This window comes from Daucus carota, chromosome 2 (genome assembly GCF_001625215.2).
Source record: "Daucus carota subsp. sativus chromosome 2, DH1 v3.0, whole genome shotgun sequence".
Classification (NCBI taxonomy): Eukaryota; Viridiplantae; Streptophyta; class Magnoliopsida; order Apiales; family Apiaceae; genus Daucus; species Daucus carota.
In genome coordinates, this window is record NC_030382.2 from 29,498,591 (window position 1) to 29,570,679 (window position 72,089).

At 34.1% G+C, this 72,089-nt stretch overlaps 3 protein-coding genes across 4 annotated transcripts; 2 read left to right on the top strand and 1 right to left on the bottom strand.

Annotated features, from left to right (window-relative positions):
• Nucleotides 1–529: 529 nt before the first annotated feature.
• Nucleotides 530–16,339, bottom strand: LOC108209772 (methionine aminopeptidase 2B). 2 transcript variants are annotated; one of them, XM_017380865.2, is made up of 12 exons: nucleotides 16,217–16,339; nucleotides 15,603–15,717; nucleotides 13,970–14,006; nucleotides 13,781–13,888; nucleotides 12,717–12,816; nucleotides 9,357–9,502; nucleotides 9,190–9,281; nucleotides 9,011–9,105; nucleotides 5,627–5,723; nucleotides 1,605–1,748; nucleotides 1,253–1,470; nucleotides 530–947 (listed from the first exon to the last, which is right to left on the bottom strand). In XM_017380865.2, the coding sequence occupies exons 2-12, from the start codon at nucleotides 15,715–15,717 to the stop codon at nucleotides 837–839; spliced, it is 1,263 nt and encodes a 420-aa protein (XP_017236354.1). In that variant the 5' UTR covers nucleotides 16,217–16,339; the 3' UTR covers nucleotides 530–836. The 2 variants fall into 2 exon arrangements, with proteins under 2 accessions (XP_017236354.1, XP_017236355.1); XM_017380866.2 differs by having other exon boundaries at nucleotides 16,165–16,322.
• An 18,062-nt stretch (nucleotides 16,340–34,401) lies between these two features.
• Nucleotides 34,402–35,620, top strand: LOC108208607 (CRIB domain-containing protein RIC4). The gene is made up of 3 exons (XM_017379141.2): nucleotides 34,402–34,585; nucleotides 34,992–35,117; nucleotides 35,274–35,620. Exons 1-3 carry the CDS (start codon nucleotides 34,468–34,470, stop codon nucleotides 35,414–35,416), a joined length of 387 nt encoding a protein of 128 aa, XP_017234630.1. The 5' UTR covers nucleotides 34,402–34,467; the 3' UTR covers nucleotides 35,417–35,620.
• A 5,001-nt stretch (nucleotides 35,621–40,621) lies between these two features.
• On the top strand, nucleotides 40,622–42,506 carry LOC108208405 (protein SHORT-ROOT). Its single transcript, XM_017378938.2, has one exon. The coding sequence runs from the start codon at nucleotides 40,695–40,697 to the stop codon at nucleotides 42,009–42,011; it is 1,317 nt and encodes a 438-aa protein (XP_017234427.1). The 5' UTR covers nucleotides 40,622–40,694; the 3' UTR covers nucleotides 42,012–42,506.
• The last annotated feature ends 29,583 nt before the right edge of the window (nucleotides 42,507–72,089 follow it).

Consider the following 72,089-nt stretch of genomic DNA (forward strand, 5'->3'; position numbering starts at 1 on the left):
AATACGGTTCAACCATATAAGTTTGCTGTTATGCACATTTCAGCCATAACCGAGCGAAAAAGCAAGAAACCGGCCGTGCGTACAGCGCACTTGCGGTTCCTGCAAATGTAAGTACTGGAGGGTACACGTTTTTATTTGTTTCTGGAAAAAGGCAGTAGCCTCTTCCCTCTTGCATGCCATCTATATAATTTATTTGATTTTAATTCAATAAACAATCCCTCTAAATAATAATAGCTTCCTCTTGTAGCATTAAAATCTAAATATATGAAAATATATAATAATATTTAATTTATTAAAATAGCCTTCAAAAAATATATAATTTATTAAAAAATAAATCTCAGTGGTAAAAATGTATTATGAAATTGTTCATGTGTTTTACCAGTGTCCTTTATTATTCTCTACGTAAGAGTGTTCATGATGTGCAACAATATATACTCCTTTCTTTCCCACAAGAAAAACAGTCTTTAAAACCAGCACACCTTATCCCAATTTATATAATTTTATTAGCTAAATGCCAAAACAAAACCCATCAAAATCAAACAGTACCCAATACCAAATATCATTACCCGCACACCTTCACAAATATTAAATACCCAGCTGTAACAGATCGTGTTGATTTCCGGGCTTTGTCTCTAGAAGCAAACGCCAAACAGTTTTGTCAAGTCAGGAGGAGAAAACATTGAGGACTCACAATAGCACAAACAGTAACTGCTTACTAGATAAGAACGTTTCATATGTGCTACACAAAGGGGCTGAAAGATGGCTCGGAAAAGCAAGATATAAATTAAAAATGCTGTTACAAGTGCAAGGGTTTGGACTTCGGCAACATATTGAGATCAGTAGTCATCGCCTCTGGATACAACCTCTTTGCAAGTTGGCCGAAGTAAGATTGTGTGCTCAAACTGAGACACATAGCTTCCTTTAACATCACAAAGAGGTGGATATGTCTGCCAACAGGATAAAAATATTTGTATCAGTTTACTTGTCAACACAACAGATTCTGAGAAATGTAAGAATAAGTATCTGTATTTTGTGTACATATATTACAGAATAAGTAGAGCATTAAAATCGCAGGAAACAACTCCAACCAAAGTAAAATTAGACAGCACCCGTGAAACAGGCATTAGCCATGTCCCATGTGATGCAAGATAGAATATAATAGTACAACTGAATATCAAACTATGGCTACATAATGTAATCAAAACTGAAAGTCGAATAATACTGCAACAGCATCAAAGTATATGAAGAATACCTGAACAATACCAGCATCACACAAATTCTTCAGCGCCATTAGATATTTGGTCTCTCCAAGACGGTCTAAATAACGCCTACAGAATGCCAATGTGGAGAAATTCTTATTGATTGTCGCAAGAAGTTGTTTTGCTCTTGGCAAACGTAACGGCATGTGCCCGACATCAAAATTCTTCATATAATGGCTGCACTCCAAATCCTCCCTGACATAGCCCTTGCCTTCATACAATAAATGAGAAAACTTTGTCATACATGCAATCATCATTATTTGGAACCCCCCAACACACACACACACACACACACACACACCCCACCAAACCCTAAAAAAAAAAAGGAGAGAAATATGATATCACCTGTGGATCCAAAAGTTTCAATAGCATAGAATTCACCCTCTTCCATTTTCGTCTGTTCACCACCTTTCACGATTGGAACCGACTTCCCAGCATGAATTTGGTAAGGCCCAATGCTATGGCCATTCAAATTCCGGATACTCTTAACTGTCAAAACACCAACATATATGCGAATTAAACATGTGAAATTAAAGCTCACACAACCAGAAACTTGAAGAGTCCAAAATTTATGAACTAATAATTATCTAGTATTCTATTGCTTCAATGGTTCCTAATATTTACCCAAATTTGCACTGTTATTTATGAAAAATAAGCAGGAACATGTAAATAATATAAAGAATATAGTAAAAACTCAAGCACAATTAGGTGTGAGACTTAGTCCCGCCAAACTCCAGATTTCACAGTGATGACCTTATTGCCTATCCATTATATATGGTTGCTCTTTACATTGTTCTGTTTCATCTTTGCTTATTATATCAGTCAAAAGGTTGGGGGAACCCAATCTCTTGGTTTCCAGTTATTGCACAAATGCCAAAGGCCAAACTAGACATAGGGCTAGACATTCTGTAGGACTTATCGAAAAGAACAAACTGGAGAAGAAGTTGACTTGATGGGGTTAACACATTAATGCCTCAAGTGTCAGACTTAAGTTCAGATAAAAAAGATACTTGGATAAACAGGGCACCCCAAAAAGGCAGCCGGAGATGGTAAAGAGGACTGAAGAATAAATGAAATAGTGCAGGGGCTTAGTTCTTTTAAAAAAGATCAACCAAAAGATTTCATATCTTGGACATTAGGTGACCACAATTTAAGCCCCATTCGCCAAAATCAGGAGTAGCGCATTAGTTTTTTTATTTTATTCTTCAGAAAATCACATATAAGTACACAAATTTAGCATTTTAAACCCACACATGAGGAAAGAGTTATGTGGGAACAAATCTATGACTGTGCTTCTATTTAAAAGTGAGTTTCAAGGTCATTAACCATTTTCATCTTGTCTGGTTACACTTAAATCTCGATCGTCTAGAATAACTTTCATCAAAGGGGCAACTGGAAAACAAGTCATCAACTAGTCACATTGAAAACATAATAAATGGGGAAAATATCATATTGGTGACTCGTTCCATTCAAATATATCAAGTCAGTCACCACTTTGACTCAAATTGGTCCCTGAAGTACCTCTTTTGTTCAGTCCGTTAGAGTCAAACAAGCAAAACGGTCGTTTTTAACGCTAAATGTTAAAATAAACGTTAAATCAACTGAAGACCGCCACATGGAGATGAGTTGTCATTATGACTAGACTATGACAATAAAACCCAAAGAATCTCAGACAAATATATAAATATACATGTATATATGTATATGTCCTTCAGTTCCTACGCAATATGTATATGTGTATATTTGTCTGAGATTCTTTGAGTTTTATTTTGTCTTAATCTAGTAAGCACGCCAACTCATCTCCACGTGATGATATTCAGCTGATTTAATATTTATTTTAATGTTTAACGTTAAAAATGACCGGTCCGCTTGTTTGACTCTAACTGGGTGAACAAAAGAGTCACTGCGGTGACCAATTTAAGTCAAACTGGAAAGTGGTAACTTACTTGATATATTTGAACGGAACGAATCACCAATTTGTTATTTTTCCCCATAATAAACACAATGTCATACTTTGGTAGGGGTGCCCATGGGTAGGGTTAAGTGGTTAACCCAACTAACCCGACCCGAAATTCAGCCGACCCAAGCTGATTAAATTAAACCGAAAGGTAATTGGGTTACAAAATATTGAACCCGAACAATTGGGTTGGGTTAGGGTTTTATAAATTTTAACCCAATCCGACATAAATATATATGGACTGGGTTGGACAGTGGACATATTAATCTTATACCAGAGTCCATATGGCAGACAACCTAACCAGATCCACTACACGACTGCACGCACACTTACTAGTTACTAATCTTTACAGTTTACACTTACACTTTCAAAAGTTAAAACCCTAGCAAAGAGAGGCAAGACTCAAGAGCACACAGCGGCTGCGAGAGCGATTCTTCTACAGTTCTACTAGCGAGTAGCGACTTACTTCTCTGGTTTCTTAGTTAGAGTAAGCTTCGTTTTCATTAAGTCTGTACATAATATACACAATGTTTATGCTCTGCTCAAGATAAGTACATACGGCTCATGAGATCTTTAATGTAAATATTTATTCTTTAAGTGTTCATCTTTCTCCTAAGATTGTGTAATATACAAGTGTAATATGTTTCTTTCAATTTTTGTTAAGACTTTAGATTGTTCTTTTCACTGTTTTTTAGATATGAATGATTGTATAAGAGATGTTGTTTAAGTTTATGTAAGCTTCGTTTTCATTAACTCTGTCTCTGTACATAGTATACACAATGTTTATGCTCTGCTCTACATACAGTTCATTAGATCTTTAATGTAAATATTTATTCTTAATGGTGCTCTGGTTAAGTTATTGTTTTTATTATTTAATTTTTGCAGGGATCTATCTATGGAGAGCTTAACACCAAACACCACCCCTAATTCAGTTCCGATTATCACCCCAATATTCACTCCAAACAACATTCCTGAGCCAGTTTCAAATACCACTACAATCATCCACTATTTGTATATGTAGTTGCTTGGCATCCACTATATGTATATGTAGTTGCTTGACATCTGGATTTGGCTTTTTAAAACTTAACAGAAGCACCACTCGGGTGCTGTTATTCGTGACAAAATGCATAAGATCTAATGGTATATTTATTACCAGGTGGTACAATGCCTCAACTCAAGTACCAAGGAGTTGCCATATAAGCGATCAAGAATCTCAGCACAAATAAAGCTTTGATGCTCTATAAGGGGTCGTTTGGTTCTCAGGCGGTATAGGTTTGAAATTAAGAATAAAATTAGCGTGGTAAGGAGTTGGAATTTCATTTCTAGAACCATGTGTTCGGATTCAGTGCGGGAATGAATTAGTCTAATTTTATTATTAAGTTATTAGTTAAATTAATTTATTAATTAATATAAAAAATTCTAATTTTTTTCTTCAATGTTGTTCGCTTTTATATATCTTTTATATTATTAGTAATGTTTGTAGTTGTTTAAATATAATCTATCATTTATTTTATTTAATCTTAATACTAAAAATATAATTCATTGTATGTAAATATACATATACATTCTATACTATAAATTTTATTGTTACACAATTTATGGAAATTTAATACCATCTGTGTGTGTGTGTGTGTGTATATATAAATATATGGTTATAAATTATTTAAGCAACTAAATATTAATTTATTATATTTAGTTGGATAAAACATAACCAATTAATGATAAATACAATTGATTATTACACATATAACTCAAAAAGTATCATGTTGGCTCCAAATGTCACTATTTAGCAGAGAAAGGCCTCTATTGTCACTTTCGGAAGAAATGGCAAAAAATGTCACTTCAAAACGCAACTTCGTGTTGTGTTTACAATATCAGACAAAACGCAACTTGAAGTTGTGGTTTCAGCTGAAAGCACAACTTGAAGTTGTGGTTCTCATCTAAAAACGCAACTTCAAGTTGTATTTCTGTCAGAAAATTAAAACACAACACGAAGTTGTGTTTTGCAGTGACATTTGGGACCATTTTTTCAAAAAATGATATTGAGGCCCATTTGTCTTAAAATAATTTGTACTTAAATATTTACATAATATTTTATCAATGAAGATGAAAGTTTAATATTGATACTTCATACCACCTATTCTTATCCACATTTTTAAAAATCTACGAGACAAGCTACACATATTAACCATTAAATCATTCATAAACATTTTTCTTGACTTGTAAAAATGACAATACTATGGAGGGATAGGTTTTATAGACACTTTTACAAGTAGCCATCAAGTGACAATAACGATTCATGGGTGGACATGTTAAAGAAAATCATACACTTATTATAAAGCAATAAGCCACATCTTTTTGAATTTTAAATTATGAACATTCCAAAGCCTATACTAAATATTTTCTATACCTTGAAACACCTTTCCATTGATCTCTACTTCATACGATTCCATGACCTCTTGGATTGCAGCACCAACATCACAAAGACGAACATCGATCCCTGATTCCTAATAATCAAAGAATTGAAAACAAAAGTTCATATATTTAGTATTTACCATTATCAAGAAAATTATTTTCACACCAAAGCCTAGTATGGCTTGAATTTATGAACAGTCTTAGAGCATTACCCAGGTTATGGATTGTCAAAACTATATTTGGTTCATACAATTTAATAGTAATTCTAGTGCCTAACGTTCGTCCCATATATAAGTCACTTTTACTCTTTGTTCAATACAATTTGAAGGTAATTTAATTTTTTGTAATTATATAATTTTTTATATTTTCTGAATAGATCAACCAAGTGTGTAACTCCGAGTTGAGATACAAAAATGTAAGGAATATTAAGCGATCTTCTCAGGTTTTCGTATTCCAGGAATTTTTGTAGGACAGAAGAGAATAAAACAAGTCATTAAAAATTCAACATATATCCTAATATCTACTTTGCAAAAATTGGGAGGAGAAATGAATACTTTTGGTGTGGGCATCATAGTTGAAGGGCAAAGTAGCCGAAGTGAAAAGGTATGATGGGAAAATTGTATAGGTCATATTACTCTCCGTCCCTCGCATTTCTTCACAGTTTTTTTCACTGCTCGGTACACATTTTAAGGCTCATATAAAACATAGTTCTGTAACTTATTTTTGAGAAATTCTTTCTGTGCATGGTTGTTACGTCGGTAAGTCGAGTGGAGTCGACCGGACTCTCCGGCAAGTCGAGTCGTGACTAGTCGAGACTAGTCGTAGACTAGTCGACACAAGTCGGCAAGGTATAAAATTAATAATATATATCATATATACTTCTGTTTATATGTGTAACAAATTATATATGTGTTCTAACTTCTAAATTCTCACTTCTAACGATTCTTTTTCTGCTTTTCTCTTATTTATACTTGTTTGAGATCTTAAAGACCTAAAACTACAAAGATAAAGACCATGAGAAAATTGAAAGAAGACTAAAGAAGAGAAGAAAACTATGTAAATATGTAATCTAATATAGCAATTTCCTACTATTGTACCAAACAAAGAGATAACTTTTCAAATGATCAAACATTCAAATTCAATCAATGAATTGTCACAATACTGCTGCAGCAAGCCAGCAACATCAAAATAAATGCAGAACAAAACTGAACAGAAACATAGCTTAAACTGCAGAAATTTAGGCAGTTTCAAGCTGTAGAAATCTGGGCACTAGCAGTTTAAAACTGCAGAATTCTGGGCCCTTTTAAGTGCAGAATGCAACTGTGTAACTGCAGAAGAGTGCATAACACCAGAACACATAACTTTATAGTAATTAAAACCATAAACTAGAGAGCATAAACTGCAGAACCAAGTTAAAAAAGTGGAAAAATGCAGAATTAAGCTCCAGTCGACCGACTGGGGCTTCCAGTCGACCCGACTAGTCGACCCAGTCGACCAGTCGATCATAAGTCGGGCGAAATACTTACATTTTTCTAGTCGACCAGCCCAGTCGAGCCCAGCATACCGACTGCTCGACTAGTCGACGACTAGTCACGACTAGTCGAGCGACTCAACAACAATGTTTCTGTGTATAAAAATTCAAACATAAATTTTAATTCATAAAAAAAAAAGAAATTAAAAATATTTTATGAAACTATATTTTCTAGGAGCATTAGAATGCGTGCCAAACTCTCGTCCTCCGAGGTAAACTACCTAGGGGGACAGAGGGAGTACTAGTTAGGGCAGAGGTGGTTATGTTGGTGCATACAGACAGAAAGTTAGATTAGAAGGGAGCTAGGAAAAAAAGTTTCATGATTGTAGCAGCAACACACACACACACACACACACACACACACACACACACACACACACATATATATATATATATAAGGAGAGTTAAATGAAAAATTGGAGGGGAAGGGAGATACCAAAGTGCCCTAGGGGCTATGGCCTATGGGCATCGGTGTCAAGTGAAAAGATGGTTGTGTTGTGCCTCCTCGATTTTGCAATTTGTGTAATTGCAAGTGATTTAGTCATATCCAACTCTTAGTTTGAGAAGAAAAGAGCAGTAGACCATTTATAAGAGTATTCATTAAAGCGGATATAATAGCACTTAAAGTGAGCGGATACAATAGCACTTAAAATCTTAAACTAACTACCTCATCATGCGAGGAATAAATCATAAGACAAGCATCCCAACACCAATTGTTGACAACATATAGAGGGAGCTAAGGAGGCTAGACCAAGGAACTTATGTAAAACTTCAAGGGGGATGCATTAGCGAAATCTGTAGAGAACGCAGCCTCTAATGATGCTACTAGGGCCTCTCCATATTAGCTTAGCATATACTAGGGATGCCATCAAGAAAGGAAGATCAAGGACAAAAAATCTTGATAGTGGAATGAAAAGTACGAGCTAAGCTCTACGTAAAATATATATGTTATTAAGGGAATATGACATGCCGGCAGGGGCCGGAAGGAGAGAAGTAGGGGTGAGCAAAACCGAACCGGAACCAAGAACCGAACCGTGCAAATTCAGTTTGGTTCGGTCCTAATTTTCTGAAAATTCGGTCTGGACCGAATAGACCGAAATAAAATTTGGTCCGGTCCGGTCCGTAAAAAAATAGTTCGGTCCGGACCGAATAGACCGAATAGTCCAAACAATATATAATATTAATTTATATTTATATAATATATATTTGATATGTTATAATTATAATATCTAATTTTTAAATTTAATTAAATCTATCTTTGATGAATTGGTGGTGATTAATTAATAATAAAATTTTAAAATAAATCATGAATATTAATTTTATTTATATTATAAATATTTATTTTTAAAATAATTCCGGTTCTTTTGGTCCGGACCGGACCGAACTGAATTATTTTTATATAATTTCGGTCCGGTTCGGTCCGGGAAAAATTCAAATTTCGGTTCTCGGTCTATTCGGTTCGGTCCGGTTTTGGACCGAACCGACCGAATGCTCACCCCTAGAGAGAAGTATGAAGTAAACACATATGGAGAAAAGTGCTTAATGGAGGCAAAACAAATAACACCAATTTACAAAATAATAAGTCAATAACTTAATCAGTTGTGTTCTGTCGTTGAATTTAATTACAATCCAAGAATATACTCTGTAATCTAAAAATTTCAACTAATTTCTCGTTTTTCCATCATACTGCTACGATAAAAAATTACCCATCAACAAGAACTAGGGTGTACAGGATCTCATGAGTGTTTTTCCCACAGCAGTATGATAAAGTTAAGTCCCCTTATTTTTTTTCTATCATTATGAGAAAGAATGCTATATGTTTATAAGTTTATTAACAAACATACATACCTTGATCCCAGTATTTGTGGCTTCCCGTGAGGCCTCAAGCAATGGATTAAACATTGGATTGAATGCCACGGTAAATGCACAGTCAACTATACGTCCTGAAAGACCAAACAGCAAAAATAATGCACTTAAGAGTTCAACTACAACGGACTTGAAAATATAACACGTAGTGGAGAAGTTACCATTAATATGAGTTCCAAAATCCAATTTCATCACATCATCATACTGCAATACAGTGGTATCTCCAGAATTTGGGGTCCAGTGGGCAGCAACCCTGTTATGTACAGTTCGGACATAAGCAATCAGATGCTACAGTAAATGGGTAAAAAGTAGTACTAACGACAATTACCAGTTCAATGAGCATCCTGTAGGAAATGCAATGCCTGCTTCTAATCCATTCTCTGATATTAACTTGCGAACAGTGTTTTCTAAGGTCTCACATAGCTCAGTCATTGGCATTCCAGGCTTTATAATACCCTTCATATATTTCCGCACCTGCAGATATGTAAATCTATATGAGTAGGTAGGCATTGTTTGAACTGGTTATAGCCATTAATTTATGATACAAATATCAATACCAATGTGCACCATCAAAAAACTTTTAACACGCACGCAGATCTTTCTACTAGTCATATTAATAATGTCAAATGATTACCACATCTAGAAACCACAAAAGCCATGTTTACTTGAAGAAATATAAGCTCAACACAAAACAACTTGTTCTACATATACAGTACATAGGACAGCTTAATAATATCAGACCTAATCTTTTAAGCTTTATAGTCTGTCTCATGGAGGATTAATTCTCCACAGAGTGTGGGATCAAATAGTCTCTCACTTCAATGGAGGTCATCAATCATTCTTGACATGTTTTACATATAATAATCCCCTTCTAGTATAAAGTTAGAGCAAATACTCCTTTCCGGTCGTACTTCACGAAAACTGTGAGGAAAGCAGGGTTGTTGCAACCTTGGACAATTCCTCAAGAACCCTGGAAAGATATATTGCCATGAATTACATCATTGCTCTTCCTAAGTGTGAGGTTATCTAAATACTTGGTTTATGAGGTTGTCTGGATGGTATTAAATAGATTGAGTTGATATGTAGTATGCACGCTTTTTGGCCTTGCAACCCTCGATATCAGCTAAAAGTTTGGCTCAATCCACATACATAGGGTATGGATCATTGTTATCAAGTCGACGACTAGTCGACGACTAGTCAAGTCGTTTTATAGAAAAAGTCAAGCAACGACTTATTTAGTCTGGCGACTTATTTTCAACATATCAGTGTCTCCCTAATCTTTGTATCATTTCAACTTCACATTATTATTTCTTTCTTGTCACTACTTTTTGGCTTCAGGCTATGTAATATTTGTATCATTTTCAACATATAAGTATATCCCTAATCTTTGTATCATTTCAACTTCACATTATTATTTCTTTCCTCACTACTTTCTGACTTCAATTTATTTGTGAACTAACAATCTGCTACGTCGTATATATCTCCCTGTTGCTTATTACCTTTTACTTTTGATTCAAACTATAAACTGATGTGTGTTCAACTATATTTTATATATTAAATCTAGTAAAATAATGTATAAGAATGACTTGTCGACTTTTTACGACTAGTCGGGCGACTTGTCGACTAGTCGATTCCAAGGTATCCGGGCGCCGAGGCTCGACTTGGCGCCGTAATAAGCTTGGTATGGATATCAGTGACAGAGTCCACATACATAGGGTATGGATATCAGTGACAGAGATAGCATGTTCTTAAGTGAGTTCTGGCATAATCTTTTCAAAATAACAGGAACAAGATCATGAATGAGTACATCCTATATCCTCAATCTGATGGATGTACAGAAAGTATGTGTGTCTAGATCAGTATTATAGAAGTGTGACTAGTCAAGTGCCAAAAAATTGCGCCTCTGCAGCTGAAAATGTGGTATAATACTACCCTTCATACTACCTAACAAACTTCTCTATTAAACTTGTCTAAGGAGTTAAGCCTATAGAGTTAGGCCAAGACACTTCCCTAGGTGCACTGAAATATTTCATCTCTGGAAAGTGGAAACTGTGTGGGCCACTAAACAGCAACAGTGGGCTATTTTAAGGAGATTCCAAAAGCAGTCTAACACTGAATTGTTGAATGAAGAGCTATAAAGATGCCAACAGGGGGGGAGGGGGAGAATGTTGAATGCCAATTGTGGGGGGGGGGGGGGGGGGTGATTATGGCGGCTATCTGGAAAAGAACTTAAAATTGTCTGCTAAATTCAGTATTAATTAAGGGAGGGTATTAGTAAGGGTCTTTTATTGTGCTGTAGCAACAGACTAGTATAAAATTTTAAAAGATAAAAACCAATTGTAATTCTATTATGTTGAATTTGAATATCATAAATGGAATGTATTCTTACCATTCTTTCTTGGTTTTCTATCCTGTTTCTCTCTCTAAAAAGAATTTGTCTCTCTAGTTTCATCTCTCTTGCTGTAACACTAGACAATATCTACCTATTTTCTAGCCTTAAACTAGCTATAATATCTTATTTAAGGTCTGTTTGAGAGTGCTGTTTAAAATTGCTCTGCTGTTAGAAAAAGTGCTAGTAAAAAAAGTGCTTTGTAGAAATCAGATAACTGTTTGGTAATTTTTTTGATATTTGCTTATTTTGAGTTATAATATTAAAAAAATAATGTTTTTGGTGAGGTTTGATAATGAAATCTGTAACTGCTTTCTGCAAAAGCTGAAAAACAGCTTTTCCCAAAAGCATGAGAGGACCTGCTTTTTCTAAAAGCAGCTTTTCAGCTAAAAGCTGTTGTTCGGAACAGCTGCTTTTAGATTTACCAAACAGTTTTTCACCTGCTTTTCAGCAAAAAGCTGTTGTTGCTGTCTGCAACAGCAACCCCAAACAGTGCCTTAATGCTTGATTTACAGTTAAACTCATAGAATATTACAAAAAGAGAAAATACAGTCAATTCCTGACAAAAACAAATATAGCCAGAATGCATTATGTGAATGATATTAAATTATAAATTTATTATCCGTCAAAAAAAAATTATAAATTTATTAAAGAATTTATAATAATTAATACTAGAAAAATAATAGTCAGACATCCGAATATGTATAGCAAATATGTGGAATACTTGACGGTATATATAAGCTAACATTGTACAATATTTTTTTTATCTAAGAGAATAACATCACCCGTTTTCATTCTTATTATCGTCATTGAAGTTTAATGTGAATGGAAGGGTGCCAATCCATAGAAACGATGGCCAGTAAGACACCTGCCGCTTGTGCTTTATATTACTTATTCATCACACAAATCTATTACAGATGCGCACAACCCAATTATGGATGATTGGACCAGCTTGGTGGTGCCTTAATAAATCATATTCTACTGTATCCTAACAGTGCATGTCTTGAAAGATTTCTCCTATGATTAACAAAACCTAGCTAGTAGCTATACAATATTTGGTCATATAAAGGATGGGTTAAAAAAATTGCAAACAAAAACACAGGTACTGCCATTGGTAATACACCCAAGAATAAATAAAAAAAGATTAATAACTAACAAGAATCTCATTAGTCTTCAACTACCCAACTTCATAACTACAAATATTATAATAATTACTCGGACATGATTAAAAAAACTAAAACCATACACCCAAATAGTTTATCTAAGCAAGATATCAATACTATGCCCATATTTACACACCTGACGATGAACTTCTGCTGCTTGACGTACTGAATCATATATGGGTTTTTCTAGACGCTCTAACTCCCTCTTTTCCTCTGAAGTGGTCCTCCATAGATTACTAAATTAGGCTCATGCAAAAAGCAGACAAAATTAGCATAACTATATCAAAGAAAGCAGAGAGGATTAGCATTACTGTATCAAAGATTGTCAGCTGATAATTACTACATCTACTTATCGGAGTAAAAATGTCAGTAGAGATGATATTATGAAACAATGTATGCCATAAACTATGAGATACCACAGGTGACTTATTGCGAGACAATGAATTATCAAAACAAACGTTGATCTATATGAAGACGAGGTGACAAGCAATATTATAAATCAATAAATGCAAAGAATGCCCCAGAACTAAAACTGTAGAAACCTGCTCCCATTCCAAGACCATCAGCCTGCAAGTTTCTTTCATAAAGAAGTACTTAATCTCAGTAGCATGAAGTTCTGACACAAAAGTGAATACAGAAATAGTGATGACACTTATTTCAATCCTCATATTCTAAATTTCATTTACCCTTGGAAATTTGTAGAGAAACCAACAAACGTTTTGCCATCAAAAGAAAAAATGTTCAAAGACGGTATGACTTTTAAATCAGATGCATTATATAAAAATTTTAAATGATAACTGGTACTTGGAACAAGCTGCACTCATGTCCTATGATGTCTCCCAAAAAACTTCAGATAAGGCACCAATCACATTATATACTGATTGCGGTTATCACAGAGACTTTTAGGCCCAGTTCAAAAAATAATAAGACAATTCATATCGTCAGTTCGAATTTAAGCTAGCTTTAGTGATTAATTATAGTTTTTCTCATTATAGCCATTAACATCAAATACACCGAAAGGACCATATGGCATCAAGAGGATATATTTTCACAAGAAACAAGTTTAATAAAAAACCATACACCGTGGTCTATTTCAAGTAGATACATAATCTAGTGTTCTTTCCCAATGTCCTGAAGCTAAATACCAAAGAGATCTGATGAATAGAGCAATAAGAGACAAATTGTTAATTGTATACATACTCATCTTTGTATTGTTGAATTTCTCCTTCTGGAAACTCTCCGGAAGGAAAAAGTTCTGAAACAGGAATAGTTGGTGGATCAGTTTGCTGTGGCGGTTGCTTTTTCTTTCTGTGCACAAAATATTATATAGTCATTCTTCCTTTAACTAGTATTTCACAAGTAAATGGGAACAATTAAAATAGTGCTTACTTGCTTTTACTTTTCTTCTTCTTCTTTTTTGCAGATTCTGTATCAATCATTCGAAACATAATGAAGAATAAAATTCAGTCAGAATTTAAAAAACAGTTTGTACAAATTCTCATGATACAAGCAGCCTGATGCAATAAGAGAGCTAGAGTGCTAACTAGCACAATGACTAGGATGTATTTTCACAAGCATAGTCTTGGACAATTTGAAGTCATCTTTACTTGAACAGTCAATAAACATAACCAAAAAATGAAATGAACTAAGAAATCAAAATAGTTGATAGGCCTTTCAGCGTGATAAACTGGGTACGTTTATTTGTTCCCCACATTTAACGAAGCTACTTATCATGACCGCATTTTCTCACCATAATAATGGCCTATACAAATTTTTCTTTATTCAGCCACCATGATTTGCAACAAACTTATCCTGCAGCCACCATTTGCAAAAGATAACCCCTGCGTTTTCACTGGGTACACATCCAAAAGTTTGCTAGTTTTTTCAAACAAAATAATATGAAACAGTGCAATGTTTTAACCAATGACTTGACATGTGTTGCATAAAAAGGTGCTATGCCATCAAAGCATTTCAAAGTATATTCTTTAGCTTTTAGTAAACATTTGTACGATTACCAACAGGAAGATCTCCCTAGCATTAAAACTATAAAGTGTTAAATTTGTCAATGGCTAGGCTGCCAGGGAAGAGATACAACATAAATCACCCTCCTATTCAAGACAACAATGTTGAGAGAACAGCCTACTTGTTTTAGCTTATAAGTTGGTCATAGAAAAAGTAAAGTTATACCCACTATGTTCATGACCAAATAGGTCAAAAAAATGGGTTAGAAAAGAAGTTCTTTTTCTTGGCTAATAAGGTTCAGGAAGTCAACTTTTTAAATGACTATATTATCCATCATTTTTTATATTTCAAACATCTTCCAAAAAACAGAATGACATCAATAAAAATTACAGGTCAATCCATCCTGACTCTTAACTATAGTGAAGCAAGGAAAAGAATATATTAACTTGTATTTATATTAAGTTACTATTCAGTAATGAAGTTATTTAGATATCATTATAAGATTGAAATAGATTACTAGAAATGTTCTATAGCATGGTAGTATAGTAATAAAAGGCGTTTGTCGCCTTAATAAATTATTTAGTAGATCAAGATAAAGAAATGGATACTGCTACTGATTTCGTTGCAATTATCATATCAGTTGTTGCCTTGTTCATAAAGTTAAAGGTTTTAGCCCTATATATAGAGAGGTAATCATCAAATATATTAAGACTCTGATATTACATTGAGATAGTTCCAATGTCATAACCTGTGATCGAAACAAATTCATCTTCTTAGGTCAGAAATCCTAGGGTACTGGTTGTTCTGTGGTTGAGTCGCCTTGGGGCTAGTGGATAATTTGTGGCTAATTCTCAAAATTGTCCTTTATATTATATATCATTCTATAATTCTTTTTTTCCCAATTGTTGTCCTGCATCAATTACAACTTTGTTTACTAACAGAAAACTAGCACTATACTAACTTCATGCAAAAAATTTAATTACTTTTTTAAAAATCCCAAGCCAAAAAGATTGTAATACTGAAAAGTCTCTCACGTAAAATGTAAAGACAGAAACTTTACCGGATGGCTCTGAGTCTAACACCAGGTTGTCGACTTTCTCCTGAATATCAGTGGGCATAGTATCTGCAACCTCTGGTTCTTGAGTTGAAACTGCAACGCTCATGTCTCCTACCATCTGCCAAGTTCGCAATCACATTCAAAACTTGTCGACTTTCTCGTGAAAATCAAAATACATATTCAAAAATCTCAACGAAAATCAGAGCAAATCAGGACAGATAATTTATTCGTCTGAAAAACAAGCAATCAGAGCTAGAGTTTGATATATGCTAGACGAAACCGGACTCATTCTGTGCATCTAAATTAGAATAGCTAGATTATACAACTCAAATCCATAAACACAAAAAAGTAGAAAAATTCAAAGTCAATTAAATAAGATTATTACAGGGCTAAAGAGAGTATCTCAACATAACATTTGCGAGAGATGTAAAATACATGAAATTCAACCAGAAATCAATACACGAACTGCAATTAGCAGTGAATGGATTAATTAATAAACAAAAGGCCGGTAAAATACAGCTCTGACTAGGATTGTATAATAAATTTAAAACAAAGGCATACATACATATGTAATATATTTACAGAGAGAGAGCGAGAGAGAATGAAAGAAGCTATACAGCGTCGTCTGTGGCTCGAGTTGGTAGTCGGCGGCAGGCAAGGGAGGCAAAGCGAGAGAGATCACTTTTTCTTTTTCTTTTTCTTTTTCTTATTATAATAACGAGTTTCTACCTATAGGGCTTGTCCAATGTATTACCAACATAGCATGATTTAATCAAAAATTTATGATTAATTATTAAAAAATATTCTGTTAAATTATCGAGATTTGACTAATAAAATTTAACTTATAGATTTATGATAAATTCAAATTATTAAATTGATTGGTTCTGATATTCAATTTTTATAATTATAATTATTTTTAAAATTTTTTCATTTTTCGATTATTCAATAATCTAAATTATTCATTGTTCAAAAAGTTCCTGCTTCGCCCAATTATTCCTTCATTAATCTTCAAAAGTGCCTCCTAAATATGATTTCTAAAATTTTAAATTTTCTTAGATGGTATGTTGTATAATAAACAAAACTAATATATTCAATGTTATTGTAATATTATAAAATATCAGATTCTTCTAATTTGATTAATCCCTCATCAAAGACTCTCACCGATTAATCTCGATTCCTGATTTTTACAACCTTACTCGTATATTTTCTTAATATTTATAAAAATCAGATATTAAATATATAACTTTCTCAACTATAATAATGACATAGTTATAGAATGATAAATGTTAATTGTAACACTTGAGCAAATCCAATACTATACTAACAACTACATTATTACATATATAAATGAAAATTTGACTTAATACTCTTCAATGATAACCCTATTTGGGGAGCTCTTTTCCCGATAATTTCAAGGTTAATTTTTTAAAAATATATATATTTCTATAATTTTTTTTAAAAAAATGTTAAGAATACCCCATGACTCATTTACCACACAGGTTGATTCATTTTCATACTCACATTTTTATCATCATTATTTTTATCATCCCAAACTGTGTCATTAGTTGTATCCATAGCATACGGAGAATATTTAGTTCATCCGGGCAAATAACAAGAATTATTAAAGTAAAGCACATAAAATCCAACTAAACTGTAAGACAAAATTTTACAATAAATAATTAAAACAGTCCCCGACAGCGGCGTCAAAAACTTGTTTTGTACAACATAGATGTGCAAATGTACAAAATCTCAAGTAAATAATATAGTAATAGATACTACGTTCCTAATGACTATTTAAACGTATTAATCGCAATTAATCTCTTACACTTTGATTATCGAACATAAGAATTTGTTAGATGATTTTTTATAGTAAATTACATAATAATAATGACTACTTTATCGACTAAAATTATACTAGCAAAGAGATTAACGAGTTTCAAATATGAGAAGATAAGTCGATGTAAAATCCTGTGATTTTTTTTGTTTATTTAAATATTTCTATTTAATTAGTATTGTCATTATGAGTTAGATTTTAGATTTAAATTGTTTGTATTTATATATTTAGATTTAGATTTAGATCTTAGCATTAATTGGAAGCTTCTAGAAATTATTTTGTGTTAGTTAATTTGAATAATAAAATAGAGAAGATTCTTTATTAATGGAAAGAAGCGTAGAATTATTTTTGAAAATCGAAATCTTTTTGAGAAGACCTTATATTTGGAAATTGGTTTACTCTGTGGAGAAAATTGTGGCCCAAGTTTGGAACTTCCTATTTACGATTTGGTTTTATGTGATATATAAGAATCCTTTTAGACCTGAATAAGTCGTACAGCAATTTACGTGGACGGGTATACTCTCTTTTTCTCTTTGATTCTAACGCGTATATGTTGACTTAAGATATTGATTTCTTACTCCTTGTCATGTGTATTTGATGTAAATATATCTTGTTTGCTTAATTGTTTATGCTGAAATTCGTATATAGTATTTCCTGTGAATCAGTTGGGTTGTAAAAATCATAGTAAATTGAAAATTGATTGGATTTTGTTGATTCTGGACATTCTGAAAAGATCTCTTCGTTACCTACAACTTGTGTCTCATGCAGTATGTCGAAATGCGCAATGTATCTATGCTAAAAATCACATTCTTTGTTACCCTTCAGTTCTTAGTCGCGAAACTTTTTCTCATGTTCAAAAATTCGCTATAAATTGATCGTATGTCGAACAATTACTCATGATACCAATATGGAAAGCTTGAGATATAATATTTCGTTATCAGTCATACCCATTTGTTGTTTAAATTTATTTAATTGTCTAAACTGACTTACAAAGATTCAGGGCTGTTTATACTTTTCTGGTGAGTTGTTCTGTGTTTAAAAATTCATATCTCCCTCGTTATTTGCCATAAAATTGTGGTCTTTACCAATTCTGAAACCTCTAAGAATGCTCTTAAGTGTTTAGTTATAGTCTAATTGATATCAGTTTGTTTGCTTCGTGAAAATATGCTTTGAATGTAAACTGGTCCTGAGTAAAATTCTGCTCTGTTACTTGAACTTCTAAAATTCATAACTAACTCGTTATCTGTCCGTTTATTATGAATCTGGTCATTTTGGAATCCTTGTTGAATGTAATTTAATTCTCCAGTTGACTATTTTCTCATATTCAGAAGCTATCTTTGGTTAATATTGAGATTTGTAACAGCATGCATGTTATTTATCTTATTCGATAAATGATATTGTGTTAATTGTTATTAGTTGTTAAAGTTTGTATTTTGTTAAGACTTGTTATGTGCCTTGCTCTTGATTGTTTAAGGAGTACTACATGTTAATTATATTTTGTTTATTAATTAAATGTATAGGCTTTGTTCGTGTTATTAATTTCGGATTTTAGGTGTCGACTTTGAGGTAAGTACTTTTTGACTTACTTTTATTTTCGAAAGGATATTTTGATTATGTGAATTTTGGATTTTTGTATAAGATATAAGAATTCTGTTTCGAAATTTACAAGATATAAGACATGAGAATCTTTGAAGACACAGTCTCTACGTTTCGAACTCGTTCGTAGTCTACGTTATAGTTCCGGAACTGGCCTTAGATAACCTTAGTAGGCGCACAAGTGTGCAGCTTTAGATACCCGCTAAGGACGCGTGATTATTGAACTTTAGATCCCGCTCACTGGGTAAGTGTGGCAAAAGAATAAGAATAAGATCCTGGTCACTGGGTAAGTGTGGCCGTAGAGCAAGACTGTGATATTTATAAGATTTTCATTTTGTTTTATTCTGATATGTTCTGTTTAAATTCTGAAATTGTTTTTAAAACATAAACTTTGGGTTGGAATTGTTTCTACAAATATTTTACAAATTATCATTGTTTTTCAGAAACAATGTTTTATAAAACCGCCCATTGATTTTGAGATTTATTTGCAGTCAAATTGAATTATCCGTTTCATCACCTCTGGACACAGCTAAGCCACTCTGGGAAATGCACCTTCTGATGGCCCACAATTGCGTCGTGTTCAGGATTCATCACGCATAGGGCTGTCAAAAAAATCCGAAAGATCCGATATCCGTCCGAAAAATCTGTTACCGTATCCGGGAAAAAGCGGATATAATCCGAATCCGGAATAAAATGGATATTATCCGTATTCGAATCCGGGGTTTGCGGATACGGATATGGATATAGGCGTGTCCGTATCCGAAAATATCCGTATCCTAAATTATTATTATTATTATTATTATTATTATTATTATTATTATTATTATTATTATTATTATTATTATACTTATATAAATTTATTATTTATTTATATTTTTTATTTTATCATATAAATTTTGAAAAAAAAATTAATATTTAAAATAAAAAAGAAATATTAAGTATCTTGCAAATGGAGAAATGGAACTATCTTCATCAAGCCCTTTCTTTTTAAAATTGTTGCGGATAGTGTTGTTTTGTGATTTTAAGTTGTTAAAATTAATATTTTGTTCAAAATATTTGACTAAACTTCTGTTAAAATATGTTATTAATATCTGACTAGGTATACATTTTCTGTTGAACGGTTCAAAATATATTTTTTAATTGATCTCAGAATGTATATTTGATTTTTGGTGATGTTTGAAGAAGCGGATACGGATATTATCCGTATCCGGATAATATCCGGCCAGATACGGATACGGATTTTTTTATTCTAAAATTTGCATATCCGTATTCGAACCCGAATTCGGTTTTGAGTTGGCGGATACGGATACGGATATGGCCAAATCCGTATCTGTTTTATCCGTTTGACACCCCTAATCACGCATTAATTAGGAGACGGAGTTTCGTTGATGTCGATGTTGTTGTCGTGTTGTCAGAAATCGAATGATCCTGAGATGCTGCCTGAAATTAAAAATGCGACGGCTGTCAGGAGGGATGCTAATTTGTTGAGGCTGGTGGTGAAATTAATGAAGGTGATGTTTTTCACGGTGGTGTATGTGATGGAGCTGATGATGAGGAGTTTGTGGGTGAAGGATAAAAGGACCGCCCTGAGCGGCGGCGCTGGGGTGGAGCTGTGGCCCAGATGTTTGGTCACGGCTAAGTTTAGGCTTGATGATATGAAGATTGTTAAAAACATTGTGGCCATGCAGTGAGTCTTTGCTTTTTTCAACTATTTTTCTTGATTAAAACAACAATTTTGACAAAATTAAAAACTCAATAAGTCACTTGTAAACTAGTCTCTCCCTCCCTCCCTCCTTCTCTCTCTCTCTCTCTCCCCCCAACACACACATGTTAGGTGAAGCCTCGGCTTGACTAAAGCAATGAAGAAGACGAATGATTTGCTTTCGTGTCTCGTTTTCATCTTCTCAGCATTATATGTAGCAGCAGCGAACAATGTCACTTACGACAGTCGTTCTCTCATCATCAACGGCCAGAGAAAGCTCCTTATCTTTGCTGCCATTCATTATCCTCGCAGCGTCCCCGCGGTAACAAATATTTACTTTACTCTTTGTTTATAGCACGGCCTAGTGCCCACGCCCCACGGAGTCCAACTCGAATGCTTCGTGTTTTAACAAGTTCGAAAAAGACTTTTACTAGGATCATTATATTTTAACCATTTTAGTTGCTTCGTGATCAAATCTTTTTGTTGCTATACGATCCAATCCATTTTAGTTAAATGCCCGGTTTCTCTTTCACCGGTACGCCACGCTTCAACTTTGTATCATACATATATACACATCCCGTTTTTTCAACTTTTAGATCTGCTACCTGTTAACTCTCATTTCATGTTCCATATGTATGTTAGTATGTTTTAAATACTAAATTAGGGTTTATCTGTTTTCCTTTTTGTTTCATAAGGAATAGATTATCGCTACCTTAAATTAATTTTTGTCACTATTTGATTTCTCGTAAAACTTGTGGGTTTGATGGTTTTTTCTAATCCTGTGTTTTTCCTTGATTTATGTGTCAACTGGACTTGTGTTTGGTTTATTAGGATTGATCGATATCCTTATTCAGCATGATACAATTCTAATCTTTCTTTATCTAAATCACACATCTTTTAGTTTGAAGCTTTCTATGACTCTATTAATTGATTGCAATAATTTAGTTAACTAATTAATTCTGAAACTGTCTAATTACATACATTAAATATTGATCGACATAATTTTAGAGTAATATTAATTGGGGAAGTTACATATTTTGAAATAGAGTACTATTATATTTCGGTCTTTGTGCCATAATTGGTGGCCGGCTCTTGTATCCGCAAAAGGAAGGATCATTTATGATGACTTGTTGCCATTTTATGATGGATTTTTGGACCTTTTATGGTTAATGGATTAATTGGTGTATACCAAATTTATTGTGCCTTAATGAGGTATATTATAGCGCCATTAATGGTTGATTGATTGATTAGTGTATACCAAACTTGTATTGCGTTAATAATAAGAAGCAGGCATAATCGTGATATATTTGTTTGATAAGATTTTGTCTTATATTTGACCAGATATATCTTAACTATGTTTTCAATATCCAAACTTTATTTTTTATTTTAAATATTTGTTAGTATATATGTCAGTTATTTTCATATGGGGTTTTTATTATGTATCCAACCAAAGAGATCTCTTATCTCTTTGGTGTAGATTTCTTTAATTTGTTTAATATGAGTTCTGATTTACTCTTTTATTAAATAAAAACTTATATAATATTCTTATATTTTTCTTTAATTATGGGTTTTTTAAACCTTTTCATCTGTCTTATTAATTAGTTTTATTATTTTATTGTCGGTATGTACTTATTATGTTCTTTTGTATTGTATTTTTTCAGGGCAGGAGAGTGGAGGAAATAATGATACATACTCCGGATTAAAGAAGACATCTATTTTTAGTCTGTTTTATATTCGATGTAATTTTTGTAGGGCACTCTTTTTCCCCCCATGAGTTTTTTCCCACAAGGTTTTACTCTTGAGGGGTTTTAACGAGGCCCTTTTTTGTGGGTTATCTCTTCTGGCTTGAAAGACTATGTTATCTAAGCATCCGGAGTATGTAAATACTTTCGGTTAGATGATATACCTTCTTGAACAAAGGAATCTCAGTCCATCCGGATTTGTAACTTTCGATCTTGGTTTAATACAACCGTTTTTTGTGACAAAAAAAATTGTTACTTGCTGAGCTGTGTAGCTCATCCGTTTTTCTATATTTCAGGTTCTATCATCTGGAAGGATTTTGAGAATAAGATTGAGGACTTTTGGATTTTATGCTTCGTGATTATTTACATTAGTGAATAAAGACTTAGTGTTTATTAAGAATAATTTGATGAATTTATTAGTTACTCCCTCCGTCCCGGTAGATTGTATACATTTGGTTTGGACACGGAGACCAAGAAAAAGTGTAAAAAGTGAGTAAAGTGAGATGAAAAGTGAGTAAAGTGGTGGGACCTATTTATATTTAATGATAGATTTGAGATAATGGAGGAAAATAGTGGGTGTAATAGTGTTTATATTATTATAGAATGGAGATGGTGGAAGAAAGAAGTGGGTGTAATAGTGTTTTATATTATTAAAAGTTACTATATTTGGAATGTATAGAAATGATGGGACGTCCCAAAAAGGAAACTGTATAGAATTGATTGGGACGGAGGGAGTATTGGTTTTGGATTATGGAGCTGCGTCTCCAAGTTTATAACTTTTGATTACTGGATTTGACTGCTGCTTTGACTTATATATTATTTGAGGATTTTGATTTAAGTAATGATATTATTTATGTCGTGAAATTAGTTTTTAATATTCCGAAAAGTCGGGATGTTTCAGTCAGGATAATTACTTCCAGCTAACACATGAAAATCAGTAATAGAGCCATAAAATATTGTAGCAAATCACAATTTACTAGCACGAATTCAAATTTCACAGGTTTCTCTCGAAATCACTATGATATAATTCCTACAAATAAACTAATATATGTCTATGCTGATTTAATTTAATTTTTTATATACATTTAGATAGTATACCATATCGGATCTCATTTGATGAGCTTCTGAGTGTACATTGTAGAACAGAGATCTTTTCGTACAAACTTTGTAGCGGAACCAAAATTTGATACTAAATTGATTTTGATTAATTTTAAAGCCAAAACAATATATGAACATATATTAAATATCATACGCCCATTGCCAAAATATTACCACTATACTTTCATCAAATTTATGTAATTGTATAAACACCATAAAAGTGATAAAAAAATGCTAAGAAATCATTTAGTTTAAATAATAGGGTTAGAATGAAGAATCAGGTTAAGATATTATGGGGTTGAGACATCATTTATGATATAATGTATTTGGTTAAGTGTCTGGATGTATATTTTTGATTGAAGATATTTTATTTATTAATTTTAATAATTTTAAAATATTAATTTAGTATGTTTTTAGTTCATTGATTTATATTTGTAATATATTTTACATGAAATCTTTAATATAGAAATGAAAATGGTGTAAACAAAGTCCATTCCTTGTTCTAAAATTTTTCCAGAATGAGCAGGGTTGAATCCGGGTCCGGGCCGATAAAAGATAAACTCACTTGAATTGTCCAATCATGCTCTTGGGGATGATTTTTGACGATTTGAAAATTGATATGCATAAATTTATAAAGCATATGTTTCCAATTTAATGAGGTATCGAAAGTTAAAAGATTCGAGGGAGTAGCATAAATGGTCATTGAACTTAATACTTATTTCCAATATGGCTATTTTACTTTAAATAATTTTTTGATAGTCATTAAACTGAAAACTTACTTAATTTGTGGTCACTCCATTTTCCTAACACATCCATGCTCTAGCAATTCTGATAGATGAAGAACTCCGCAAGGAATTTACGGATTTCAAGAACTCATCTGGTCAATGTAACAAAGAAAACAGGATCATCAACTAATTTTGCAGATACATCAACAGCTAGAATATGTCAGAAGATGTTTCTTATTTTGTTTAGTTTTACATGTTATTTTTATAGAGACTAATAGGCTGGAATAATTTCTAATTCATTGCTGCAGAAGTATATATGCATGGTGACAAGAGGCCTCAACAAGTAATGATAAGAGACTCATGCTATTTTATAGGAAACTATAGTTATAGGTTATGTTAATCTACAACAATAACTCTAATGATAACTATTAACATAGATAGTTATCTCTGCACATTTGTAGCTATTCTGGAGATGCTTATACATGCCCCCGCAAGATTGACGCTCCGTAGGAGACACCGATCTTGGACCTTAAGAACATAAACTGAGGTCGAGCTAAAGGTTTGGTCAGAATGTCGTCAATTTGATCTTTGGTATTAACATGGCACACATGGAGCTGTCCAGATTGTACCTGTTCTCTGACAAAATGATAATCTAGCGCAATATGTTTGACTCGAGAGTGAAAAATAGGATTTGCAGCAAGATATGTAGCGCCTGTTTTATCACATAATATAGTGGGAGCTTTAGTCTGCTAAAAGCCCAATTCGCGTAATAAATTGTGAATCGATATCAGTTCTACTGATGCATTGGCCAGAGCTTTATACTCAGCCTCAGTAGAGGAACAAGAGACAGACTTTTGACGAGCTGAATGCCAAGATATAATATTGGACCCCAAATAGATTGCATAACCAGTAGTTGAACGACCGACTTCACGACACCCTCCCCAATCTGAGTCACTAAATGCAGACAAGATGATTGACTATCCGCGCTTCAAAAATAGCCCATGGTGAATGGTCTGTTTAAGATACCGAAGTAATCTTTTCAAAGATTGAAGGCGCTTTTCTGTTGGTTGGTGCATGAATTGAGAGAGACAATTAACTACATAGGCTACATCTGGACCAGTAACAGTGAGGTACTACAAAGAACCCACAATTTTTCTATAAGTTGAAGCATCTGTAAGACAAGAACCATCATTGAGGAGAAGAGTTTTTGAAGTGTTGAGTGGAGTGCCAACTGGTTTTGCATTGGCCATATTATGATTGATGAGAATGTCTGTAATGTGCTTGTACTGACCAAGAAAAACACCATCAGATGTGTGAACAATCTCAACTCCAAGAAATTGGTTCAAGGACCCCAAATCTTTCAGAGAGAATTTTGCATTTAGTGTTGCCACAAAATCATTAATAATTGTACTATGATTCTCTGTAATAATGATATCATCAACATAAACAAGGAAATACATAATACAATTATTTATGGCATAGATAAATAAGGATACATCTGAGATAGAATTTGTAAAACCAAACTCAATAAGAAATTGTTTGAGTTTCTGATGCCACATATAGGGAGCTTGCTTGAGGCCGTAAATGGAATTTTTTAAACAACAAACATAGTTCGGAAATTGTGAATCAATAAAACCTGGAGGATGCTGCATAAAAACCTGTTGAGAAAGAGTTCCATGTAAGAAGGCATTATTTATGTCAAGTTGCCGAAGTGGCTAGCCTTTTGAGAGAGCTATACTGAGAATAACTCGAATTGTAATAGGTTTCGTGACAGGCGCAAAGTATGAGTAAAATCTATACCGGAACGTTGGTGGAATCTTTTAGCAACGAGTCGGGCTTTATGCCGAGCAATCGTCCCATCAAAGTTTCATTTCAATCGGAAGACCCACTTATATCTGATGACACTCTGATTTCTTTTAGGAACTAATGTTCGTGTACCATTTTGAATGAGAGCATTGAATTCACTGGAAATGGCAGAGCGCCAGTTTGAGTCTTTAACAGCCTGTGAAACACATGTGGGTTCTATAGGAGATGGCAAAGGATGATTTGTGGTTGTATTGTTGACAAATGTGGAGGCATAATATTTGGGGTTTGGTTTTCTGGCTCGTATTGGCCTGTGTGTTTCATAACATTGGATGATGATGGAGTAAGTGTGTGTTGGGCCGCGCAACACCCGTCAACTCCGCATTAGTATGATATTGTCCGCTCTGGGCCGTGGTCAAGCCCGCACGGATTTGCTTTCGGGCTCCTCCCAAAAGGCCTCATACTAATGGAGTTCTTTGGCTGCTTATATTCAAGATAAATCTTCTTTATCTTTCCGATGTGGGACTTGGGTTGAACCCACTCAACAATCTCCCCTCAATCCAAGAACCACCAATCTTGTGACCCTTATACCGCCGCTCCTCATCGGTTCCTCATCTTGCGGGACACGCCGTCCGACCACCTTTGTCGGAAAGACTTTCGACACAAGCCGTCCAAGACCTCCAATTGCAGTTCTGGAGAGCCTCCCACACATCACACAACTACAGCCCGCAACACCGGGATCAACTTCTTAACCTGGCTCTGATACCACTTGTTGGGATCGCATCCACTATAGATTGACGTTAATCAAATACAATAACAAGCACGAAAGTAAAGAACACAACAATTAACGTGGAAACCCCTCAAGGGATGGTAAAACCACCAATCCACTAAATATGAATGTATTACAAGATTGGAGTCGCTCCCTCACTCAACACTCTTGTATACAAACCTCTCAACTTGATCACAAAAGTTCTCTCTTGTGTATCTCTCACACAACTCTCTAACTTTTGCAATACATAAACCTCCTACAAATAGCTATATTTATAGGCACCACAATATTCTAATCCTAATCAACTTCAAAATCCTATTTATGATAATTACCATCTTTTCCTATCTTGGATAGAAATCCTTCCACAATTAATATTCTACCAAGAATCGGATTACCTCAATTATCATAAATAAGATACCTTCTCCAATTAGGATTCTTGACTTATTTAGGAATTCGGGACGGAACCCAACAAATCCTCCCTCGGCTCGAATTCCCTAAAACTTCAACCGAATCCGAGAATCTCACCTTTTTCTCGGTCTTCGTCTTCGTTTCTCCACCATCTAAACAATAGATGTTCTTCTTGTTCATCATCCCTCGTAGAATCAAGCTCTTTCCTTTATACACCTTGCAACTTTGCCCTCGTCCAACGAATCTGTACCCTCGTGATGCCAACACGCTCAAAGACAACACATTCTTTGATGCATCTGGTACATATCACACAATGAGAGCTTTCTTGATTGTACCATCATGGAATTTAAGACAAACAGTTCCAACGCCTTGAACCTTCATCTTCTCATCATTCCCCACAATGATATTACCAAGATCTTCATCCGTGCATAAAGTCTCAAACATCGCTCGATCCCTACATATGTGCATGGAAGCAGCAGAATCCATCACCCAATCTGATTTATTCATCACCGAATCAGGAACGGTATCATCACTCGCCATCAAAAACTCTCCATCCTCGATCACATGTGTAGAGTGCGCATCTTCAACTTTGTTCTTTCCCTTCATCTCTTTAAAGGATCTCAAGTCTTCTTTAAAGTTCGGACAGAACATCTGCATATGACCCGTTTCACCACAATAATAGCACTCAACAGTGCTCATATCCTTCTTACTCGGCCGAGATTTACTTCTTCCTTGTGGATCATTGCGCGCGCGACTCCTCCCTCTTTCAGCACTTTGGACAGCTAAAACCGTCTCACCACTTTGAGAAACAGCATCCTTTGTCATCCGATCATTATCTCTTAGCGCTTTTAACACATCATCAAGCGTAAGAGACGTCCTCCCCACTAACAACGTCTGCTTAAAATATTTGAAGGATTTCGGTAATGATGACAACAGCAACAGAGCTTGTTCCTCGTCTTTCATCGGCTCATCAACATTAGCCAGATGACATACCAGCTGATTAAAACAACTAATGTGATCATGGAGATTACCTTCTTCATCCAGTTTTAATGAGTACAACTCCATCTTCAAATTAAGTCGGTTGGTCAACGACTTCGAAGCGTATATGCTTGCTAACTTGTCCCATATCTCCTTCGGTGTCGACTCCTTCAACACGTTATATCTCACATCGGGTGCAAGTGCCAGCCCGATTGTACTCGCCGCTCTCTTTTGGATTTTCGCCCAATCTGTATCACTCATCTCTTTTGGCTTTGTCTTCTCCAAGGCATCATCAAGTCTTTGTTGAATTAACACATCCTTGACGGTTAATTGCCACATAGTGAAATCCGTCTTCCCATCATACTTGGGTGCATCAATCCTCAACGATTTCAGATCCTCCATCAAGCCAAAAAATCAACACAAGACCAACTAACAACGCAAACAGCCTACTTCGTGATTGCCTCCACTTTAACGTCGAATCTACTCCTCGAACCTCGCTCTGATACCAGTTGTTGGGCCGCGCAACACCCGTCAACTCCGCATTAGTATGATATTGTCCGCTCTGGGCCGTGGTCAAGCCCGCACGGATTTGCTTTCGGGCTCCTCCCAAAAGGCCTCATACTAATGGAGTTCTTTGGCTGCTTATATTCAAGATAAATCTTCTTTATCTTTCCGATGTGGGACTTGGGTTGAACCCACTCAACAGTGTGGTGGTTGGATGGAATTAGAGGGTTCCGGAGGAGTGAAATCAGTAGATGAGCGAATAATAGGTGGGGGTGCTAGAGGTTGGTGGACATGAATAGTTTGATGAGAGGGCGGAGGTTTATTAGTGGTGGGAGAAGGAAGATTAGCTGGAGTGGATTTGACGGATCGTAGTGGGAATATTGACTCCACAAGTACCACATGACGAGAAGTGTAAAGACGATTCGATGAATAATCTAAACATTTGTATGCGGATTTTGTAGTAGAGTAACCCAGGAAGAGACAGGGGGTTGATTTGGGTTGCAATTTAGAAGTGGAGTACGAACAGAGCCATGGATAACAAAGACACCCAAAGATTTTCAAACGCGTATAGTTGGGAGGCTGATGAAATAAAATTTCATATGGTGATATGTTTGAAAGAATAGGTGTGGGCATACGATTTATGAGGTATGTGGCTATTTGAAATGCATATGACCAATATGAAAGTGGAAGACCAGCATGTTCGAGAAGAGTGAGGCATGTTTCAGTTACATGTCTTTGTTTGCGCTTAGCACTACCATTGCGTTAAGGAGTGTGAGGCGGAGTGGTGAAATGAGATATACCACATTCTTAAAAAATTTTATTAAGTGCAATATATTTTCCTCCATTATCCGAGCAGACAGATGTGATGGGAAATTTGAAATAGTGTTCAGCCATTTTCTTGAATTGAGGAAAAATTATGGTGGCATCTGACTTATGCTTCATAGGATAAAGCCAACTGTACTTAGAGAAATGATCAACAAAGATTATATAATAACGAAACTTGTCAGCCAAAAGTTGTGCAGGACCCCAAACATCAGTGTAAATAGATTGAAGAGGAGCTGTACTAACTAAAGAATTTGATCCAAAAGGGAGTTTGTGACTCTTATTACACAAGCATGCATTGCAGGAAAAATCTAATACAAGAGTGGAACATAATATATTTTCTCGAAGTACAGTACGTAAAACTCTAGTTGAAGGATGGCCGAGACGATTATGCCACAACGTAGCTGACCCGACAACAGTATTATGTATTTGGGGTTGAGATGATAGAGAAGCATAATAAAGATCATTGGAATTTTGTCCATGGAGAAGTGGCGCCCCCGTGCGAAGATCCTTAATCAAAAAATATGAGGGGAAAAATTCAATGGACACATGATTAGTTTTGCAGAACTTAGCAACAGAAAATAGATTTTTGTTTTGTGAAGGGGATCACAAGAAATTATTAAGTTGAAATGAAAGACCATAACATGTTAATGTAGAAGAACCAGTTGAGCTGATTGGCAAACCTGAACCGTCACTGAGCACAATCTCGTCCGGGCCACCATAGTCATAATAGGAGGAAAGATTGGGCGCATTCGAGGTTACATGATGCGATGCACCTGTGTCAAATAACCAAGGTGTTGGAGATGTGTTCATTGTAGTGTAGTTGGCTTGAGGTTGAACACCATTTTCTTGAAGGAAGCGGGCCAATTGACGACAGTCCTTGGTGTTATGTCCTGGACGATTGCAGTAGTGACAATATGACTGAGGCTTTAAAGATGAAGAATTCTTGTGAACAGGTGATGATGGTGATTTTGTCTTAGAAAAGGAACTCCACGAGGTCTAGAAATTGGTTGGTTGTGAACGAGTTGCTGAGAAGGGGCGATTATAACGTTGAGTGTAATTTGATGCGGGAATAGTGGGTGTGGGTAGTGGTAGTTCAATAGGTGAAGATGGAGGTTGATCTTTCTTAATTTGTTTTTCAGCATCCGTGAGACGATTGTAAATATCATCATGAGAAAAAGGAGTATCTCAAAGACGTAGAGATGAAGTGATGGCATTAAACTCGGGTCCCAGTTGAGTGATCACACTGATGAAAAAATTCTCATCAAAAAGAGGACTATCAGCCAAGGTCAGGGCATCTGCAATTTGGCGCATTTCCTTTAAGTATTCAACAATAGGTCGATTGTTGCGAGGATTTTGCATGAGAATGGGTTTCAGAGAAAGAACACGAGTGCGCGATTTGTTAGAGAATATATTTTTCAAACGATCCCAGGCATCTTTGGAACAAGTGGCAGTGGGTATTGAAGGTTGAATGGTTTCTCCGCAACTTCCCAACATTGCATTGAGAATGAATTGATCTTGATGTTGCCAAAAATAATAATCTGGATTAGTTGTTTTGTCTTTCTTGCGAGAGGGTGGAGTTGGCAATGTGCCATCAACATAACCCTGGAGATTATAATCGAAAAGTGAAGTTTTGAGTTGTTTGCGCCAGACCAGAAAATTGGATTCCGTTAACTTGGTGGGCAGGTAGGTGGAGGAACTAAAAGGAACAATTTCAGTACTGAGTTGTGAAGCAGTGACAGCAGAAGATAAATCAGAAGGAGCCATATGAAATGGATGAGAGAGGGAAAAAAGGAGGGTGGGAGGGGGGGGGGGAAGAGAGAAAAAGAAATAGGATCGAGTGCTCGTTAGAGCTTTGATAGCCCTGATACCATATAGAGACTAGTAGGCTGGAATACTTTCTTATTCATTGCTGCAGAAGTATATATACATGGTGACAAGAGGCCTCAACAGATAATGATAAGAGGCTCATGTTATTTTATAGAAAAGTATAGTTATAGGTTATGTTAATCTACAACAATAACTCTAATGATAACTATTAACATAGATAGTTATCTCTACACATTTGTAGCTATTCTGGAGATGCTTGTACAATTTTGACCCTGTTTTTGGTTGGGTGTTTTTGGTTGGGTGTGGGGGCGGGGGGAGTTTTTCTTATTGAAAATTTAAGGCATTAACCTCTTTTTAAAAAAAGTATATTTTTATAATTATTTTAGATATAGATATTAAGGAGGTGTTTTATATTATTATTTAGCAAAAAAAAATAAGGACTTATTTTGGAAAAAACAGAGTTGTATGTACTTTTTTCAGAAAATAATCTCATTTTCTCAAAAATAAATTTAGACAGCCGACCACTTTGTCTTGCTAATTATTTGGGGCTTGGGAAGGTCATAAATATGAAGGGGGAGTTCTAAGAATGAGAAGAATGTCAATAAATATTTCAAGAAGAGTCTAATTAATGATTTATCTTTCAAGTGAGACTGAGTTCCCATTCTATGTCATAAATTTGCCAATCCAAAAATCAAACACATGGATTTGAGATTTTTAACATATTTTAACCGGACTCATTAATTATGAACGAAACGTTTTCCAAAAATAATATTATAGATATCAAAATTTTGACACAAAATGACATAGCATCGGTGATGTAACATCATGAAATAGTTAGTTGAGAAGATTAATGAACATGAAATAAAGCTCCATACTACTCCCCTCTATTTTTTATATGACGCTTTGATTTTGGGCATACACTTTTAAGGGGTTAAATGACGATATGGTCACTCAATTGACCAGAAACTTTCAATTGGGTCATCCAACTCAAACACTTTCAATCACATCATTGTACTTTTAAAATTTTCATTCAAGTCACATGTCGTTACATTCCGTTAACGTTAAAAGTTAGACGGAAATCTAACTAAGCTCGGTGAGTTGACATGAATAAATCCGTCGTGGCATGTACAGTCAGCTGAAATAGCGTTTTTGTCACTCAATTGACTATAGTTGGGTGACCAAAACGCCACTTCGTTTAATTGTACATGCCACGATAGATTTATTCAAGCCAAATCACCAAAGCTTAGTCAGCTTTCCGTCAAATTTTTAACGGAATGTTACGACCAGCAACCTAAATGAAAATTTTTAAGAGTAAAATGACGTGATTAGTTGACTGACCAAAATGTCATTTAACCCCACTTTTAAGTATTTTGATCGGATAGTTGAAATATTATTTTCTTTTAATTTTTTTCTAAAATATAAACAAAACTTTTATTCACAAAAAACTTAATAAAAAATAATAGCTTTTATAATCTGTCCAATTCACCTACAGATGTGTGTCAACAATTAAGACGTCGTATAAAGAACCCAGAGCGAGTAATATTCAAGTTATAAGTAACGTGTCTTTTATATCCATTTTTAACCGATAAAAACATGAAAAGTAAAATTGTTGGAGACAAAAGTTTGGTGGTCGAGGCAAATAATAAAAAGAAAACAAATATGACAAGCAATGAAGAGTGGCAAGTTGTGTGTTCCGCAATCAGCAAAACCTTCCTAGTTGATTTATTTTTTGGGGATAAATCGATCATTATATTGTTCATAAACATAAGCAACTTTTCATGAATAATAAATGTTAAGCACATTGTACCAGACATATAATATAAATAGAAAGACTTTAAAAATAAAATTTTATTTTATGTTATGTCATGAAATAAGATTTAGCTATTGTTTGTAAGCTGAGTACGGTTCGATTTGGACGGTTTTGGAGGTTCAAACTGAATTTTTCAGTTTCGAAAATTTACAAACCGTCACCAAACCAAATGTTATAAAAACCAATCCAAACTAAACCGATCATTGACGGATTGGTCCGGTTTGGTTTCGGTTTAATACCATTAAAATATTGTACACTTTTATTGAATAATTCTAGATGCTCTCTTTTTTGTCACTTAACAAGATATAAACACATCGGTATAAATAATTTTAGGTGCTACCCTTATACTTGTTATGAAAAAAAATCATTTTATTTTAAAAACTAAACAAAATATTTTATTTAAAAGAGAAAGAAAAGAAAGGTTGACTATTAATGAAGAGTAGATAAAATAAGGATGGAGAAAAAGGGAAGAATAATTTTAAAAGTAAGAAATATCTATAATATTGATCGACACTTGAACACTTAAATACCTAAATTAAATATATAAAAATATTAATTATATAACATGTATGCTAACGGTTCGGATGTTTCGGTCGGTTTGAATGTGAAAACCGAAACCAAACCGAAAATTTTTGGTTTTCTAATTACCGAAACCAAAATCAAACCAAACCGTTAGAAAACTGAAATATTCGGTTTTGGACGGTTTAGATCGGTCGATTTGGATCGGTTTCGGATAATTATGCTCAGGACTACCTGTTTGGGGAGAGAAGTAAGAGCTGCCTTTTTCTTCTACTTTTCTTGACCCATTTGTGTAAAGAAACAAGAAGTATTTTTAAGAAGTCGTGAGAAAGAAGTTGAATCAGAAAATGCTAGGCGCTTTTCTTTACGACTTCTATTTTTTTTCCAAACACCTTTAAGAACTTATAATTATTAATTTATTTCTCACTTATAATACACTTCTTTACTTTAAGCAAGAGTCACTTCTTTTAAGCTAAACTCAACGCCCCTTAATTTTTATAAAAGCAACCTGCCAAACACGCATGAGGTACATCACCCAACCCTACCAAACATGGTTGTCATATAATTAAGTTAGTTAGGTTATTCTAGGAACTATGATTTTTACTTGCGAACAAAGTTTCATCCATTATTATATGTACGTACTTACCTATGGAGTATATATTTATTGATCGATCATGATGCTTTACAGCACCAGAGCTATAAGCATTCTCAAAGCTTAAGATACAAGGATGAGAAATGGCATGGTGGTTCTTCCTATGTTGATGGGCTGTGGATCTCCTTCCAGTCTTGACGTTTTGAATCCTACTTCAACTAAACCTAAACCTCAATCCGCTTCTCACTTGTCAAGTACACAATTTTATTCTCCACCCTCTTTTTTTTTTTTTACTTATTTTCCCTTTAATTGTGACCGTCTTTACATTTATTCTAATATTTCATTCTTGCATGCATGCTTGATACATTAATTCCCCTTATTTACTACTAAATCTGTCCATTTTGTTTGAACTTGTTTGATTGGCACGGTTTTAAAAAAAATGAATGTTTGACTCATTTTCAATTACTAGAGTTAGTTGACATCAAATTTGTGTAGTTTATATTGTAATAATGTTAAAAAGATGCTATAAATGAAATGCTCATTTATTTTGAGACATCCAACAAATAAAAGTGGTTGAAAGAAAATGGGACGGAGAGTATTTAAAATATTTCTTTTTTCTTTTCGTGTTTATGGATTCTTCCTACTGTGATAATTCTTCAGAAAAACAGGAAGGAAAATCTGAAGAGAGCTTATTGGCGAAGACTGACATGAACAACTCTTTTTCCAAACCCAGTATTGCTGGTGGTATACACAAACTAATTTTCAAAAGCTTTTCTCATGTTTTTGGTACGTGCATGCATCCCCTTGATTTATATATATACTCTCATCAGCGAGATAGAGGCTTATATTTTCAATTTTTATCACAAATCTATTTACTAGCTTGTTAGTTTTAATATTTTTATTACGCGCAAGAATTACTGTGACTATACTCATGTGACGCAGTTTACAAAGGAGAAGGAGAAGGCTCCGACGAAGACGAAGAAGAAGAAATGGAAATAGGAGCACCAACAGATGTAAAACATGTGACTCACATTGGAATAGGAGAATGTGATACCATCTCTTCTGTTAATGTATCTGTTGCCTAATAAGCGTCACAACTTGGTAATTTTGTTTTCCTATTGTCGCTTAATTTTTATTATTAGCAGAGTAAATAATTTATTCATCGACTCGATGCTGCAAGGCTTCATTGGTTTGGATTTTATGATAATCATCGATCCATTTCGGATAATTAGGAGAAATGTTATTTTCAGAATCGGGTTTGAATAATTTTATATCGAATTGGCCATGAAACGGAACATTTCAAATTAATAGTTCTTTCTTGAGTCATTATAGTTTATAATCTTTAACTTTGGCCTAGACACAAATAAGTACAAATCTTTTTTATAGTTATAGTTTATGATCAAAATTTTGTAATTCTTATATTTTGTAACCACATCCTGCTTTTTAGATAAAAATTATCGTTAATATTAATTATTTATATTTTTATGGCCCTATTTGTCTTACCTTATTTTTTAAAATTAAATCATTTATTTATAAGAAAATATGAAAATAGTTACTTTAATTCGTGTTATTTGAGTTCTAAGCAGTGTTCTGAAAGTCGTCGAGTCGGCCGAGTACTCATTCCGAGTACTCGTTTTTAACCCCTCATCCGATCCGAATTCCGAGTAATCGGGTCCAAAACCGATTTATTAAAAAATCGATCAAAACTCGGTTTGACTCTCGAGTACTCGAGGTCAAATCCGAGTTTAATTTATCAATTTTTTATTATTTTATTTGAAAATCATTTCAAAAGAGACTAAACATAAATTTATATATGTTTTGATCTTTTTTTTTGCAAGGTATTAACATTAATTAGAAAGTATATGTGTTTTATCATTAAAAATTGTGAATGATTATTATGTCAAACACTATCAAATAAGTAACTTTTTTTTTTGAGTTTCATCATTTCAAGTGTGTTATGAAAATATTAATATTATTAGATAGTTTTATTATTAATCAGTATATAACTATATATAAGAGAAGAAATTAATAAAAAATACCCCATTAGTTATCCGATAACTCATTCTGAGTACACTCCCGAGTTCTGAGTTCTCATTTTTCCGAAACCAAATCGAGTTGGACCGATTTCCGATTTTTACAATCTTGGTTCTAAGCATTATCAAAAGTAGATATGATATGACTTATATAAATGTTATTGGTTGGAGTGAAGGTCTATCAAATTTTAGACCTCCTTTATTTGATGGCACAAGCTTTTCTACATGGAAAACTAAATTTCACATTTATGCTAGAAGTCAAGGACTCAAAATTTGGATGCGCATAAAAGATGCTACAATTATCCCGACTAATATGTATAGTCTATTGATATTAGTATAAAAAAGAAAGTAAGTGATTATACTCACGATGAGGAAGATAAAATGAACATAGTCGCTAAAGCAGAAATGGTTCTCATAAGTGCACGTACAGAGAAATAATATAAAGGAGTAAACAATGACAAGTCCGTACAAGAAATGTGGAACAAGTTAGTATTTATATATGAAAGAACTAACGATAAAAAAAAATACTAGTTAGAATGGATACGTTGATCCAAGAATACTAAAACTTGAAACTCCAAGATAGAAATATCATCGATATAGAAATCACTACAAGAAAAATGACTAAAAGCCACTGCCAATATGTGGCCACTTTAAGCTAAAAGCGAGCGAAATGAGTTGGTGACTTTTGTATGAGGTAGCTTTTATTTGGTGACTTTTAACCTTTTTTCTTTAGTGAACAAGATTTTCTCATATAATCGATAGATTAGCACAACTCGGGAAGAACTATACTCGAAATGAAAAGAATCATAAATTTTTAAATCGTTATCCCCGGAGTTGGAAAGTTAAAATTAAAAGAATCAAAGAAATCCACAATCTCAATGAATACCACATCGATGGTTTGGTAACCTTCATGCTTACGGAGAAGATAATGTTCCGGATATTGATTTTATTTTAAGATGGAAGACAAAATGAAAAATATATATTTGAAGCCGATATTAATCGATGAGGCTGAAGACGATGAGAGTTGAATGAAGAACTCCAATCTCGATGAAAGCAAGATAGCTCTCTTAATGAGGCAATTTCATCGTGCAATTCAAAGTAAAGCTCAAAAATACGGATAAGACCTCCTTAAATCGAATAATCAATATAGATTATTTAACTCTAATGGAAGACCAAATTACTCTCAAAACTACACTCTTAACTATAAGAGCAATTATCTTACTGCGGGATATAACAAAGGCAAAGTCAATCAAAGTCCAAATGGTTATAATAATGTCATTAACAATAATACTTACACCCCTTTAAAAAAAGAACAAAATCTAGAGGAAGCAAATGATGTGTGTGGAGTGTAAGCAACCCGGTCACTTCAAATGGGAATGTCCTAAGCTTTCTAAAGGACGGATTCGTGTGGCCGAGAATGGTTGAGACTTGTGTGAAGAAAAAGAGTCCTCAGAAGCTAATGAAGAAGTGGTCAATCTATGCTTAATGGCACTTGAGGATGAATCTACATCAACGTAAATCTCTATTAAAAAACCAAGAGGTAAGTTCTTTTCTTCTAAAGCGTTACATAATACTCATATCTTCTTTGAATTTATTAAATATGTAAAACATAATGTGACATAACTTGTAATATCGATAACTCAATACAATAATCAAGGGAGAAATAATAAATAAGTATGATATATGAATCTATAGATTGAAGATCAGGTGCATATAGAATCAGACGATCAAACAAAATGAAACATTCACATGTCACTGGAATAAGTTTATTAATATGTTCAGGCCTCAGTGAATAATAAAGTCCAAAATGTTTTGGGGATCAAAAGTTGTTTACAGATTTAGTATCAAGTGTTAGTGGATTCCAGTGACGTCATACTGATTATTCATAATCAGTATCTGAAGCATGTCTAACCCCGAATGGAATTATCAAGGATATTTATCAAAGACAATACAAAATTTAGATTTAGTGTTAGTCGTTTGTGAACCAGATTAGTGCACTAAACATCAACACAAACGGAGTCGTTCATCGTATTTATCAAACAAAGAACTGATTAGGTGAATTGGTACAAGTCAGGTCAAGCCCACAAGATGCTCTAGAAATTGACAATTACTATTTAAAAGACATATCAAAAAGCAATGTCAAAATAATATAATCACATATATAGTTATTTATGTATTTAACTAAAGTGAAACCAAGTGAAAACACTTAGAAAAATCTGAGTGTAGTCACCTGGCGCCGCTAATGCATACATATGTATATATATGACGCCCAAGTTAAAAATGATCCTAAAATTATCTAAGTAGAAAGGACCTGACGTCCATATTGTGAAGTTGTTTGTGTATGGGTGGCTCCAGGTGAAGTATGAGTGCAAATGCTACTAAGTTCTAAAGACTCAGCGCCTTCTTTATACATTGCATGTATGTCACCTGGTCTTAAGAGCTATAAATGGCTAAGTCAAGGGAGGACCTGACGCTTTATACCGTGTTACCAAGATAGGCGCTAGGTGATGAATGAGAAGTCTGTCTAAGGCAAAAGAAAGACCTGGCTCCTATACCAGGGAATACTGTCGCGCTAGGTGGTTTGGACTTCAAATATCATAAGTAAGGTGGACATGGCGCTAGAGTATATAGATGGTAAATTCCTTCAAGCGCCAGGTGCACTAATATACATACACAAACATGCTTTAGCGCCATGCGATATATTCATGATTTTATCAAAAGCACGGAGGCGTCAAGTGAAGTAGTGTACTGATAGACACAATTGAGCATTGAGGACATAGGTACCAATTAATATGGTTAGATATTAAAGTCTATAAATAGAGATTCGTAACCATGGTTAGTTTTGAAAGTCTATAAATAAAGTTTTATAGTTTCATTTGAAACTAGCAACACACAATTGTATTGTGCACACTACTCACAAACACCGATCACCAAAGTTTAACAAGATAGATTGATATTATTGTGGAGCGTTATTGTGATTAGTGAACCGTTGTCTTTTAGCCGACTTACTAGTTGGATCTATAGTACTTTAGAGGTTTATATTAATATGATTATTTCTCGAACTTGCTGGAGTCATTTAATTACGATTAAAGATGGACATATACGAACATTCTGCTAATCTTATTAAATAAAAGAATTTGGTAGTGAGTATTTAACTCTCCTTCTACGTCACTTAAAGACTAACAATTGATATCAGAACGGGCTGATCAATATACATTTCTGGGATCCGTGCTATTATATACAAATAGAAAAGCTTGCCTTGCATTTTAATTTTATCAAAACCATGAGTACCCAGAAACTTGGAACCAAGCCCTTTGAGGCAGATGACTATAATGACAGGAAATAGAAAATGATTATTTTTTTATCAGAGTTACAAATTCCATGTACATTGGAATAAATGTGTTTATCCGGTCATGATTTACAATCATTTATAGTGTGTTAGTGACTGGAAATTAATGACCACTTTTAATTGTTTTTGTTGCAGTGTGGTTATCATGCCATACTAGCATTATTTTATAGGACTACCCAGATACAGTATCATAAAATTTTCTCGAGTCTAGATAACGATCCAAATTTAAATGAGTGAACACTATATCCAAATTTTTATCATCACTATTCAGTAATTATTTAAAGTTTGATTATTTGGTTTAATATTAAAATAATGACTTTTTATTTGTATATTTTTTGTATATATATTTATATTTGATTTTGTGATTTTTAACTATTTAATTAATAATAATACATATCATTGATATTTTATATGTTAGTCGATGAGATAAATGTGTTTATCATTAATTTAGTAAGCAATTTTTATGTTATTCACATATATAAAAAGTTATAACTCCAGTTTAATTAATTTATGAAATAAATAAAATAGTCAAGGATGATTAACCATTAAATTTGAGATTAAATTGTTTAATATAATGTCTATGTAATATATAATATATAAATAATAATTTGAATCAAAATTTGAATCATCATATAAAGATTGATTCGAAATTTGAATCAGAATTTGGATCGGTCACTGATCCAATTCTGATTTTTGAATCATAACCGATGGAAAATGGCCCAAGATATATAGTTAACCTTGCAAACCGCAGCATAGCTAGCTTACAGGATATTTTTAAGTTTTGTATAAAAATGTCCAGCAAAGATGATACCATGTCTTGACAATGACCCCAATAATTAAATTAATATGCAGTAGGAGTCTCCAAAAGATATATAGTTGGTGTATACATTAATATTGCCAATCTCTTTATCACAATATACTAAATTTTGGTCTACAAAACTAGCTACCTAGAGATACATCAGCAGCTTCATATCCAGAACAATGGACAGAGTCCTTTTCACTCCAAAAGGAACTCAATTCTTGCAATATGATAGCAATGAGCTTGAATGCAACATCAATGGTCATCATCAAATAGACATGATGAGCACAAATCAAAGCAGCCTCACATCCACAAGCCGCGCGTCATCTGATTCTGGAGAACCCAGTGGAGACACCAAATGGGCAGCAAAGCTTCTGAAGGAATGCGCGAAAGCGATATCTGATAAGGATTCAAGTAAGATCCACCATCTGTTATGGATGCTGAATGAGCTTGCATCCCCCTATGGAGATTGTGATCAGAAATTAGCTTCTTATTTCCTGCAAGCTTTGTTCTGTAAGGCCACTGAGTCAGGTCAAAGATGTTACAGAACCTTAGTTTCAGTGGCTGAAAAAAGTCATTCTTTTGATTCTGCCAGGAAGCTGATATTGAAGTTTCAGGAGGTGAGCCCTTGGACGACTTTTGGACACGTGGCGTCGAATGGAGCCATATTGGAAGCTCTAGAAGGGGAGAGCAAGCTGCATATAGTTGACATAAGTAACACACTTTGCACCCAATGGCCTACTTTGTTGGAGGCCATAGCTACCAGAAACGACGAGACGCCTCGTTTGAAGCTCACTGTGGTGGTGACTGAGAACATGGTGAGGTCAGTGATGAAGGAGATAGCGCAGAGAATGGAGAAGTTTGCAAGGCTTATGGGAGTTCCGTTTGAATTTAATGTTGTCACGGGCCTCAACCGTTTAGGAGGGATCACGAAAGAGGGCCTAGGAGTGCACGACGATGAAGCTGTGGCCATCAATTGCATGGGAGCGCTGAGAAGAGTTGAGGTAGACGAAAGAGGGGCCGTGATCAAGATGCTGAGATCACTAAACCCTCGAGTAGTCACTGTTGTGGAAGAAGAGGCGGATTTCTGTAGCCCAAGAAATGATTTTGTCAAGTGCTTTGACGAGAGCCTTAGGTTCTACACGTTATACTTTGAGATGCTGGAGGAGAGCTTTGTGCCCACGAGTAACGAAAGGTTGATGCTGGAAAGAGAGTCTGCAAGAAGCATGGTTAGGGTTCTGGCTTGCGATGAAGATCAGAATACGGATACTTGTGGTGGAGATTGCGAGAGAAGGGAGAAAGGGAAGCAGTGGTCAGAGCGGCTCAAGGAGAACTTCAATCAATACTCATTTAGCGATGATTGCATAGATGATGTTAAAGCATTGCTCAAGAGGTACAGACCTGGATGGTCACTTGTTCAGCCACAAGAAAGTGACTTGGGACTCTACTTGACATGGAAAGAAGAACCTATGGTTTGGGCTTCCGCATGGAAACCCTAACTAAAATTGTTATGGATCCATGAAAGGTATTACAAGTGATAAACATATAGATATATAAATTGCTTTGTTAGAGGCAAGCAAATTAAGGTCATGATCAATGAAATTAGTTTCTTGAGACAAGCTAGTTTGAGGGGAAGTCCACATATGATTAATATTGAGTTGCACCAGAAAAGTACCATACTATGTTATTCCATTTCAGTTTAGATCTTGCTTACTTCTACCTTGTATTCAGAGGCGGATCCAGAAAAAGGCAAGACATCGGGAACACGTGTCTTGTATCAGACTAGCTACCACCATTAGTCAATCATAATACTCAGATCAGAGATTTTGTTACACAACCCAAATTTCAGCTAATCAGATCAGAAATTCTATCATGCAACCAAATTTTAGCAAATCAGATATGTTATTCTGCCAAACTTGTTTGGTTTTCCTGTTCTTGGCCGTCTAGTAATTTGTCATTTGTAAAAAATAATAAAATTATTAGTAAAATGATTACGTTTGTTTCGTCATATACGACAGCGGAATAAATTACATACGCATCGGTCTCTCAGCTACTGTGATGGTTGTATTAGTGATAGAATAATTTTATCTCCGTGTCAGCTTCTGTGAGAAGTCGACCTTTTATCCTTCTTCATTGAAGCCTAGCTATTTGTCTAGTCGCTTGCGTATGATAATCACATCAATTCTCGCTTAAAAACATATACAAAATGATAACCGGCCGGTTAAGATATATATTATATTACCCTTAGATATATAGGGACAATTGGTGAACAACAAACAAGCTTTGTGAGCAAGTGTTTGTCTTGCTTTGTCAAGTACTTTAACTATCAAGGACTGGCCGGCATGTTTAAACTATTCATTGCCTGCTACTTGCTGTGGCCTGTCAGCATTATCATATGTACTAGCTTATAACCCGTGCAAGGCACGGGAACTTTTTAATTATTTATAATCTTTTTAAATATATTGTAAGTGGTGTGAAAGAATTTAATTTATAAATAATAAATTAAAATTTTCATTTAAATAAAATTTGAAATTAAAAATATATAGGTTCTACTTGTTTCTGTATAAAAAAACTGGTTACACATGTTGGATCATCCGACGATACGGTATAAAATACACCGTCACACTCATTAATGGCTTCAAGTAAACTATTATAATCAAGCCATTACTTTTCTATTATGTATCATGCCAAAGTATTATATTTTTTCTATCAAATTTTAATATATATTGATAAGAATATGTGACATCAACTTCCATTAGATTATATGATTCTACAATTAAAACTGGTAGGAAATATTTATTTTGAATTAAAATATCCGGCTTATTAATTTTAAAATATATTAGATAAAAATAATTTTGTGACGGTGCAATTTATATGATTCCACAATTAAAGCTGATAGGAAATATTTATCTTGGATTAAAAAAAATCATAAACATGTGAAAGACAGAATTTGTTTTGGATTCGGAAAAGGAATTATAAACATGCATATCAGTTGACTTATAGAAATAGAAGTTAATTTTATTCTAATCTAACGGTACTTATTTATTTAATATACGATCCAACGGATGATAAGTTTTTGGACCATGTGACCCTGCGACCAAATTATCTCCCTTACGCTTATTATATATAAGTATATAATATGGTAGGTCATTTTTGAATTACAAGTATCCGTTTTTATAGTTATGTCGTTTTTTTTAGAAATAATATAATTATGTTGTTAAATATTCCTTTATAATAACAGTTTTGTAAGAGTTAAATATAAATCTAAATTTGAAATTAATGAAAATAAATAATCAATAATAGTGTGTGCTGCACATAATAAAAATAATTGATCGCAAGTATCTCATATATATTCATGTTGAGTTTAAAATATGAACAAAAATACGATATAAACATCACTCATGTGTGTGTATACAGTATGTATATGTATAAATGTATGTATATATATTATACATATATTATCGACTTATTCCACAATCAAAGATGGATAAATAAATAAAAAAATACGTCCAACACATCAACAGCCATACACTGTGTAACAAAAGACAGCCAGGATTAAAAATCTTTCTGATATATTATACTGCGGTTACGTTATATGTTGTTATATAATATAGCGTAAGGTTTTTTTTTCATTTTTCTTTCTAATTTTACCTTTAAATATGCGACGTGTTATGCCGTAAAATATTGCGGACCAGTTTTTTTAATTCCGAACTGGTTCGTTTTTATCCTATTGCGTATTATGGTTACAAAAACAAAATAAACTATCAAATTAAGATACAGAACACAACCACAACCAATCCATAAAGCATCTAATTGAGACAAATTTGACATAAATTCGACTTAAGTCAAGTCAATTTCAATTCTAAAGCATCTAATTAAGCGAGTATTTTCTCCAACATTGATTTGTATTTATGTATAATTGTGTGTATGCGTTTGTATGTGTGTACGTATGTGTAAGTTTTGATTTTATTTTATGAATATATGTATATACGTATATGCATGTATGTTTGTGTGTAAGTTTTGATTTTATTTTATGAATATATGTATATACGTATATGCATGTATGTTTGTGTGTAAGTTTTTTTTGACAAATATGGCTTATAGCCTTACAAATGAGTATCTGTTCTACGAAACTCTCGGGGTGAGCCAGGGTCGAACCCAGGACTGGGACGACAGAGGATAAGCCCTTTTCGCTTTATGTTTGTAGGCATATGTGTTTAAATTTTGCTAAAATTTGATTATTTTTTTATTTGTAGATTTTTAGGTGGCATTTGTAGTTTGCTTTTAATGTGTAAGTTGGAATTTCGTAGTTCGGTTTTGAGTTTTCTTAAAAAGTTTAGCTCGTACTCCCTCTGTCCCAGTAAATTATATACGTTCACTGTTTCCACGCATTTCAAGGCCCCTATGAAGTATAGTTTCATAATGTTTTTTTTAAGTTTTCTTTTTTTGAATAAAATTTTAATCATCAATTTTTTACTCGAAAAAAAATAATTTTAAATATATTATGAAAATACTTTAAAAGAGTCTTAAAAACATGCTAAAAAATAACATACACCATTGAATGGAACGGAGGGAGTATTGTTAGTTAGATTTTGAGTTTTGATAAAATTGTTAGTTCGAATAATTAGCTCGAATTTGAGTTTTGATAAAATTGTTATTTAGAATAATTAGTTCGATTTTGAGTTTTGTTGGAATTGTTTATTCTTAAGTTTTGAAAGAATTTTTAATCAATTTTTGAAAAAATTGTTATTTAGATGATGTATATATGTTGATGGATCACTTCACTTTAAGGAAAATGTTAATGACCCTATATGTTGATGGGTCTCTAGTTGTTGGAGAGGCGGTCAGACTCGCTATTGTTATTGTTGTAGCAAAGATATGGAATTACTTACATATGGCCCAATTCAAATATGTCATATGAAGAACGATATTTTACTCTAGACCGTGGTGGTGTGAAGTTAAGTTTTTTGAGAAAAAGGTATTACGTATGCCCTTCAGATTCGTTTTCTACTTATGTGGAGCAATATTATTTCCAACGAAATCTAAGAACGTCGCTCATCCTCGATGGGTCTATTTCTTCTTGATCCGAGAAAATTATTTAGATATATTTAAGGGACTGCAATGCTTGGTTATATATACATAATTTTGGAGAATGCAAGCTATAAAGATTGTACGTCTATAACCGATTGTACAACGATTTTGATATTGTTGGCTCGTGAGAGGCTGATCCTAGGACAACCAACGATAACACCAACACCAAGTTTATGTGGCATATGGACTATTCATGAAAGGTTGATCAGGTTGACCCTAAAAGGTTGAAGTACTTAAATATTCGTCACAACATCGATGCATATATGGGTATGTATGATAACTTTGACATGAGATGGGTTCGATGGACGCCCTATAAACGTTTCTATCAGAGGTATGGTGCTCTCATTTTAAAAGAACTTGGGTTGCCAATGGGCTTGAGTATTCGGTCGGTTCAGTCCAGAACCGGACCGAACCGAAAAAACCGAAAACCGAATCTGTAAATTTTTCCGAACCTAAATTATCATATGAACCGAACCGAAACCGAACCGAATTGAATTATTTCGGTTCGGTTCCTTCCTTTGGTATCAAAATTTTTTTATCAAGAAAATGAAAAAATTAATAAAGCCAAAATCACAAACATATGTTTGCTAATCACATCGAGGCATAGGCTTTAGCACAGTAATGTTTCAAACTTAAACTCAAATATGAAATAAATTCAGGCTACAATAGCCGACTCGAAGAGATTTAGAGAGAAAGAAAGCAACAGAGAGAAATTTTTAAAAAAGAGAAGCAGGTGGTCGAGTGGGTGTTATTGGATGGAAGCTGCCACCGGGAGTAATTGTTGGCATGATTTGTGAATCTCTGATAGCAAAACTAGAGTTTTGAAAGGGGGTGGCTGAATGCGTTTGGCCATCTGGGAGGTATTATTATGACGTTACAGAATAGATAAAATATAAATAAGTAACAAACTAATATATATTATATTTAAATATATTAATATAAATTGTTCAGTCTATTCGGTCTGGAACAGAATTTTTATAAAAAGGACTGGACCGAACCGACATTTAATTCAGTTATGACTGAGAAACCAAATTGCCCGAAATTCTGAAAAATTGGAACCGAATCGGAACGAATTTACACAGTTCGGTTCGGTTCTTTGATTTTGCTCAACCCTAGTTGCCATTTGTGCTCAGGTACCCCCTTATTTTTTTTTTCAAATATATAGAGTGTCAACTTCCAAAAAGGGTTATAAAGCAATTTAATATGCCAAATATTTCATATGGAAGAAATGAGATTCGAGAATGAAAATTCGTTGACGAGAGTTCATCATCACTACTACCATCTCTATATAAATATGTGGAGTCCTGGTACCTGACAACTGGTTGTCAGGGACAGTTTATTTAACACACACTTTCAGGGACGTCGGATCTATATTTCAAGGGTCCTGATTAAAACTTTTTTCTTTAAGTATCCGCAGAAATTTCCAGGGATAGGAAAAGTTCCTATCCGCGGAAATTTTCCGTGGATAGGAAAAGTTCCTATCCGCGGAAAATCATAGCGGATACTTAAAAAGAAAAGTTTCAATCCAAACCCTTAAAATACAGATCTGATGGTAATAGAGCTGCGTGTTAGATAAAGTCTCTCTGACAATCAGTTGTCAGTAGTTGTCAGGGAGTCAGTAGTTGTCAAGGACCAAAACCCAAATATGTGATGCTAAAAGAGAGCTTTGTCCCCACTAATAACGAAAGGTTGTTGTTGGAAAGAGTCTGCAAGAGCATGGTTAGGGTTTTGGCATCTCAAAATATAACGTGTAGAACCTAAGGCTCTCGTCAAAGCACTTGACAATATCATTTCTGGGGCTAGAGATTCTGCTTCTTCTGCAACAGTTACTACTCAAGGGTTAAGCGAGCTAAGCATCTCAAACTCAATCATTGCCCCTCTTCCCTCTACTTCAACTCTTCTTAGTGCTCCAATGCAATTTATGGCCACAGCTTCATCGTCGTGAATTCCAAGGCCCTCTTTTGTGCATGGTGCTTCACTATCAAATTATCGATTTAAATCGTTGACAGATTAATCAGTTTAATGTTCATTAAATTGTAATCCAACTCCAAAGTGTTCAAGAATATATTTGTATATATAAACCTTGAGAGTGATACAAATTTTAAGACGAGGTTATCTGTAATGAAAACAATACTCACAAATCATATCGGCTTTTATATCAATCTATCTGGATAATCTTGCAGACTTTTCCAAATTACATAATTTCTGGTCACGCTCAACTCTGGCAAAGAAATGATACCTAATATACACAATGACGTCCAAACATAATTAAATTTCAAGATATCACTTTAGTGACAAGTTTTTCTTTCATGATCCTACTTCCATATTACCGAGCAAAATCAGAACTCCATATATATATATTCATGGCAGAATGTAGAACCAGCCTGCACTACCAATATGTATAACAAGGTACAACATATTATTGATATTATTAACTAATTAGATACCAGTAGTACATAGGTAAAATAAGTTTGCCCTTTGATTATTAATTTGTAAAATTTATAAATATGAAGCAAGTACAAATAAATTAAAACAAGCTAAGAAATCTTTTTAAAGCCCCTTGTATTCGGCAGAAAACGCACAATCTAGGAGTTGAGATGAAGAAAACAGAGTAATGCCTTCCAATCTTAAAGTAAACACCAGGGTGCAGTTAAAATCTCTTACTCCTGAAACATAGTAATAGAGTGTGAGACCAACAAGGATGAAAGATAACAACATACAAGTTCAAAGGCAATTCTTTTTTAAAAAAAATTGGAAGCATGACTACATAATATGAAAAGAAAACCATATATGGAACCATATTTAGGGGGAAAAAAACCATATACTGATTCCCTCAATATATATAATTTATTCAGGATTTGCCAAAACGTTGCAGGGTTAGGAGATTGCTCAAAAGCCAAGAGTTGCATAATGCCTTAATTAGCAAAAAGGGAGTCTAAGAATTCTAGCATGCCAAATTAATGTTTTACTCAAATCTCCAATGGTGCAAAATTAAATCTAGAGCTAAAATACACAGGGCCAATACATAAATGGTTCGCTAATCGGCTAATCAGCCAATCAAGTGCAGGTGACGACAAAACTCCTAGGACCCATAAAAGATGTGCAGGCCCTTAATTTGAAAAGAAGGTCGGTTCTAAGAGTTTAAGCTTATGCGTATTTAAATTGTAATGAACAAACACTGTAATGAGAAGGCCCAGTTTGGCAGCTTATTGGTCTTGTTTGTGTAAAGAAGTTATAAGCCAACTTATAAGTTAAAAATCAAAATCTAAGAAGTTGAAATACTAGCTTTTTCTGGTGACTTATTTTTTTTTTTTTGAAATTTGATTTTACAAAAATGTATAGGATTGCTTTATAAGATAATTTATAATATTTTATTATTATATTAATAATTTTTATATCTAATAAGTTGTAAATATAAAAAAATTATCCACACACATAAATCAAAAGAAGTGTTTATTGCTTATAAAGAGAAGTTAATTATAAGTGGGAAGTAACTTTTATTTTTACGTGTTTGGATAATTTTTTTGGTGTTTACAACTTATTGGGTATAAAAATTATTAATATAAAAATAGATCAGATTACCTTTTAAAGTCTTCCTCTACATATTTGTAAAATCAAATTTCAAAAATTAAAATAAGTCACTAAAAAAAGCTAGGAGTAGGAGTTGAACTCAGATTCTGACTTATAATTCAGAAATTAACTTATAAGTTCGTTATACAAACGATACGAATAAGCTGCTTCTGACTTATAAGCCCACTTAAAAGAAGCCAACCCCAGACAGGCCCTAAAAGTTACTTTTTATTTTTAAATAACTTCTCACTTATAAGCAATAAGTACTTCTTTTAAGTTAAGCAGTAAGTACTTCTTTTGTTATGTCTTGGAGGAAGAAACAATGTAGAATGACATGGAAAAATTAACAGCGCGATATGTATATCAGCCACATGTGGACGACAATAAAGGTCTAGATGAGGGCAGAACACGATCCACTAATTATCCACTCACTTCAGGATCATCTAAGAGTATAATTATGACAGCTAGAACTAAGTTGCAACATATCTTACTAACAAAATTATGACAACATGCATTTTTGATTTACATGCTTAAAATGATTTCATTCTTTATCTTCGTTTATCAGACTTTGAACTGATAAAAAAATTTGGTTAAGCTATTTATAATAACTTAAAACATGATAAATATCTAATTTCTGGTACTACATAATAAACTTGTATCTTTAGCCCTATAGGCCTATATATTAGTTTTGCTCGAACTGAATAAGCTCTATTTCAGGGCTCAATGTTCAACGATGACAGCCTTCTTAATTTTCCTTGTGGTATTAAAAAAAATCTAAACATCTGTGGTTAATACTAATTTATAACACAATGTTTACTTTTAGCATCTCCATCTTCAATTCTAGGGGAGCTGATGGAAAGTAAATACAAGCTTTAAGTAAGCAAAGAGCTTAAACTCAAATGATATGTAATCTTATTAAGTAACATTCTGTTTGTAATCAGCTTAGTAGTAGTCTATAGTAGGATGGGGACATGGGGTAACTGTATTAGTAAGGGTAATAGAGTCATTTACTATCCTGAAGTTAGTTACAGATCTCATGGTCTATAAATAGCTGCTAAATCATGTACTTCCAGATTATGTTAAACATAATTTCCACCAATTCTCTCTCTAACTGATTCTTTCTCTCTCTAAACATGTCAGAAAAAGCAAGATAAACTTTTCAGTGTGAACTTCCTGTTTGACACTTGAGACCAAATTGCTCAACAAGGAAACCAAAAGAAAGACAATCTTAGTTGCTGGAAATGAGATTGGAGATGAATTGAGTATCTCTATTATGGAGGGAAGTGAAGAAGATAGTGACATGATGTATGGTTGTCTGGCCAGGATGATATGACTAAGATTGTTGATAGTTACAATGTTGAAAAAAGACAAGGTGCAAATGAGGTAGTATCTTTAATGAACTTTACCAACATGAAAGATTGTTGAGGCTTTACTTAGCAAAAGAATTGACAGAAAATCAGCTAACATTCCTTATTGATTTAGTTGTGAAATCTAGCAATTTACATGCTTAGCTTTGATCCTTGTGGTCAGGTGCAAAATAAGAATTCAAAAGGTTATATAACAACTTCAAATATGTGATCAAGACTCAGGAGTGAGGTGAATGTAGAAGAAGCTGTAATTCAAATCTCAGTTGGGGTCAGCTTATGGGCAGGATCTTGGTTTGAAATTCTTGGCAATAGAGCAACTACTGAATGAATTCTTGGCAATAGAGCAACTATTGAATGTAACTTCTGAGTTGCAGAGGAAAGTGTTTATCAGTGAGATTACGAATGAGACTAAGAACCCAACTAGACAAGGCCAAAATATTCTAAAAGTGAGTGATGGATTCGATCAAATTGTCAGTGAAGTTAATCAACATCATGTTGATTCTGTGGAATCTAGATGATTGCACTAACCTACATGTATGAGTATTGGTACTGGAAGAATGTAGACATGAAATGAAGTAGTCAACAAGTCCTGAATACCATCAAGCCTCGAAGGAAAGTGTTACAATATACATAATTATTTGATCCTGGAAAAGATTTAAGTTGTCTCTAATGTGTTCTACTTCTAGTATTCCAGGACTTCAAAAACTGTTACAGGAATCTTCTTAAGGGAAAAGACATTAAAATGAATGGTAGACTTAGCAGAGATCTACTTGATTTAGGTGGAAAGAATTGGAAAATGCAAGATCAACCATGAGAAACATTGTTAATTTTCAAAGGGGGGGAAATGTTTGGAATCAGCTTACTAGTAGTCTCCAGTAGAATGGGGTAACAATATTAGTATTAGTAAGGGTAACTGAGTTGCTATTCTGGAGTTAGTTACAGAGTTCATGGTTTAAGTCATGTACTTTCAAATTATGTTGAACATATTAAAATTAATTTCTACCAATTACCTTCCTCTATATCTGACTCTTTCTCTCTCTAGGGTCCCAACCCCATTCTATATTAAAGCTCTGATTCTCTACTTTCTTCTCTGGTTCTCTCCGAAATTACCTCTATTTAGTATTTACTGCTACTCAGCTGTTTCTCTGCTTATCTGTTGTGCTTATCTTCAATAACTATCAAAACACCAAAAGTATACAAAATTACATTGTCACGCCCTAGGGTTCCTGACACATTTAAGCGGCTTACAACTCGTAAATCCAAATTCAGGAGTTGTCTCGATAGTAGCGGAGCCCATGAACGTCCACTGAAACTACAAAATATTCATCTTTAGGTAAGAATAAGAAGCCGGAAATGAGACAAAAGGAGGTTTAAACAATTACTATTTTCATACCTGAAATTATTATATTTATCTGCAAAGTGAATATATCTGATTTTTTAAGATCTATAATTCAGACTCTCTTTTAGTGTACCCGTGTCAACTGAAAATGACATGAGGTGTGGGATCTGAGATGGACTTAATCCTTCCTATTACAACTGGAGACACTACCTAACACCAATCTAGTGGCCTTAATAAAGAGCAAGAGCAAGAAGTCTAAAATACTTGTGGTGTGCATTTGACATAATAAATTAAGTTTATACAATACATTTTCAGTAGACACTGTTCTATAAAATACAGAAGAAAACAATGAATATAAACACGTCCCCGTACCCATGTCCAATTATGGATCTATATTCAATCATCCTAAATTTTTTTAGGACCAAGAATCCATGTGCTAGCAGAATGGTCACCTAGTTGAGAAGAAGTTTTCTAGTTCACATAAATCAACACACAATATGTCAGTTCAATTTTTGGCTTAAATTAAAATGTAATGGAACTAAAGAATCTATGAACCTTTATCACTTTTCAAAGTTAACTTTATCAATTTTAAGGATAAAATATGGTACATTTCAAGTTCGAATTACTAAGAAAGCTAGCAACTAATTAGATATATGATGTGGACAGAACTAAAGAAGTTTTATACATGTTATTAATTAGTTTAAATATGTTTAGGAGAGATAAATAGTGTATTTATTTCTATGTCTTATATGCGGGTCTAGTAGTTTATTAAACAAGTACGTTACTTGTAATAAACTGAATTATTTATAGGCCTTCATCCTATCAGGTTATATGATCAGGATTTATAAGCATCATAATCCTCACATACTATGCAAGACTTGATCATTGCAATACTCGTGAGTATCAAATTTGGTCTCTTTGTTATGGGTTGCGATATTACCTTATACAATTGATAAATCCCCAGGGTCGTGGATATTTAGTGGTTTATTATCAGGAATGAGTATTACTTAAGAGCAAGTCCAATAGGTGTGCTAAATCAAGTCTTAAATCCAAAAATAGGGAATATGGGATAAAATTGCACTCCAACACTATGCTAGTGATGTGCTAAATCACTAGCACAAGCTTCCCCTTCCCTATTTTTAGAATATGCTAGCCACTCCTAAACTATTTTTATCATTAAAATATTCATTTCTCTCTCTTCTCCACATCATTTCCCTCTCTCCTCCACACCAAAGTTGTTTAAATTTAATATTATTATAATAATAGGGAATGAATATAGGGAGTACTATTGGAGCTCATGTGCTAAATCTTGTGCTAAATCACTAAGACATATTATTTTATAATATTTTTAGGGAACCCCTTAGCATAGTGTTGGACTTGCTCTAATACTTAGTAATAGACAAATAGTAGTTTTACAGTATACTAGTCCTTAGTAATAGTAATGGTAGTATAACATTATAGTAGTATTACATAGTAAGTGTAAGCGTAATTGAGTCTTTTACTTTAGTAAGTATAAGGAGTAAGTATGTATAACGGATACCTAGATGTTGCTATAAATATGATCCGAGCTTGTATTTTCTATTATGTTGAATTTGAATACTACAAAATGGAATCTATTTCGGCCAATTGCTTCTCTCCGTTGTTTCTCTCTCTATAACTGATTTCTCTCTCTAAAACCCTAGCTTTCTCCACAATTTTCTCTCTACTTCTCTCTAGACTTCTCTCAGTTCTATCTGTTATCTTGCTTATCTCTAGTAGTAAACATTGTATCTTGTTTCTCTACATTCCTATCCTATAAACACAGACAATCACAAAAACATATATAAAATCGGAAAACTCAAAGGTCATTTCCTAAAAGTTATCCACTCAAGTTCAATAACTTCATATCATATATCTATCATGCATCACACGTGCTCTGTGTGTTTCAGGGTGGCTGGGTGAGGGGGAGTATTTATTGTAAATTATGCTTAGGTTTTATGATTAAAGTCGATGTGGTAATACTGTATCATTCATGAGCACTCATTTCTAAATGAAAATTTTCGAGTGGCATTTCACATGCAGGAAACTTAGTGTATTCGCCTGCATATCCTAGATGTGGGGCTAGTAGTTATCTAATATACTGGCTATTCAGATCTTGATCCATAAGGTTGTTTTATCAGGACTTTTATCCTCGATATAAGTCATGTAGCCTCAACATGTTATCGCCCGACTTAACTATTGACAATTTTTTTTATACCCATCATAGAACCCTTAGGGTTGATATTCTTCCGCAGTAATTTTATTTGTTTAGTCACATCTTCAACACTTTTGTTCAATTTCATCACTTGCACGCAATTATACGCTAAGCCATCTCAACTCAGTAAGCACCAAAGGTAATACAGAAAGGAATGGTACTATTGGAACCAGGGCCTTATTAATACATACCCTGAATATGCAAATAGTGAATTAGTTTTAAAAGGAGCCTTGCAGTTAGGATCTATATTAAATTGGTTAAAGCAACATATAACTTAATACTAAGCATAAACTGAAAGACAAGAACAGGCAAAAACTCGTACACTAAACACTTTCTCAATATCTTCAAAGACTTTTATATCCACAGAACTTTAGCAAATTAACCCCATGCTAAGGCTTCTAACAGGACAAAAAACCAAAGGGCTCTGAAAAGACGAAAAACAGTTGCAACAAATAATTGCAATAAGAGGTTCTACAGTCTGTAGCTCTTCCTTCTTTCAGGAAGAAAGTGATTCAATTTAGTAAGAATTCAATAGGCAAAGAATACAAGTTTTATGTATCATTTATAATGAAGCAACTTTAACCCAGAAAACTAGGCAAACCAGCATATACAAGTGGCATTACACATATATAGGGAATAGTATGATTTATTACCTAACAAAATCGTCTTAAAAAAACAGAACAGAACCAAACTGAAAGACTCCAAAATGAAAGACACTCCAATCTACTAAAATGAGGAAGATATATGAATATCATCAAAGTCAAAATGTCCGTCTTTCTAAATTTAATGTGCCCCGTCAAGTAATTCAATACTTAAAACAGATCAAATTTATACATACGTATACAAGGGATGCACACTTGAATAATCATCCTTAAAGAGCATCCCAAAGTAACACAATTCGTATATATATAGGCTAATGATCAGTTACAAACCACTAAATACAAACCAAGAGAAACTAACCCTATATGACATCACCCACCCCCTAGATGACATCACCCTCTCGGGGCCCAGATAAGACTAGACAGGCTCAGAACCAACACTCAACCCCACTCAAGTCCCATTAGGCCCCACCTAGGCTTTGCCAAGGCCCACCTCAGGGGCCATCCTCAGGGCCCACAAACCTTCCCATCCTCTTAAAAAGGGTAGTTTCCATTAAGTAGTTTTACTGGAGTAAGACAATATATATACATATAGCAATATCCCCTTGCTTCACGATTCACAAATAAGAAACTGAGAATTAGACCCAACGATGGTACACAGAAAATAGAGAAAAGGTCCTCAAAGTCACAATTTCAACACATAATGCCCCAAATGTCACTGTCTAGGAAAAAAGCCCACTGTCACTTAAAAAATTCGAGGCTTTAAGGTCGTGAGGCCCTAAAGCTGAGGAACCAAATTACAAAATTAATCTAAAAACATATATTAATAGTTTGTAATATTTTAGGGTTCATATTTGGGTTTTAGAATGATTTATTTAAACTTAAAATTAAATTGATTTTAGAAAAAAGTAATATTCAAAATGCAACTTTAAGTTGCGTTTAGGCTGTAAAACACAACTTCAAGTTGCGTTCCAAGTAAAAACGGTAACCGAAGTTGCGTTTTGACCTAGACTCAAACCGAAGTTGCGTTTTGAGGTGACAGGGAGGGCCATTTTGAGCGAACATGACATTAAGGGCCTTTTCCCTCCCAAATGTGACACTCTGGTCCAACACCCCAGAAAATTTTACAACATACTAGAAAGACCCAATAATAATGTTGGTAACAGAGCAACAAAGTAAACAGCAGTCCTAAATCAAAACTAAAATGTTGGTAGCCTAATAGATAATCAAGTGTGTGTGTGTGCCAACTCTATGAAAGAAAAAAGAGAAAGGTTGGAAAATAAAGCCACCTGTGTTGAATTTGAAAACTGAGGATTGAGATGTTCCAGTTTGGAGACCCTGCTGTCTAGGGCTTCAAATTTCTGGTTCAACTGCGAACCCCCGCAATTAAAACATTTACAAAGTAGACGATTATGAATTATAATTATGAAACAATTTGTTATAATCTCTACATAAGAATTATGAAGAGAGAGATAGAGATTACAGTGGAAGAGAGATTCTGACGATGAAACCATAAATCTCTGAAGACAAAGTTACCCATCGCAGCTGTAGCACACCCAAACCCTAAGGTGAACCAAAGCAACCTAGTTCTTAACATTATCGCAGATTGCCGTCGTCCTGCACAGCTCCCAAACTAATTTCCCTTTTTAAGCTTCAAATATATATCAATCGCTACTGTACTGTTACAAGACCATCTCATATGGGGTAGGCAGTTTTGCAATTTCGTGTAACAGGTCTGTGGGTTAAACTAAAATCATTTAAAATTTATAAGTGAAAATCGAAATTTTTAGAAATGAAATTATAATTTCGAGTCATTCCCAATTCATTTTGAATCAATAGGGTGATTTTCAAGTATTTTCGGATTTTGTCTTAGTAAATCGAATTACGGGTTCGGATTGAGTTCGAGTCAGGGTTCAGATCGTATATGATATTGTCACCCCTTTAGGATTGGAGTCGGTTAAATTGTTAGGAATAAGTATTGCTGTATTACTCTGTTTAAAAATACTATGTTAATCTCTTCGTTTCTTCTAATTTTTTACGATTTTTTTCACTGCTCGACACGTATTTTAAGGTTCTTATAAAACATATTTCCGTAACTTATTTTTGAAAATTTCTTTTCATGCATAAAAATTCAAACATCAAATTTTATTCAAAACAAAGATTATAAAATAAATTACGAAATTATATTTTTTAGGAGCATTGTAATGCGTGTCAAACTCTCGTTTCCCAAGATAAACTACCCAAAAAGACGGAGGGGTATTTTTCATTGTGTGATGTGTTTTTTTATTGCTCTTAGTCTAAGAGTCCAGTTTCCTGCTTCTTTTCACGGGGTATGTCTCACATTTATATTTTCTTTTTCGTTAATTAATTAAATTTGCAGTTAGTAAAATGAAAAAATTTAGTATGTTATTATTATTTCAAATTTTTTATAAATAAATGAACCATTCGACAAATATAGTCATCGAGTTTGCCTATAATTATAGATAAATTATTGCTACGTAATCCAAATTATGTTCCTAAATTTGTTTCCTAAACAATGTGACAGCCTTTAATTGAATAGTTCATAGGCATATAGGTGGTCCCATTATTACTAATATGGATGGAACCTGTTTTACCCAAAATTTAGTATGGGCCCATTTACATGGCCGGATTTGTATACAAGATTGAAGACACTACTTTGCATTCTAGTGGGCTTGGGAAGTAGTGGATGAGGACCAGAGAAATCTTGATCTGTAGTCTGGCGAGTAGTCCTCGTTGGAGAGCTTGTGGAAACTTCTCGAAGATATACCCTGGAACTAGAAGACCCTACTCGGTATTCTGGTCAGTTATCCTCGTTGGGGAGTATTGGACTTGACATACACCTGGCTTTGGATCACTTACCCTGTAGTCCGGTGGGTCGTCCTCATCAAGGTAAGGATGGGCCTTAATATTTAGGCATTCTTTAGCGGGCTTCTACAGTTGTTGTTGATCCATTGACAAGAAACCCTGGCCCATCTAGATCGCTTGCACCTGAGAATCACGTATAGCTTGATCCCCTATAAATATAAAGTTACATAGACAAATTAGAGGGACAAGAGTTGAAAGCACATGGAGGCAACTCGAAATCCTAATCTCAGCCACATTTACATACATCACCGCCACATATTCCCCCGTTAACAAATTGGCTCTAAAAGGCGGGGCTTTTATTCGCTTGGGGAGGACAAACGATCATCACATGACACACTCAATTTGCGGCTGGTCATTCATCAATACTTAAAGCACAATTCAGATAGTAGTGAATTGATAAATGGATGTTTCTACTGGAACTCTATCATGGGTCATTATCTTTAGCCATTAACATCAAATTAGACATGGTCATGGCTGCATGTTTTCTGGGTGTGGTATGCAACCGGAATTCCGAACTATCTCCAATCTACTAAAGAGGAACTAGCCTTAAAAAAAATATCAAAATAGCCGAGTAATACACCAAAGCTCTATCTATGTTAGAGAGTAGATGTGGCACTACATGGACAAAGACATATGCGGTGGGGATAATTAGTCTTAATCAGACTGTAATATTGTGGTCATTAACTTGATCATATTACCCGTTAAGAATCGAAGATAACGCAGGGAACTTACAGAAAATGCTTAGAGATGGATGCCGGGACATGGTAGAGCAGGTAACATTGAATTAAAAATAAGATATGGTATAAGCGTCAGGAAGGAAAGGCTAAAAAAAAAAAAGATAAGTCTTTTTCTCTAATATATATTATTATGTATGAGCTACTACTATATAAACTCTTTAATGTATAGGAGTTTAGTTATTTTTATACATGTGCGGTTGTTTAAATAGCTTTGTAGAAAAAGAATATATGGTTTTAAAGCCCAGGACAAGGAGATTCAAAGACTGTATTGTATACAAATATGAATTGCACTGCAGCCAAGCTATTTGACATGTGACTTGCTGAATGACAAAACTTGAAGCCAAAACAGAGACAAATGTATATATGTTCTTCCTCAGCGCCTGTTCATGATGAAGAAGGATGACTCTAAAACAATGCAAAGAATCTTCTAACTGGCAATCCAGCTTCTCAAGAAGATAGAGCCGAGTGTGTAAGTCTAAATGTAAAGACAACCCTATCTGTTACATAGGGATGATAACTCAACAATAGAACAGGACAAGTAAATAACACTACGCCTGCACCGGAATCGGAAGATACGAAGACAAAGGTTGAAGAAGCCATCTACAGTCTTGAAGGAATAAGTTCACTGGAAGAAGTTCATTAATATGTTCATGCCTCAGTGAAGAATAAAGATTGAAGTATTCAAGATTGTGGAAACAATGAAGATGTTGTCCAAGTACTCGAAAGATTTCAGTGCAACCCCTGAAGCAAGATATTTCTATATATCTTGGTTGGTTATTTATAATCAACAAACTGAAGCATAAACTAACCCGGAACCGACTGATCAATGTTTGCTGACAAAGACGGTACAATGTTTAACTTCAGTGTTAGTCGCTTGTGAACCAGACCAGTGCACTAAGCGTCAGCACGTACGGAGCTTTGCAAAGTATTTATCGATCGAAGAATTGATCCAGTCATATCAAGTCATTTGTTCCAAAGCCAAGTCAAGCCAAATGCCAGCTATGCCAAAGCTTACTGCTCAAATGCCATATGTCAAAGCTTCCACAGAAAGCCATATCAGGAAGTGACATTTTATATATGTGTGCACTTATATATTTGTATATGTACAAATATAATCATATATGTATATATGTATATTTAATTAAATATAATATATATAATATATATGTATATATGTTTTTAAACATATGTATATGTATATTTATATGTATATATATTTAAATAAATATATATGTATATAGTATATGTATTTATATTTCACATAAACACTTATATATTTAAGTGTATATATATATATTATATTATGTGCATAAATATGTGTATATTTATATCTATAGATAATTATATATATATCCCTATATATATTTATATTTATATTTACATATAATTTTATGTATATTATATATATTTAAATATATGAGAATATATTTAAATATATGTATATATATATATTACTATATGTTTATATAAATATTATTTATATACATTTATATATATATCTTTATTTATACATATATTTATATAATATTATGAATATAATATATTATATGAATGAAGCAAACTCAAGTCAATCTCAGTCAAAGGAGTGATAACAAGAAAAGACATGAGAAATTGTCTAAGTACCAAGTTCATTACAGGAGGATATAAGTGCACTTGGAGCGCAAACTTTGACCAGTCAAAGTTTGCGACTCCAAGTTCTACTCACAGCATTTCTACTTAGTTTCTCCAAGTCATGGCTGTGTACAAGTAAGTGGCGCAAGGTTTGACCTCAAGTCAAAGCGCCAACTTTGACTTGAGTTCACTTCTAGATTTGTCTAAGGCAACAACTGTGGTACAGTGTGCTCAGTTGAGGCGCAACCTTTGACTCTGGTCAAAGTTTGCGCCACAACTCTCCAACCATGTCCAAAGGCGCAAGTTCAGTAAAAATCTTCTAAGGCATCACAGTGGAGTACCATAGGGCGCAAGTTTTGACTGGCGCCATGTTTGACCTTCTCATTCAAACATATATATACATATGTGTATCCAAGCGCAAGTTTGTGATATATATATATGTATATATATAACTGGCGCCACTTCAATCATTTACTGGGGAGTTAGTTTTATTTTTATAAAACGAAGTCGTCCTGGACGAACTCGTTAACCATGGTTAGTTTATGAAAGCCTATAAATATGTGATTGTGGTTCTCACAATTAACATCATCCTTCGGGATGGATGGCCAAGTGCTATGCACAAACTCTCTCAAATATACACACACCCTAGCCTAGTTTTGTACCATAAATATTTGTAGTGGATAGGGCTTGTAATATTTAGAGGAGTGGTCATTGTAGCCAACCTTCGGGTTTGGATTTGTAGCACCTTCGAGGTATTTATCAATATACAGATATACCTTGGAAAATATTGTGTGTTGGTTTAATATTTTCATATCCTCAGAAACCGACCCAATAAATATCCGGAACACGAAACCCATTACAGGACTGCAATTTATTTATCCGCAAGATTCGAAAGAATTTTAAATTGTAGTGAGTATCGTATTCAACCCCCCCTTCTACGATACTTTGGACCTAACAATTGGTATCAGAGCGAGGCTGATTGATATACAAATCAGGATCCTTATCGTACGGAAAATCAAGAACCTAGCTTTTGATATTTGATTAGGGGAAATGTTCTTCCGGTTTGTGTTGCTGAATTTGTCCGTAGGCCTAAGCAAGGATTATCTGTCGGATATTGAACTTTGGACCGGGACTTATAAATTTATACTTTAAATTTTAATAAGTTTATTTTATAAATTTGACTTAATTTATTTTAAACTTATTAATTGAGTTTATTATGAATTAATTAAATTTATCGTATAAACTTAATTAAATTTACTTTATAAACTTTACTAAATTCATTTAATAAATTTGCTTAAATTTATTTTAGACTTGTAAAGTTTACTCTTAGACTTTATCAAGTTTATCATAAATTTTTATAAATTTATTATTTAAATTTGTATAGTTTATGATTTAAATTTAAGTTAAAATCTAGAATATAAATGTTAGAGGATTTTATTGAATATGGATATAAGTTCAAGTTCAAGGGTTCAATTTGATTTGTTCAGAAAGTAGTGATTTAATTGGAGACGAGACACTTGAATATTTTCAAAAATTAAATTTATCTAATAAATTTTAATATATTTACCAAATGAATTTGAAATAAATTTATTCTAAACTTATTCAGTTTATTATGAATTTATTTGAATTTATTTTTTAAATATAATTAAATTTACTTTATAGATTTAACTAAGTTTATTTTATACTTTATTTTCTTTTATTTTTTAAAACTTATTTTTAAATTTATTTTCTTTATAATTTAAACTTAGTTTAAATAATCAAGTGTCCCGTAACCTTTTTAATTATTCTACTCCAAGACAAATCAGATTGACATTTAGTTGAGACAGATCAGGCTGACAGATTACAAGACAAACACCGGGCTTTCAAATACCAGATTCTCAGAACCGGTAATGGAAGTACGTTGATGACCCAATCCAATTGATTTCTCAAAGGATTATTAGAAGCAGTTTTCTATGTTCGACAAAGATGATTGTGATTCGAAGAAGATTCTATTGAAGACTAATTTGGTACTACTAAAAATGGATTTTGAAGAAGGTACTTCAGGCCTTGATCTGAGTAATTACTCCAACTTGATTATCAGATCACCAGATCAGGATGGGAATGTGCTACATCTACAATGAAGCAATTTCCAGGGCTCGGAATGTCAACTATGAATGACACCACTAGTAGTAGGAAAAGAGAAGTTTTTGCAGAAGAATCTTCAAGGGATTTCAATCTAACTCAGTGATTCAGGGATATACAATTACACAGTAAATTGTATCAATGTTAAATCCATCCAGAATCAATTTAACCAAAGACGGAGAACTGTGGAGGTTTAAGGATATAATTATTGAGTTGCTACCGCACCAAATCAGTTTCGTGCATTTATGTCAGAACCTTAGGATTGAACAGAAGAGTTTTGTAACTGCTGAATTTGAGGAAGCTCAAGTCGACGAAAGTTAACACTTCTGAAGAATGTGAGGATAGAACTTCAAGGATTAGCATAACACTATCTGAGAGGTTTAGTCATGTCAGATTTAGATGGAATCCATTGGTTTCAAGTGGAGACTCTTCGGGGTTCAGTTCGACAGGTTGTTTGAAAACTGAGTTGGTCAGTACACACAATATTGTTTGGTATCTTAAGCAAAGAAGGGTTGCTATATATATTGAAGCCTCGACAAACAAGGATGATAGGGCTTGTCTGAAATTCAAGTGGATGTTTTGAACGAAGCATCACAACAAGTTCTTATGCTACTTAAGGAAAGGTGTGAGCTGGATAAGTTGCTGATGAGAAGGATGATTATGGTTATCTGGCTATCCTAGCATTCTCTGAAGATGACTCAACTCGCACATCTCAGGTACGAATTCTTTCTAACTATGCATTACATATTTCTTTATATTCAAAGCGTGTTATAAATCTCTGAGTAGAATTGTTTAACACACAAGCACAAGCTAATCTTGTGCATGTGTCTTTAGCAGATTCTTAACATGTGTATGAATATTTAGGATTTGATTATTTGCAATGGTGAGATTAGAAGCTTTCCTTTGGAACACGACTCTTAGTTTTAGGGGTTATGATCCTAGCATGTATAACTTTGTTAAAACACTTTGTTTCAGATTCCCTAGTACAATTAGACTTGCTTATTTATCTGAATTGTTTGTTAAGGAATTTATTTGTTCTATGATGGAATGTCTACCTTGTGTCAGTAGAAATTTTAGAACTTCATGTTAGATCTAAAACTGACTTAGGTAATAGAGATAGTATAATGCCATATAACGACAGATTGGAATCAGATCCTTATGCTCTTAGAAGATTATTGAATATATGTAATTCTACTTTATACCTGTTGCACTTGTGTTAATTGGTTTAAGTAGAGAGTACTGAATCTTCTGAATTGCATAACTGTCTGTCTTGCTATTGTCTTATCTTTGATTGTTTGCCATGTGTATTCAACATCATGTCTGCTTATTTTCATGTCATGAATGCATGTCTTTGTACTTGCATTGATTTTAGAAAAGCATGTTTGAGAATCACATTAGGGCAATGTCTAGATAAGAATTAGCATGTTAAGGTTGCTTCTGTTGTTACCATTGTTAAAGAAAAATCTCTAATCCATCCGAACCCAGTTATGATTGGGGACCATAGAACTCTTTCCATTTATGATTGCAGGTTACATATGATCCATATGATTTTTGGTGCACTCTGTTCGCTGAGTAGCTGAAATCATATGATTCACAAAAAGTACCCTGTTAGCAAATGTGATCGTGTGAGCAGTTCCGTCAATAATCTTTGAAAGATGACAACAAAGATTCTCTTGCGGGACATGCCTGTTTTCATAGATGTCATCATGGAAGCATATCTTTCTTGCAAGGAGTCAAAGCACACATTCCTAGTATCAGACGGTTCTCTGACAAAGAACATTATGTCAGTTCATGGAATAGTGTTTTATCTTAAATCAGGAAGGATGTGAATTTTGCTCGTAGCTAATATGGAACTTCAACTGAAGATGGAGTGAGCTGTTTTGATAGTAAAGCTTCATCGGATGAGTGTTAGCTATGGCACTTGAAGCTCTCAAACTTGTATGTCAAAACAAGGAGCTCTTTTTATTAGTAAGAAGAGATTTGGTGAGAGGACTACCTCATCTGGAATTCATTATGAATGAAGATTATGAGGTATGTCAATAGGGAAGTCGAAGGAGCATCGCACAGAAGCAAAGATATGATCAACATTACTGAGCCGCTTCAGATGATACGTATGGATTTCTACGGAGCAGCTAATGTCATGTCTGCAAACAAATCCAGATATCTTTTTGCGATGATCGTTGACTACTCTAGTTTCTTTTGTGTTGTTCGTATGTGTTCGAAGGACAAGACGTCACAAATGAAGGTTGATCAAGATGAACCCTGATCATTGATAAATCCAGAAAGGCACCATTCTTAGTGGCCAATCAGAAGCAAACACAAACTCTTGGTATGTGTTTGGAGGAATATGCCACTTTGGAAGTCTTGCATCTAAAGCTCAAATAATATCTTCCTCGGCTACTCAATGGAGTCTACAGTCTACAGGGTGATTGTGATTAATCAACAGAAGGTGATTGTAAGTCTGGACGGGACATTGAATGACACTTTGCTCCAAGCTGTTAAAGGTGATAGTATTAGTTTAATAATGATTCAGATCCAAGCAGAATCTCTTTGCAAGGATAAGGATTATTAAGGAGATCCCAGCAACAGCTTAGGGGGAGCATTTGTTGGATCCACTAGTCAAACTCAACACCACATTGAAGATGAACAAAACATATCAAGAACGCATCTGCTTAGACAAAGGGTTTGAAGTCAATATCATTCCCGGGTTCTAGTTCTTAAATGTTCCTAATGGTGAAGTGAAGACTGGGAGAGCTATTGTCAGAGAATGTTGTTTCTTTAGGTTTCAATCTGAAGTGACACTTGAGGAAGATTCAGAAGCTCTTAAAGGGATCCAGATTGAGTGATTGCACAGCAAGATGATCTCAATCAATTTGAAAAGCAGATTGTGCGGATTCTAATACCTGACCTAATGACAATTTAGTACTTAGTACTTGTCGGGTATTTAGATTCCAACTGGATGTTTTTGGCTCTGTTACGAGGGACAAGCCAAATTTGGTTGCTTAGAGTTACTTCAAAGGAGAAGGTCATAAAGATGATGGAAACAGAATCATCAAGTTCAGGACTCTACATCTTAGGGGACTCAACGACCTTCATGATTAAACTAAAGCACCATTGACGAGACTTGGGTTCAGGATATTACAGTGAGCTAGAAGATGAAGCTTCATGCAACATTTCAAGGGCTTTGCAGTTGCAGATCCAACGGAATTTGTATATCTCTTTCTTCATCAGCTCTCTATGAGTTGCTATCCAACACCTGATGATCGTCACGAACATGGTATGACTTCTGACTAGCATATTATTTTAATATCTGTTTGCTAGAGTCATATTTGGTATCCAAATTATTACCTCTCATGATACAAGGCACACACAATACAACTATTTGTGCTGTGATACCATGATTATATTATATGTGGACTAACGTCACTTGTGCAAGATAATTGCTAAGTGAATGCAGATTAGTGATATGATGAGTTTGTTGGAAAGTTGCATTTCTTCATGATCTACTAGTTAGCCTAAAGAATGATGGCAATAAAAGGAAGTCAAGGATCTTTTGAATATGCGCATTTTGGAAGATTCTAGACCTGCCAAGACTTATGCCAACAACCACTGGACTTGATCAGTACAAGAAAGGTACATCAACTGAAATGTCAAGTCTCAGAGGTATTCAACTTATCACGTTACTTAACTGCAAGTAGATCACATACTATATTTTACATAAGGTATTACTTCATTCATGAGCATGTCTATCGTATTTCTTGAATGAATTCATGAGTATTAAATTGTCTATACATAGGACTTGTGAATTTATTTAAAATCCAGTACCTCGTGCTTTTTGCTATTATATATGATTGCCATGTTTATTGATTTGCATGCTTAGATGGTGATTATATGTTTTAGCATGAGTATTTGTTATTTCAAATTATTTAAATTGTGTTGCATGACAATTAAGTGACTTATTTGTTCATGATTTAAATGATTAGAGATGACATGAAGCATGACTTAATTATGTTATCTTTCTTGATCTATACCTCTTTAACAATTGGTATCTAGTAGAGAACTTTATCATAATCTAGTCGTGATATATCTGTATTTGTGAAAAGACTTAGGATTATCTTCTAGGTTGAATTCATTTATATTGGTATATAATCTGAAGCATGACTTATTTGTTTCTAGACTTGTGACTTGTATCAGTAATTGGTATCTGGTTAGAATCTAGTTAGAACTTAGTCATGATATACTAGTATTTGTGGAGTTACTTAGATTCTCTCTAGGATGAATCCATTTATATTAGTGTATATACTTGAAGCATAACTATTTGTGTTGGATATTTGATGATTTATTAATTGATATTTTATTTCATGACTAACTGCATATAGTTGTGATACTTTTAGTGTTAGTGATATTTTGGATGCTTATATGTAGATCACTAATATTAATTGTTAATATTTTCTGCGAGGAGTTGTGTGAGTTTACTTGTACTTAATGCTTACATGTATAGGACTTGTGAACTTTTCTTCAACTTTCCCTCGGGCTTGCGAATATCTTTGTATGATTGTCATGATTTTAGTTGTTATATGCTGATCTGATAATTATATGATATTGCGTAGGTAATTATTATTTTATCTTAGTTAAATTGTGATCTACAATTATATGCTTATTTGTTTCATGATTGACTTTGATAGAATAATAGAAGCATGATTAATTCTTTTTTGAAATATTTAATTGGTATCTATTTTTGATGCTTTATTGATGTTTTATTTGTGAATTGATTGTGATGTATTGGCACTGGTGAAATATTGTTGCATATTTCTTAAAACCACTAGTGCAAATATATATTAGGTGTTTAATATTCTGAGTACAAGGGAGACAACAAAATCTTTATTTTGTCTCATATTTATGTTCTGGAGTGGTGAATTTCTTCAAAGAAATTTTCTTATCAATTGATTTCAACAATTGGTATCCACTACTCTATTTCATAAATATTTCTTAGAATATTTTGCATCTATACATGTAGCGTCATAGGACGAGACATTGATTATCTTGTATTTGTGTACTTGGTGATCTTTGTCACTTGTAGCGTATGTTTTGACGATGTGCTAGTATGAGGCCTTTTCACTAATTATTGTGGTGAGTGCTTTATACACTGTAGCGCATAAATTTTCTTTTTCCCTTTTTAAATTGTAGTGAGAAACAGGAGTCTGTGTCTTTTTCAAAGACAAGTTCATTTAAACCTTTTATGCATAGATTCAGACTCTTGTACTCAAACCAGTTTTTAATGGAAAACTTCGATTCTTTCATAGGTTGTGATTGTCATTCTTTATGCAAATCATTTTTACAATCACAACTGATTCATTTTTCTCAAAAGATTAAATGCAATTGCTTTCATTTAAAATCATAGATTTTCTAAAATGCATTTATATCCCTTTCTGTTCTTTGGAACTTAATCAGCCTTTCGGCTTTCCTAAATAGTTATAAGGTTGAAAACCAACAATCTTTATCCCAGACTATAAAACCAAATTCAGAACACATCCCAACTTTCCCCCTGGAGTGATAAGGAACTTATTAGGCTAAAAGTCAATGAGGGAGAAACTGTACTTGTTGCAGCAAATAAGGATGTGAGGGATAGTGTACCCACAGCTCTACCTCTCAAGAAGAAAAGGTGTTTTCAAACTTGAGGTAACTGTTGCTCGTCTGTATTCTCTCAAAAGAATATAGAGCTGAAAAGGCAATAAAACAGTCTCTGGAATCATTCTCTCAACAGGATGAGTCCATTGAAATTCGCTCGTCAGCCAGAGCATCTTGTATTGAGTCAAGCACATCATCAGTAATCACTCTGATGAAGAGCCTAAACAAAAATCTTATGGACACAATACAAGAGAGTGCACAGTAAGGTTAAAGGTTTTGTTCTAGAAGCAACTTCTTCATTTACCATTTTACGGTAGATAAGATGGTTGATGCCTTTACAGGTGTAAGGAGGAAACGAGGATCTCAATTGCCAAATCTTCAGGATTCTCGTCTCCCTCCCCAGATAAGAACAGATCTGGATCCAATCGGAATGGATTTCCTATTTATAGGAGATCGGCAACTCTCTGACTATGAGTCAATTTATTGATGAGTCAGTTGAGGATCGGGGATTTACGAAACCCCATTGCACCGCCAGTGACCTCTCTTGAAGGGGCTATGGTGATTTTCTCATGCAGGTACAGAAGACCATACTTTGAGTGCTGAGAGAAACACTGTGAGCCAAACACTGAGAGTTAAACACTTGGTGAGATTCTGAGAAGAACCAGTGAGATATCAGAATGAGAAATATGTGAGCATGAGTGAGTGCAAACACATAGGATTTTGAGAAGAGTGAAACACTTGTGAGGTACATATAATAATAATTGGTATTGAAAGCTCACAAGTTGTTGAAAGAATTGACGGAAGCAACTATGGTTCATTCCATTTCACGGTGTGAACTTATGGTTGATGATTCACTTGAATCATGTGTCTTCACAGACATTGAGGAGGACGTAGGCCTTTGCCATAATTAAGCCTTTGTCTAACCTCCCAGAGCAAACAACTCTGGATCCTTAATTGGATAAGCCACTTAGTGGTTGGCAACTTGTGGACCATGATTCGGATTTATCTGATGAGTCTGCAGGGACTGGGAATTACGAACTCCCATTGCACCACCGGTGACCCCCTTTAAGGGTGGCTAAGGTGATTTTCTTGCAGGTACTCAGCATTTTGGAAGCTCAGTATTTGTGTGGTGGGATACACTTACAGAACTCGTGAGTGACACCCTTACCCAAAAACCGAGAGAAAATTGAGTGTTGAGTGATACACCTGCAGAACATTTTAGTGAGACACCCACTAATTACCAAATTTATACCTAAAGACAAAGTGGATGTTGTTACTGGAATGTCAGTTTTTATTCCTTACTTTTCCGTTTGGAACCTATTCTTTCAGCATAGGGACCAACCCAATCAAAGTAAACCCTTCTTCTGAACTCTTTCTTCGACCCCAGCTTTAGCGTTGTTTAGTTCTCTATGGGGAGATTATCTTTTGGTACAGGAAGTATTGTACACGTTCCTTGACCTATTTGATACCACATATCCTCGGAGGATTCCACAACTAAGGGGGAGAATATATTTAGGGGGAGAATATATGAAAGGGGGAAGAAAAAGTAAGTTAGCTTTCTTCTGCTGTCTACAACTAAGGGGGAGTAAACTACTCTTTAGTGGTGTACTGCTGAGGGGAGATTTATCTTTCAACTAAGGAGGAGGATTGATCTTTCATCTAAGGAAGATAGCTACTTATCACTAAGGGGAACCTGATCAAGGTAACGGGAGGAGAAGTATAAGGTGATACAATTATTCTTCAGTAAGTGGTAGAAAGGAACTTATTCATTACCACTGAAGAATTTAATGAAGCTGCTGATTGTTCTTTGCATAATGGAATGTTTTGAATTCTCTTCAAGACAGACTATGAGGATTATCTGGCAGGTAAGCAAGAACCAGAGAAATAAAGGTGATATGCACATTTGTTATTTCTATTTCATGAAATCTGGAAATGTATTATATGATCCAGAAACTTTGTAGCATTATTTACTAGTCCAGGACTTTACTTTTTCTAGTGTTAGTTGAGTTATCCTCCAGAGGATTTGCTTGTTATGATTAACAAACAAATAGGGGGAGATTGTAAGTCTAAATGTAAAGACAACCCTATCTGTTACATAGGGATGATAACTCAACAATAGAACAGGACAAGTAAATAACACTACGCCTGCACCGGAATCGGAAGATACGAAGACAAAGGTTGAAGAAGCCATCTACAGTCTTGAAGGAATAAGTTCACTGGAAGAAGTTCATTAATATGTTCATGCCTCAGTGAAGAATAAAGATTGAAGTATTCAAGATTGTGGAAACAATGAAGATGTTGTCCAAGTACTCGAAAGATTTCAGTGCAACCCCTGAAGCAAGATATTTCTATATATCTTGGTTGGTTATTTATAATCAACAAACTGAAGCATAAACTAACCCGGAACCGACTGATCAATGTTTGCTGACAAAGACGGTACAATGTTTAACTTCAGTGTTAGTCGCTTGTGAACCAGACCAGTGCACTAAGCGTCAGCACGTACGGAGCTTTGCAAAGTATTTATCGATCGAAGAATTGATCCAGTCATATCAAGTCATTTGTTCCAAAGCCAAGTCAAGCCAAATGCCAGCTATGCCAAAGCTTACTGCTCAAATGCCATATGTCAAAGCTTCCACAGAAAGCCATATCAGGAAGTGACATTTTATATATGTGTGCACTTATATATTTGTATATGTACAAATATAATCATATATGTATATATGTATATTTAATTAAATATAATATATATAATATATATGTATATATGTTTTTAAACATATGTATATGTATATTTATATGTATATATATTTAAATAAATATATATGTATATAGTATATGTATTTATATTTCACATAAACACTTATATATTTAAGTGTATATATATATATTATATTATGTGCATAAATATGTGTATATTTATATCTATAGATAATTATATATATATCCCTATATATATTTATATTTATATTTACATATAATTTTATGTATATTATATATATTTAAATATATGAGAATATATTTAAATATATGTATATATATATATTACTATATGTTTATATAAATATTATTTATATACATTTATATATATATCTTTATTTATACATATATTTATATAATATTATGAATATAATATATTATATGAATGAAGCAAACTCAAGTCAATCTCAGTCAAAGGAGTGATAACAAGAAAAGACATGAGAAATTGTCTAAGTACCAAGTTCATTACAGGAGGATATAAGTGCACTTGGAGCGCAAACTTTGACCAGTCAAAGTTTGCGACTCCAAGTTCTACTCACAGCATTTCTACTTAGTTTCTCCAAGTCATGGCTGTGTACAAGTAAGTGGCGCAAGGTTTGACCTCAAGTCAAAGCGCCAACTTTGACTTGAGTTCACTTCTAGATTTGTCTAAGGCAACAACTGTGGTACAGTGTGCTCAGTTGAGGCGCAACCTTTGACTCTGGTCAAAGTTTGCGCCACAACTCTCCAACCATGTCCAAAGGCGCAAGTTCAGTAAAAATCTTCTAAGGCATCACAGTGGAGTACCATAGGGCGCAAGTTTTGACTGGCGCCATGTTTGACCTTCTCATTCAAACATATATATACATATGTGTATCCAAGCGCAAGTTTGTGATATATATATATGTATATATATAACTGGCGCCACTTCAATCATTTACTGGGGAGTTAGTTTTATTTTTATAAAACGAAGTCGTCCTGGACGAACTCGTTAACCATGGTTAGTTTATGAAAGCCTATAAATATGTGATTGTGGTTCTCACAATTAACATCATCCTTCGGGATGGATGGCCAAGTGCTATGCACAAACTCTCTCAAATATACACACACCCTAGCCTAGTTTTGTACCATAAATATTTGTAGTGGATAGGGCTTGTAATATTTAGAGGAGTGGTCATTGTAGCCAACCTTCGGGTTTGGATTTGTAGCACCTTCGAGGTATTTATCAATATACAGATATACCTTGGAAAATATTGTGTGTTGGTTTAATATTTTCATATCCTCAGAAACCGACCCAATAAATATCCGGAACACGAAACCCATTACAGGACTGCAATTTATTTATCCGCAAGATTCGAAAGAATTTTAAATTGTAGTGAGTATCGTATTCAACCCCCCCTTCTACGATACTTTGGACCTAACAGAGTGCAACAGGAGACTATCGTGGAAAACTAGTGGTATATTACTAACCATGGAAGCATGAATCTAACAGGTCTTTCTATTGATCAAAAAAGAAGAACAAAGAACAAAGACTATTATGCAGAATCATCATTAATATCAGTTATGGATCGACAATGGGGTTGTTACACATGGCTAGCAAGGGCGGAGCCAGAAATTATTTTTCACCTAGGCTAGTTTTCGGAAAAAAAAATTACTCGA

What these genes read in the sequence shown, in the direction of transcription:
- LOC108208405 (XM_017378938.2), top strand. Translation starts at nt 40,695, where the DNA reads ATGGACAGAGTCCTTTTCACTCCAAAAGGAACTCAATTCTTGCAATAT.
- LOC108209772 (XM_017380865.2), bottom strand. Translation starts at nt 15,717, where the DNA reads ATGGTAGGAGACATGAGCGTTGCAGTTTCAACTCAAGAACCAGAGGTT. An exon ending in ACAGGATGCTCATTGAACTG is followed by an intron (nt 9,282 to 9,356) that starts GTAATTGTCGTT and finishes TGTACATAACAG; the next exon opens with GGTTGCTGCCCACTGGACCC. An exon ending in GTGATGCTGGTATTGTTCAG is followed by an intron (nt 948 to 1,252) that starts GTATTCTTCATA and finishes TCCTGTTGGCAG; the next exon opens with ACATATCCACCTCTTTGTGA.
- LOC108208607 (XM_017379141.2), top strand. Translation starts at nt 34,468, where the DNA reads ATGAGAAATGGCATGGTGGTTCTTCCTATGTTGATGGGCTGTGGATCT. An exon ending in ATCCGCTTCTCACTTGTCAA is followed by an intron (nt 34,586 to 34,991) that starts GTACACAATTTT and finishes ATAATTCTTCAG; the next exon opens with AAAAACAGGAAGGAAAATCT. An exon ending in AAGCTTTTCTCATGTTTTTG is followed by an intron (nt 35,118 to 35,273) that starts GTACGTGCATGC and finishes CATGTGACGCAG; the next exon opens with TTTACAAAGGAGAAGGAGAA.